The 72,089-nt window shown below is 44.8% G+C and overlaps 1 protein-coding gene across 1 annotated transcript; it reads right to left on the bottom strand.

The window, feature by feature from the left end:
• Positions 1-5,491: 5,491 nt before the first annotated feature.
• On the bottom strand, positions 5,492-37,354 carry LOC311236039 (uncharacterized protein). The gene is made up of 5 exons (XM_084323623.1): positions 37,324-37,354; positions 30,807-30,910; positions 28,622-28,714; positions 22,049-22,164; positions 5,492-8,040 (listed from the first exon to the last, which is right to left on the bottom strand). The coding sequence occupies exons 2-5, from the start codon at positions 30,859-30,861 to the stop codon at positions 7,234-7,236; spliced, it is 1,071 nt and encodes a 356-aa protein (XP_084179749.1). The 5' UTR covers positions 30,862-30,910; positions 37,324-37,354; the 3' UTR covers positions 5,492-7,233.
• Positions 37,355-72,089: the final 34,735 nt, after the last annotated feature.

Here is a 72,089-nt window from a genome sequence, read left to right on the forward strand (position 1 = left end):
CCAATATCGAACATCCCTAATAATAATTTAAAAAAAAAGTCCTAAAAGATAATACAATCAAATAAACCATCCTCAGGCGGCTGGGTGGCACAGTGGACTAAGCGCTCGTCACCAACACGAGAGACACTGGTATCGAATCCGGCTGTCAGCGTTGCCTCCGGCTTGGCCGGCCATCATACTGGCTCAATTGGCAGAGTCAGCGGGAGGGAAGCCGGTGGGTGGGTATTCTGGTTGTTGTAAACAGCGACTCCTACAGGTCGGTCAGGGCGCTTGCACAGCGAGGGAGGGAGATGGTGAGGGTAGTGTGACCTCCCACTCGTTACACCTCATCAATGAGTCCGCGCTGGCAGGTGAAAAGATGCTGCTGGCTGTCTCCTATGTCTCGGAGGTAGCATCTGATAGACTTCAGGGCTCCCTAGACCGACCAGTGGGGGGCACATGCGAGCAACAACCAGGAAGGGGAGGGGGGAATTGGCATAACGGCAAAAAAAATGGGCTGGGAGAAAAACACAGAAAAACAGGAGAAAAACTGAAAAAAAAAAAAAAATTACATCTCTCAAGAGCGTCTCTGTTTAAAAAAGAGGAAAGTCTGGCCAGAAATGTTACTTTTTTTATTTTCTTTAGAAATTGTTTTTAAAGCCATACTCTCCCCAGATAATTTGTTATCCAGGAAACATCCCAGGTATGTTACTTCCTCTTTGTTCACAACAGAGGTGTTGCCGACTAAGATATTAAAACCAGGGGATCTTTTTAATTTGGCATTTGAGCCAAACAGTATGGACTCAGTTTTTCCAAGATGGAGTGACAATTTGTTGTCTGCTAGTATAACAAACTTTTATTTGCGTTGTGTAATTTTAATTAAAAACAGACACTTGTTTCTCGGTCTTGGGTGATTTATTCTGTATACTGGGCAGCAGACAAAAAATATCCTGGTCAGTCAGGTAGTCGGCTCATCACACACCCAAACACCGCTTACCGCAGAAGGATTAGGAATAATTAGCATACTAGCATGTTAGCTAATTATATGCATTTGACACAATCTAACTAAATTAATATTTTAAAACATGTACCATACGGTCGCTACATTCTATAGTTTAATTTCGACATGCCTACATTAATAATTCCAACTAGTAGTGAGAGTTAAACATTTAGGAATAACATGTTCTATGGGCGGCTAAGTGGCGCAGTGGGCAAGGCGCTCGCCACTAATGCAGGATATGCTGGGTTCGAGCCCAGCTCTCTGCGTTGCTTCCAGCTTGGCTGGTCGTTCATACTAATACAATTGGCAGTATTAGGGCGTGGGGATCGGACGTTGTGGACAGCGACTCCTACAGGTCGGTTGGTGTGCCTGTACAGCAGAATCAGGAAGTATCGGGGGCAGCGTGAGCCTCCCACGCGTTACTCCTCGCCACTGAGAGTTGGCGCTGTGCAGGTGAAAAGATGCGACGGCTGCCTCCTCGTGTACCGGAGGGGACACGTGATGCAAGGCTTCGTCCACATTGCAGCCGACCAGTGGGAGGCATGGTGTAACAACGTTCGAGACAGGGGAGGGTAGAATTGGATAATACGAAATTGGGATGGGAGAAAAATAGAAAAATGGGGAGAAAAAGTAGATACAAAAAAAAAGGAATAACATGTTCTCAATTCTGAGAGTGTGTGAACCTACCACGGGCTCATTCCTCATGTGATGATACCACTCTAACGTGGACACTTGGCGTAGTAGCTCACAAGGAAACGCCCACCAACCAATAGAAATCCATAGACCAACGTAAACGCTATTCTATTGGTTCTTAGTTACCTTGGCAAGTGGAATCACTATCAACTCTGTTACATAGCCATGTACTGACATTCTGGAGTTCACTATCAACTCTGTTACATAGCCATGTACTGACATTCTGGAGTTCACTATCAACTCTGTTACATAGCCATGTACTGACATTCTGGAGTTCACTATCAACTCTGTTACATAGCCATGTACTGACATTCTGGAGTTCACTATCAACTCTGTTACATAGCCATGTACTGACATTCTGGAGTTCACTATCAACTCTGTTACATAGCCATGTACTGACATTCTGGAGTTCACTATCAACTCTGTTACATATCCATGTACTGACATTCTGGAGTTCACTATCAACTCTGTTACATAGCCATGTACTGACATTCTGGAGTTCACTATCAACTCTGTTACATAGCCATGTACTGACATTCTGGAGTTCACTATCAACTCTGTTACATAGCCATGTACTGACATTCTTGAGTTCACTATCAACTCTGTTACATAGCCATGTACTGACATTCTGGAGTTCACTATCAACTCTGTTACATAGCCATGTACTGACATTCTGGAGTTCACTATCAACTCTGTTACATAGCCATGGCTGACATTCTGGAGTTCACTATAAACTCTGTTACATAGCCATGTACTGACATTCTGGAGTTCACTATCAACTCTGTTACATAGCCATGAACTCATTCTGGAGTTCACTATCAACTCTGTTACATAGCCATGTACTGACATTCTGGAGTTCACTATCAACTCTGTTACATAGCCATGTACTGACATTCTGGAGTTCACTGCTGAGCATCTGTTCTCCTTGTGCTTTTTCTGTGTGGGAAACTAGGAGAGCGGAGTCGTTCGCAAAGAGAAACGGGTCACAGTTACATGCGGATTTCATGTCACCTACCACTCTTTTACAGCTGCCCTCAACTACAAACCGGTCATATTTTAATATAAACCCTCATACTGTACATCTTCTTTCAAAGCTTTGACATTGCAGGTGTATAAACATGTTCCTTTAACAGGTAGGTCTGGTACATCTTTGCATCAGTGCTGATCACAGTATTACAATCTATATCTAACAACACCCATCAGTGCTGATCATACCTTATTAAAATTAATATTTATATATGAACAAGCAGGTATTGTACACCCATCAGTGCTGATAATACAGTATTAAAATGAATATTTAACTACACCTATCAGTGCTGCTGATCATACAGTATTACACCTATCAGTGCTGATCATACAGTATAGTACAGTACATTCCTTTACAGGATTTGAACCCCTTAAATGCCAGTTTTTGTGATTAAACGTTGATTTTTATTCAAGACAGAAAACTAAAAAAGTTAATCATTTTCCATCCCATATATGCAAAATGGAATTTAATTTGGTGGGATTAACAGAGCCTGGACACAATAAAGACACTACGCAATAAAGACTGCCATAAAAACATTACCTATTAATTACTAATTATTTCATGAATACTAGTATTGATTGAATTGTGGATTAGAGACATCATCCAAGGGATAAAAACATAATAAAATACAAGCACTTATTTCCATCATGGTCCCTGGTATTAAGAGACAGGACATACATCATCATAAAAAATTAAGAGACAATATGCATATATATATATAAGATAAAAGAATAATAAATATGCTACCCTCTACTTCCTATACCGACTTTTTGAAACCAGTTAACATAGGAGCCTGTTTAATGCTGCTGGGCAGGCTGTTCCACAGAACTCAAGCTGAATAAAGGAAGATCTGCTGGCCGTACGAAATAAGTTTAAATCTAAAAGGGACTATGTGTCTCTGCCTCTGGTTTCATGGCTGTGATTATTTTTGACATATTGGAAATAATTGTATAGGTAACTTGGCACCTCCCCTTTATAAATCCTATAGACTAGGCATAATTGTATCATTGCTACTCTTTTGTCCACCCTGAGCCACCCTAGGCTGTTGAAGTGGGGCTGGTCAAAATGTGTACGAGTGGGGAGCTGCAGGACTATCCTAACTAGCTTCTTCTGGGTAGTTTGAAGTCTATTTTTCACGTTGCTGGGGGCACTGTCATACCAGGACAAGCAAGCATAGTTGAAATGACAGAGAACTAATGCCCCTGCAAGTGCTCTAAGAGCTTTCCTGTGCAGGTATTTAGAATTTCATGCAAGGTTCCTCCGATCAGCTCCTCCTGGCTGGTCCTCAGGTCCTCTGATCAGCTCCTCCTGGCTGGTGCTCAGGTCCTTTGATCAGCTCCTCCTGGCTGGTCCTCAGGTCCTCTGATCAGCTCCTCCTGGCTGGTCCTCAGGTCCTCTGATCAGCTCCTCCTGGCTGGTCCTCTGGTCCTCTGATCAGCTCCTCCTGGCTGGTCCTCAGGTCCTCTGATCAGCTCCTCCTGGCTGGTGCTCAGGTCCTCTGATCAGCTCCTCCTGGCTGGTCCTCCGATCAGCTCCTCCTGGCTGGTCCTCAGGTCCTCTGATCAGCTCCTCCTCCTGGCTGGTCCTCTGATCAGCTCCTCCTGGCTGGTCCTCAGATCAGCTCCTCCTGGCTGGTCCTCCGATCAGCTCCTCCTGGCTGGTCCTCTGATCAGCTCCTCCTGGCTGGTCCTCAGGTCCTCTGATCAGCTCCTCCTGGCTGGTCCTCTGATCAGCTCCTCCTGGCTGGTCCTCAGGTCCTCTGATCAGCTCCTCCTGGCTGGTCCACAGGTCCTCTGATCAGCTCCTCCTGGCTGGTCCTCTGATCAGCTCCTCCTGGCTGGTCCACAGGTCCTCTGATCAGCTCCTCCTGGCTGGTCCTCAGGTCCTCTGATCAGCTCCTCCTGGCTGGTCCTCTGATCAGCTCCTCCTGGCTGGTCCACAGGTCCTCTGATCAGCTCCTCCTGGCTGGTCCACAGGTCCTCTGATCAGCTCCTCCTGACTGGCTGTTCCTAAGTCCAGGCTGAAGCTTGGTCCGTGCTTTTGCAGTGACAGCCCCAGAGCTCTGGAACGAGCTGCCTCTGCATGTTAGGCAGGCCCCCACTCAGCAGGAGTTTAAATCACGCCTCAAAACACATTTTCTTTGGCTTTCATACAGTTTGAGTGACCTGCCCTTTTTATGTGACATATTGTATATGTTTTATCGTGTGCTTTTTATCTTTTTATTTTATGTAAATATTAAGGCTGTCAAAGTTAACGCATAATTATTTTAATGCAAGATTAACGTTAAAAAAATAGGCTTACTAGACTTCACTCAGGTGTATTATTGATACTCATTTATACTATGTTTATTTCATACTCAAAGTGTGTGTGAGAGAGAGAGATAGAGAGAGGTTAGAGAGATGAGGAAGGGGCAAGAGAGAAAGAGAGCTGGGAGAGTGTGTGTGTTCCTAACCTTTTCTTTCCCCTATTATTTCATGCACACTTTATTCATTGTTTTAAATTATTATTTTCTTTTAAGTTATTTTGTGATCATGCAAATTTGCAATGCATGAGGGTGATACTTTTGTGTTAAATGGCTGCATAAAGGAAGCATTTGTTGACTCATGTTGATAAGAGTATTACAACTTGAAAAATATCCATTTAAGGTAGATTTAGAACAGATAAAAGATATGCGATTAATGTGATTAATCACAATTAACTATGGACAATCATGTGATTAATCAGATTAAATATTTTAATATTCAGATTCAGAGTTTTATTTGCCACATGGAATCAATACAATCAGAGTTCTTCATACATAATCATAAATATCATACCATGGACAAAAGGAGCAGGAAGAAGAATAAATCTTATAGTTACCTGCCCCTTATTCCTAAACTAAACAAGTATTTACTTGATGGTCGGCGTACAACCTAATTTACACAAAATAATAATTTATAGCATATACAAGAAACAAACAATCCACAGTTTAAACAAGATATTTTTGTATAATAATAATAATAATAATAATAATAATAATAAAAGAATAAAGAATAAAAGAAAGAAAAAAAGAAAAGATCTCACTATTCAGATCACATTTGACTTTCATACAGATTCTTTTTTTTATATAATTCTTTTTGAATTGACAAACACTATTACATCCCTTAACACTTTCAGAGCCGGCCGTGTTTTCCTTTTTACCCCCTTGAATGCCCATCAACCACTTCAATGTTAGCGTTAATATCGCCTAATCTATGTTTTAAATTATGGCTATGTGTCTAATCTGCCCGTCGCTTATCAATGACTCATTTTCCAGTCAACATTGTCAAAGCGGATTGTTTTTTTATCGGTTCATTTACGTTTTATAGCATTTTGAAAAGCCCTCATTTTCAAGGAAAATAAAAAGATTCCGTGATAAACGCCCTGTACTGGAATATTCTAGAACGGTCATTTTTCGGCCTATTTATGAATCGTTTTCAAATAAACGCTAGATTATCGATAGTATATGTGTATGTATGCACGCTGGTGCCGCGAGCTGAAAATCGATTCTCTTAGTTCCTGATCGCTCGCACAGCCAAACAGCCATATCACACATAGGGGAAAAGCTTATATCTCCGTGAAAACAGGTCTGATTATCCTAAGACTGGTAAAATAGATTCCTTACCTGAGATCAGATGGTATCCAAAAAGATTATTCCAATTCCTGATCGCCATTCCAAAAATCGATCCTTTTATTGATCCAATGCTACGTACTGTAAAGACATATTACACGCTGTTCTGATGGTCCACAATGACTCAGAGCGGCTCGGGGTACATGCGTGAGAAGTAAAATGTGGATTCTGGAGTTTTTTTTTCTCATCCATTTTCATTGAGTCCATTCCAAAAGGGTGCATTACCATCTGGGAGACGATAGGGGGCGCTTTTTTCACATCTGAGCGCCTGATGGGGCTGGTTTCCCAACGGTAGACTCGTTGACGAAATATGAATTCAGATCGCTAATAAAAAAGAATTCATTCAAGAATTCATTCAATTGTCGTGCTGGGCATTCAGGGGGCGGACTACTAACACGTGTTATGGGTACGTGCAAACTGATGTTTAAAATTGAGAGCCTTAGTAAATATTTGTTGTGGGACTTGTACAGCACTTGTCAACTTTGTTTGGTCACAGTTAGGGCTTCTCTCCTGTATGAATGCACTGGTGACTCTCCTCGCTGGATGCCCTCTCATATGACTACAACTGGCGACGAGCCGCTAATAAAAAATTGCGGCAATTCCATAGACATTCCATAAACTAAAATCTCACTAATAACACTTTAACCTATTGGTAAACAAACGTATTGCTGAAAATATACACTATGACTGCTGTTGTTGTGACATGGTTAGGGTCTTTACTCTTGGATACATTTGAAAGAACAAAAACGCAACTTAATGTCACAGTCTGGAGAGATTGATTTGTGACGTGATGTCATTTGCGGTCCACCGGTGGTCCGCTCGGGCTAAAGAGGTCAAGTGGTCATATCTACTGAAGCTCTTCTCACACTGGTCACAGTTATAGGGCTACTCTCCTGTATGAATGCGCTGGTGTCTCTTTAAGCTGTCATATCTGCTGAAACTCTTCTCACACTGGTCACAGTGGTAGGGCTTCTCTCCTGTATGAATACGCTTGTGTTTCTTTAAGTATCCAGAGTCACTGAAGCTCTTCTCACACTGGTCACAGTTATAGGGCTTCTCTCCTGTATGATTGCGCTGGTGACTCTTTAAGCTGTAATATTGGCTGAAAATCATCTCACACTGGTCACAGTGGTAGGGCTTCTCTCCTGTATGAATGTGCTGGTGTCTCTCTAAGCTGTCATATCTGCTGAAACTCTTCTCACACTGGTCACAGTGGTAGGGCTTCTCTCCTGTATGAATACGCTTGTGTTTCTTTAAGTATCCAGACTCAGTGAAGCTCTTCTCACACTGGTCACAGTTATAGGGCTTCTCTCCTGCATGGATACGCTGGTGACTCTTTAAGCTGTAATATTGACTGAAGCTCTTCTCACACTGGTCACACTGGTAGGGCTTCTCTCCTGTATGAATGCGCTGGTGTGTCTTTAAGGTTCCAATTTGACTGAAGCTCTTCTCACACTGGTCACAGTTATAAGGCTTCTCTCCTGTATGAATGCGTTGGTGTCTCTTTAAGACTGATGAGGTACTGAAGCGTGCTCCACATTGGTCACAGTAGTAAGGCTTCTCTCCTGTATGACTGCGCTGGTGTATTAGAAAAGTGGACTTATTGATAAAGCACTTTCCACACTGGTCACAGTGAGGCCTTGACTCATTCATATCTCTGCTTGTTGTTGGGGAGCAATGCAGCAATTGTACCTAGAGAAGAGAGAAGTACACCAATGAAGAGTTCAGATTGTGTGTTTTGCATTCGTCCAGTTTGTATTTCTCATGTTCAAAAATTTAGTTGTTGATGCGATTTAAAAGTGAATCTACTCCAAGGGCGGTTATTGAAAACTGGCCAACATCAATATAAGTACATTTTGTGTTTCAAGAACATGTTCAAGGTACATGGTCATGTTAATTTCCTAAATCTACATGCAAAACCCCAGACATTTTAAACTTGGACAACTTGTCCAAACAAATACCAAATTGTAAAAACCTTCACCGTCTTAACTTAGTGAGACTGGGCCAGTGGGTAAGTTGACCCGCCCTCTGTAGGCAACTTTACACATTTGTCATGAAACCATAAATTCAGGAAGCACCCATTGTTTCTATCTGGATGTGATGTAGAGTACATGAGAAGATTTGTAAGTGTTTTACACTTTTTGCTTGTCAAAGGAAATGGTCTACCTGTTTTGACTTTTTGATTTCACATCTGCTTTTAACTTATTCCGGGCCAACAGCTCCCTCTGCTGATGGCCCTTCCGTGCCAATGCAATATCCAATGGAGAATAGGACTTATTTGAGAGTGCATAAAACATATAAAATATAATAGCAATAGATCTAAATAACAGTGATCGTCAATGAGTTGCTTCCAGTCAACATGTACAAAACGGATTGTTTTTTCATCTGTACATTTCCGTTTTATACCGTTTTGAATACGAGTATAGTTTGAGATTTCTAGTAATTCCAGAGAAAGACACACAAATAGCCCTTTAGTGGAATACACAAAACACGTTGTCATTTTTCGGCTGATTTATGAATAGTTTACAAATAAAAGCTGGATTATCGATAGTATGTGTCCTCATGTACGAAGAGAAGCGGGGTCTAAAAAAATCGCTTCTCCGTACTTTTGTCGGTGCAAACCTCACACACACACACACGCTCCGATGGTGGTGATAGGAACATCCGATTACCCCAAGATCCGTAACATAAAGGCCTTACCTCACATCTGATGTCATGCAAAAAGATTAATCAAATTCCTGATCGCCATTCCAAATATCGATCGCGTCCATTGATCCAACGTTATAGTCCAAAACACAATGATCCACGATGCTCCCAGTGGGGGGACTCAATGCAATAGTATCCAGCTGCATGCACGAGAAGTCAAACCTGGACCCGACTTATTTTTTTGATGCAGTCCCAGCCAATCCAATCATGTGCAATACCATCCGGGAGACGATAGGCAGTGGTATTTGCCCTTTTGCGAGCTCAGACCCATTCCTAACGATAACATCAGGTTGGATGGATGAAAATGAATGGATATCGCTAATAAAAGAAATAACGATTAAAACCCAACTATACTCATGATTGGCACGGAAGCGATGGCGAGTTACCCCGACTATACCCGTGGTTGGCCCGGAATGAGTTAAGACCATTGTGGCAACCCCAAGCCACCCCTGGGCTTGGTGATTGAAGGACATTACGTAGCGACCCAATGGCTGGGCGCTGCCCATATTTGGGCGTCCACTTCCGGACGCACCTGTCGCTAGAGGATCATCAGGAGTGATTATCGAATCACGGCACGGTGCGCCTGTTGAGGAGGGGGGACTTATTGGAGCCGAGGAGCCCCCCTCTCTCTCTCCCGTAGCAGCGCAAGGCGACAGGCCACAGAGCGGAGACGCCGCCCGGCCAACAGATTAATGCCAGAAAGCGATTATTATTTAGTAGAAAATAAAGAGTATGATTTTGGGAACTGCAACCTGTGTGTGTGTTGTTTATTCTGCCACCCCTACACCTGGAGTTGCCACAGTGGTGGAGAATGCGGGCACAGTCTACTGGCAATAAGGGGTGCAGAATAAACGACGATAGACTTTATAGAAATAAAAGATTAAAAAAAATATATATATATAAAAAAATATATATATATAATAACTAAAAGAAGCATGGACGCGCTGGTGCAGCAGCTCGTACAGGCGAACCTGGAACAACAGGCCCGGCATGAGGAGGCCCTACATGAAGAGAGGAAACAGACGGGGATGATCCAAGCGGAGCTCCAGCGGATGGCCTCTCACAGGCAGGACGAAGGGCTCACAGGGACGCGGCCTAACCCTGGGCGCTTCATCCCCAAGCTGACGGAGCAGGAGGATATAGAAGCCTATCTCCTAGCGTTTGAGCGCACCGCCAACCGGGAGGGCTGGCCAGAGGATAACTGGGGGGGACTGCTGGCCGCCTTCCTGTCGGGTAATGCACAAAAGGCCTACCAGGACCTGCCAACGGAGCAAGCCGAGAACTACACCCGGCTAAAGCAGGAGATTTTGGCCCGGTACGGCCATAGTCTGCAGTCCCGTGCCCAGGGTTTTCATGACTGGGTGTATGACGCACAGGCCTCCCCGCGCTCCCAGATGCACGACTTAGTCCGCGTAAGCCGAGCCTGGCTAATGACCGACCCCGCAGGTCCCCCTGTCTTGGAACGTATTGTTATGGACCGCTTTATTAGAGCCCTCCCTTATGACACGAAGAAACAGGCGAGTCAGGCGGACCCCCGCTCCGTGGAGCAGCTAAGTGAACATTGCGGAGGCCCACCAAGTAACGCGGGAGTTACTCAAAGGGGGGCGAGGGGAAAAGCCAGAGCGACTAAGAACGAGGAGGGGTCCCGACGAGCCCAGCCCAAGGGGCCGGGTAGGGAACGCAGGTGATCCCGAACTACCCCAAAGAAGGCCGCTGTTTGACCAGGACCAAAGACACTGCTATGACTGTGGCGAGCCAGGGCATCTCTCGTGGAACTGTCCAGACCGGGATGTGTCCAAGCCATCGGCGGCAGCTTCAGATCCCCGCGGTAAAACATGCAATTATGGCGCAGCCTGTTGGGCCCATAAGGAAACGTCAGCGACACTTTTACCCGTGTGCGTCAACGACAAAGACGCGGTAGCGCTCCTGGACTCGGGTAGTGTCATATCGCTGGTTCAGCCCCATTTGGCACACTGCGATGCAGAGGCTCCGCAAGTGTCCGTGTCCTGTGTTCACGGAGACACAAAATTGTATCCCACATCACCCTGACAACCACCAAGGGGGTCTGCTCGATGCCGGCGTGATACCTAACCTGCCGGTAGCGCTGCCGATTGGACGAGACTGCCCCCTGTATCGTCAGCTGTGCTCAGCCGGCATCTCCCCACGCACCCCATCCTCCACAGGTAAACCGAGGAAGAGGAAAGGAGTACGTCAGCTGAAGGCGTGTGCCCTGAACGTAACGGGGAGTGAGACTGAATCGGATGTGGGTGAAGACGCGCCGGAGCCCCAAGCGGGCCCCGAGACGGATAGCGGCGACGAAGACCCCTTTGCGGAGTTCCCCCAGGCGGACGAGGTGGGGAGGGACCTGGCGGGTCAGTTCGGAACGGCCCAGCTGGAGGACCCAAACCTAACGCAGGCCTGTGCGAATGTCAAAACCGTGGATGGAAATCCAGTGGAGGGGGTGAGTAACCTGTCATATCCTCACTTTGCAATAAAAAGACAACTGCTGTATCAAGTCGTAAAAAAGAATGATGAGGTTAAAGAACTATTGCTGGTGCCGAAATTCTTCATTCCCACAGTACTCCAGCTAGCGCATTCGCATATCCTCGGAGCGCACCTGGGCGTGGACAAAACCATGGACCGCATAAAGGAGTGTTTCCATTGGCCGGGCATGAAGAGAGCGGTAGAGGACTACTGCAGGAGCTGCCCAGAGTGTCAACGTGCAGCACCAAAGGTACACTACAAAAATCCTCTGATCCCATTGCCCATCATTGAGACCCCGTTCTCAAGAATTGCCCTTGACGTTGTTGGCCCACTAGTCAAATCATCCCGAGGCCACCAGTATACTGGTAATCATAGACTATGCAACGCGTTACCCCGAAGCCATCCCGTTACGTACGGTGACGGCCAAAATTGTGGCACGGGAGCTATTTCATTTGTTTAGTCGGGTGGGAATTGCCGATTCCATTCTCACTGATCAGGGCTCGTGCTTTATGTCGCGGGCCTTAAAGGAAATGTGCAAACTAATGAAAGTGGAACAGCTGCGAACCTCCATATACCATCCACAGACTGATGGGCTGTGCGAACGTTTTAACAAAACACTGAAAAGCATGCTAAGAAAGGTGATGGAGAAGGATGGGAAGAATTGGGATCAGTTGTTGCCCTTTCTGATGTTCTGTGCGTGAGGTCCCACAGGCTTCCACTGGCTTCTCGCCGTTTGAGCTGCTCTACGCCCGTAAGCCGCGGGGTCTCCTGGACATCGCAAAGGAGATTTGGGAGGAACAGCCGTCGCCCCACCGGTCTCTCATAGAGCACGTGCAGGTGATGAGACAGGATGAAGGCGCTCTGGCCAGTGGTAAGAGAACATATGCAACAGGCCCAAGACGCACAGAAGCGCATTTATGACTGGGGCGCACAGTCCTTTCGATTAGCCCCACCGTTCATTGTAAACAATGATGCATGTAGTTACTGTGTGTTTTTTTTTTTTTGTATTTTATTTTCTTATTATTTTTTTAAACAAACATATAAACAAACATGACAACACACGATAAGATATACAAGCATTAATTGTCAGGGCACATCCAATGAGATCACATTTTAGTTAGTTGTCTTATATAAGATATACCCCTAATACCTGTTATCTAAAAAAAAACTACACACATATGCTCAGCTCGAACCCCCCCCTCCCGGACCCCACCTTGAGAAGTACCTCCACTATCCCTCGCACCTAACCAGACACTACCATTATAAGCTAGCTTTTATTCTCTCCACCACTTCTAACCACATTGACATTTTGGATTCATTGAGACCCAGAATTCTTGCTGTAGATATTTCATGGTAAATTACATCGAGATATGTAAGAAACCAAACTTTACGGCACATTTTTTCCGGTTGAAACCAGCGTGATGCGATCAGCTTTTTGGCTACTGTGATACCCGATAAAACCAATCTCTTTAGCTGTGGATTCACTGCAAACTCAAAAACATCATTCAATAATAATACCGAGGGGTGTACAGGTATATTCCAAGATACGAGTTTTGATATTTGTTGGGTCACATCTTTCCAGAATGCCTTAACTGGTGAGCAGTCCCAATACATGTGCATAAATGTCCCTTCGTCCCCATTTGCACATTGGGTGCATTTGGAATCTTGTTTAAGCCCCATTCGGCACAGTCTTATAGGAGTCAAGTATGTCCTGTGAATATAGTTAAGATTGATTTGTTGATGATCTGGGTTCCTTGATGTAAGTCGGACATTTGCCCAGGCTCCTTGCCAATCAAAGTCATTTTCCAGGTCTGGTATATCCCTCCTCCAGACAGAGTCAAGTTGGAGGGTTTCATACGAGGACGTTAGTAATTGATGATAAAATTCTGAAACAAAACCTCTCGATGTCTCTCTTGCGTAGAAGAATTTGTGGTATCTGTGGTGTTCAATTGGTCTGTCTAATGGAACACCGTGAGACTTCAAACATAGCTCTAACTGTTTGTGAAAAAGCCATGTGGACTTGGTGAGATTACATTTTTTGCGTATTTCTTTATCACTACAAAAACCCTGTTTGTTAAAAACATCCCCTAATGAGTGTATGCCTTGCTCTTCCCATATAGGGAATCTTATAGGTCGTTTTCCAATTAAGAGTGCATTGTTATTGAATAAGGGAGTATGATTGTGCCATTTTTGTGGGTTAGGATTTTTTTTTTTGATTCACGCCATATCCGGATCGCATGAGTAATTATGGGGCCAAATTTTCGTTCACAGTGCTTGATTGGTAGTTTAGTGTATGCTATGTCCTTCAGTCTATGTGGGGCTACTATGTTTTCTTCTATTTTTCTCCAGGATGCTAATGCTTGGGAGTCAAACCATGTTGTCAATGGACTTAATGTGTACGCCTTAAAATATAGGAAAAAATCTGGAAATGCCATGCCACCATCTGCTTTATTTCTCTGTGCGGTGGATCTTTTTATACGTGGTGGTTTGTTATTCCAAATAAATTTGTATGTGGAGGAGTGTAATCTTTTCCAGTAACCCTCTGGAGGGGGTAACGGTAGCATTGAACTGAAGAAGTTGATTTTAGGTAGTACATCCATCTTAACTATTGATATCCGTGCTTGTACTGTGTTTTTAAGTTTTGCCCATCTATCAAGGTCGTCTTTGATTTTGTTTTGGATTTTTGTGTAGTTGTGCTTCACCGTTTGTCTTATGGTAGGGAATATTTCCACTCCCAAGCATCTGAAATGTTTTACCATCGGTATCTGTCCTGGGAGGGTTGTATCTTTTTTTGCAGGGGTGTTAAGTGGAAGGAAAGCCGACTTCGGCCAATTTATCTTAAATCCCGATAAATCACCAAAGTCCTCAATCAACTTGAGCAGATGAGGCAATGTGGTGTTGGGGTTTTGCATGAACAATATTACATCGTCCGCATATAAACAAATTTTTTGTTGTGTGCCCTTGATTACGATTGGTTCTATGGATTGGGATTGTCTTATATATTGTGCTAAAGGCTCTAATGATAGATTGAACAGTCCGGGACTAAGAGGACAACCCTGTCTGGCAGAGCGTGATACCGGAAATATCTGGGAGATGATTGTGCCTGTTGTAATCATGGCCGATGGGTCTTTGTATAATACTTTAATCATATCGATGAATCCTTTCCCTAACCCCATCCTTTCTAGCACTGCCCACAGATAAGACCATTCCAGCCTGTCAAAGGCCTTCATAGCATCCAGGGACAGCATCGCCTTAGGTATGGTGCCCTCCTTGTCGGCATCAAGTACGTGCAGTATACGTCTTATGTTCTCAGTGATCAGGCGGCCTCCTATGAAGCCAGTTTGGTCCGGGTGAACTAAAGACGTCATATGCTTTTGTAATCTGATGGCTAATACCTTAGAGTACAGTTTGATATCTGTTCCGAGGAGGCTTAAAGGTCTATAACTACCGCACTCGTTGGGGTCCTTGTCTTTTTTAAGGAGGACTGTTATGAGTGCAATATTGTCATTTTTATGGAAGTTCCCCTCCTTGACTGAGTATAAGATCATATTTAGTAATAAGGGGCCAATTATGTCCCAACAAGAAAGGTACATTTCTGATGGGAAACCGTCTCTTCCAGGAGCCTTACCACTTTTCATTGCGGTTATGGCCTTCTTGAGTTCCTCTAGTGTGATCGGTGTTTCTAACTGTTTAGCGTCATCCTCTGAAAGTTTAGGGAGAGTAATTTGATTAAGAAATGTGTCTATTTTGTTTTGATCGAAGGTCATTTCTGATTTATATAAGTCGGAGTAGAATACTTTGAATGTATCGTTTATTTTTACAGGATCTGTTACAAGTACTTGTTGTGCTCTAATGGTAGTTATATCTGCAAATGTTGCATTAATTCTTAATCGCATGGCTAATAGGTGGCTGGGTTTGGAACCATGGGAGTACTGCTGTTGTCTTGTGCTGCGTATTTGTATTTCCGATTGTTGTCTGTATATGGCATTGATCTCTATTTTTAGTACGTTAACTTGATTTTCTAGTCGAGTTGAGTTGTTGTATTTCAGAGAATTAAATAACGTTGAGTAAAGCGTTTCCAGCTCATCCAGTTTTGTGCTTTGATTCTTGCGCATTTTGGAGGAAAAGCTATCCGTGAAGTCTTTGATCATTCCCTTTACCGACATCCATATTATTCTGGGGTCTTGCACCGAGTTTGCATTCTCCCGTTGGAATACTATAAGAGCTTCTTTGAGTTGTGTAATGTATTCCTTGTTATTAAGCAGCAACGAGTTAAATCGCCATCTTGGGGCTCGGGAGGATAGTATACCAAATGTACCTTTAAGGAGTAAATAACAGTGATCTGATAGTGCGTTGGGTATCATTTCCACTTCATAATTATCAAATAGTCTCTGTGATGCAAAGACATAATCTATTCTGGATAGTGTATTAGGTCTCGCAGATCGACAAGAGTACTTTCGGGTCGTGGGATTAAGTAACCGCCATAAGTCATTTACACCTGTAATCTTTGACCAATCCTTTAATGCCTTCGATGAATTCTTTTGTTCGCTGGAAAAGGCGAGGTAAGATTTGTCCATCCTTGGGTTCCAGATGGCATTAAAATCCGCTCCTATTATAAATGAGTAATCGGGAATGTCTAACATTGCATTGGTTAATGTAGTGAAGAAATCTTCTTCGTACAAATTTGGGGCGTATACCGCTATCAATGCTATTTTCCTGTTCTTATGTTCAATCTTAGCTATAGTTATCCGACCTTCTACATCAGACCATACTCCCTTTAGTACAATATTCAACTTACGTTTAACGACTATTGCTACACCCCGAGTTCTCGTACCAATAGAGGAGTGACTGATATTATGGTATATGTTGTCCGCTAATTTATCTGTCTTTCCCTAGAATGTGCGTGTCGCTTAGCAGAGCAATGTCCACATGTTCTTTTTTCATCAGTGTGAGCACGCTTTTGCGTTTGAGTTGGTTATTTATTCCCCCGGTGTTCCATATCATTATATTCAAACTAGCCATAGTCTATACATGTTGCATTGTAATTTTTGGTAATGCTTCTAGAGTGCGAGGCAATAATAGATATACATCCCACTAGTGAGGTCCCGTTGAGAGCCGAGCTTAAAAACATATATACAAATAAAAATCCCCTACCCTTCCCTCCCACCGAGAGTCGTACAGGATTGTGTTCCATGAACACAACCTTTGCGTATGACTCCCTCCCTTGCACCACCGGATATCCCAGAATGATCCAATTATCCTTAACATTCCTATGTATACCATAGGATCTAACACTCTAAATTCTACCATAAGTAGAATGTCGACTGTGGCTTGGCCACTTTCCCGTAAAAAATAAATAAATAAAAATGTAAATGAGATAAACTAAAAATAAAGACCAAAAATAAGCTTCAATTGTCATGCCCTAATCACTTACATTTTATATGAACTTGTGTAATTTATAGTAACCCATGAATAATATGAAGGTATTGAACTGAAGAGAGAGCCTCAATAAATCAGAGAGAGCGGATGAAAAAGAAAAAAACAAGTAAATGGAAGAGAACATTAACTTAGATCTTAAAAGAGCATTGCTATGCTTAAACATCTAAAGTATAAATTGGAGAAGTAGTGGAATTATTTCCCATTAATAAAAACAGTTTTTAAATACGTATATGCAGCATTTCCCCTGACCGGGGTGGGCGATGATCGTTGTGTAGAGTGATATTTCTGCCGGCCGGCTATGATGGCTCTGTGGTTCTGCATGTGTTACTGTGTGTTGTTGTAGCCACCGGTTAATTCGCGATTTTTTATTGGTTTGTCATGACAAACCAATTACATAATCCAACATATGTGTAAAGAAACAACATATTCCAGTTAACGGTATATTTTTTTAATGATTCGTTACGGCAAAATCAATACTTCCATTTGTATAAATTGCGTTAAGCGGAGCCGAGTATTCCTGCCTGGCTGAAGGGCTTGTCGCGGCTCATGCGCATGCGCGCGCTCGGCCAATCAGAGCGCAAAACGGGAACGCGGAAACACAACTGCGTTGCGGAAAGTATACACGCCGCCCAACGCATGGCGAGTTAACCCGGGATATTCCGGGTCTGGCGCCGAATGTGTTAAGAGGTTAAATCATGCAATCAACTCCCTCACCTTTTAGTAAGCTCAACAACTTGTGTGCGAGTAAGCCAATTATAGAAACAGTTTATAAGAACCTAGTGGAGGGAATTTTAACCTTTAACATGGCCATGTGGTATGGGAATCTGAACATAAAAGGAAGGAATAAGTTGCAGAGGATAGTGAATTTGGCCTCTAAAACCATAGGGAAGATGCAAAAACAGCTAAGCTACATCTACAACGAAGTGCTTAGGAAGATAGTGTATGACCCCTCTCACCCACTCTATGGGGAGTTCGAGCTGTTGCCCTCTGGTAGTCGTTACAGACTACCTAGGGCAGGGGTCAGCAACCTTTACTATCAAAAGAGCCACTTTTCCCCCGTCCCACAAAATAAAATGCTCAGGGAGCTGCACAACCTTAAACTTGACTTAAAATCCTCTTACCTTGACTTATTAAAAGCCTCCCCAATTTTGAAAACAGTATTCCCATGGTTGGTCTTGATATACTGCTAGCTAACGGAGCTAACCAACAAACAAATTAACATGAACCTAAACTAACTTTAGGTTAGTTGTAACGTTAGTTTAGGTTCGTGTTAACGTTAAATAATGTACAAAATAAACGTATTTCCGCTGCTATAGACGTTGCTCTTTTATTTTGAAACCCCCCGACCGGAAGTTAGCCTAGTTATCTGCTTTAGTGTCCGCCCGGTTCTGCGTTTGTTGGTTAGCTCCGTTAGCTAGCAGTATATTAAGACCAGCCATGGGAATACTGTTTTCTAAATTGGGGAGGCTTTTAATCGTCAAGGTAAGAGGATTTTAAGTCATGGTATCCATAAACTTCAATCGGTTCAGATCCTTTGAATGAATGAGAATGTAAACAAACACGGCGTCACGTTGAAATCACTGACTGCGCCCGGAGAGGAGTAGTTCGGCAAAAAATAGTTCAGAGTTTATTTGCTTAGAAAACGTAATTGTCTAATTCAATTATTTTTAATTTCTCCACGTGGTAAATACACAGGTCACAACATGTTTACAGGAACGTTTTGGAGTTGTATTTGGAGTGTATTTCGTGACTGTAGGGCACTGTAGGGAACAAGTCTGACCCACTTCCAGTGATGAAGCTAAGCTACGCTAAGGGAGTGGCTGTTCCCTAAGCCTAATGCTGCACAGAGACAAAAAAGGTATGTATCTTCTTGTCTAACTCCAGGGAAGATGTTAAATAAGCTAATTTCCCAAAATGTTGGAGTTTTCCTTTAACCTTTATTTACCCAGGCAAGCACGTAAGATCAAATTCTTATTTTATTTATTGTGAAAAGTATGCATAATGTTGTGTTTTGGGGGGGGGGGGACCCTGCATATATCGGTATCGGTTGATATCGGTATCGGAAATTAAGAGTTGGACAATATCGGTATATCGGATATCGGTAAACAAGCCAATATCGAACATCCCTAATGTATATGTATAATGTCTGCGGTCATTGTTGTTGGTCGTTTGTTCAAAGGTGAGACAAAAGACATATTTCCACAATTGTGGACAATGACATTTGTGCGCATGAGTCGCCTGAGACAGCCACTGCTGCAGATCGCTCTACATGTCGAAATACTTCCCAAAGGTTAGTGAATACCACGACCACAACACCAGAGGGAGCTCCACAAATCATGTTAAACCCAGATTCGGCACAAACAAGGGACTAAACACGTTTCGCAATTATGCCACATCAATGTGGAACGCCCTACCCACAGCTGTAAAGGAATGCAAATCACTACCCACTTTCAAAACCACTCTCAAAGAGCCTCTACGGGAGACTGCAATTCAAAACTGGCCCCCTCCAATGTCCAAACCCAACCCCCTCCAATGTAGTTTGCCCACCCACCCCACCCCACCTACCCAACCCCCTCCAATGTACAGTTTCTTCCCCCTCAAATGTACATAATCTCTTTTTAGACTCTTTTTGTACTCTGGTATGTCATAAATATCTAGATGTAACAGTACCGTCTACCTGTATGTCATGTATGTCATATGTTATGATGAATTGAAAATGGGGGACCCTGATGTAAACAAGATGAAAGTCTTTCTCTGGTCTGCATCCCCTTAACAATTGTATGTATTGAGCTTAGGGCTGGGCGATATGGCCTAAATATGATATCACGATATTTTCTGACCTTTCGGCGATACACGATACACATCACAATGTTTTTCTTTTTTACCCCAAACAATTCATTATGAGGCTTACCAAGACAGTATTTGAGTTTGCAAGCTAACATTAAAGACAAAATAAAATACCCATGCATTTAGCATTTTTATATTAGATTTAGATTATTAGATTATATATTGCATATGAGATATTATATGATTTAGATATGAAATATGATGAATTGAAAATGGGGGACCCTGATGTAAACAAGACTAAAGTCTTTCTCTGGTCTGCATCCCCTTAACAATTGTATGTATTGAGCTGTACTGTACCCATTCTGCAATATGTTAAAGTTTTAAATCAATCAATCAATAAATAGCATTTTAGCATTTTTATGAAACTACTGTATATATGTATGTCTCTAAATGTTTTGATGAATTGAAAATGGAGGACCCTTATGTAAAAAAGCCGAAAGTCTTTTTCTGGTCTTCATCCTCCTGTACTGTATTGTACCCATTCTGCAACCTTTTAATACAGTTTTCATTCATTCATTCTGACGGAAACATAATCATTTTGATTGACAGTCGAGTCTGCCAATGACGTCACACCGCTTGCACCCGCCCTGCTGTTCTTAGCACCAATCGGCAAGCGTTATGACTTCCTGAATGTCCCGTGTGCTGAAGTGAACACTGAACATCAACAAAGCTACTAACGTTAGCTCCCCGCGGCCGTCGAGTAGGAGACCAGTGCTTCACAGGATGCTAAATGAGGCATAATGATTTTACTACAACGAATGTTATAATAAAAGCCTTTCCATACATCTGTCTGATTGAAAACTTTATTAACAGACCGCGGAATGGGCATATCTCAGCACAGGCTGAGATATGAACGAGTAACGTGTGGACAGATTGACGCGACACAATCCTCTTGGGCAAAACATCACGATATCCACGATACGTTGAAAAAGTGTATCGTTAATGAACTGTACCCGATATTTATATAATATCGTCATATCGCCCAGCCCTAATTGAGCTGTACTGTATTGTACCCATTCTGCAAATTGTTAATAACATTTTCAATCAATCAATCAATGGCAAGCCTAGTTAAGCAAGACCCAGCCAAGAACGTGCCTAGGCAAGCCTAGTTAACACTATGATCGCCGGGGACGAGTTAAGACGTCATTCCTAGCCATGCTCATTCTGCCGAAGACGCCGTAACTCGTCTTTGATGTCAATATTTCAAAAATCTGTGAGCGAAATCATATTTCCCCTCCGGAGCCCTGAGACACACTGCAAAGCTCCACTCAACTCTCTAGCGGTTCAAGAGAGCCATCTGGTGGCCGATCGGCAGATCGCCAACCGGAAATGAGCCTTTGAACCGGTAGTGCTCATCCATATGTGGTCCGGGCACTCGCTATCGTTAGAGAGACTCCGTCTTGATACAGTGAACATCGATCGGTGCAAATAACTCGAAAAAACAACATGATTTGGACGTATATACCATTATACAACCTGGAAATGGATCAAGCATTTCTCCATCCCATAATAGAAAAAATTCTGTTCCACGCTCATCTGCCAGCGGCGCGAGGAAGCCACGGTAAGATTCAGCGTTATATTCTAACGTGGTCCATATAAACTGCTATGATGAACATATGACCCACTCTGGATGAATCATCTAACGCTGCCCACGGAATTATAAACGATCCCCCGCCCATCCGGTCATCATCAGATGACACGTAGTAACTTCTAGAACCACGTCCAGTTGAAATTTTTTATCTCGCACAGATTCCTACCAAACTGTATTTGATCATCAATATAATGCATTTAGGGCTAGAAATCACGTTCTGAAGAAAGCTGCAGAAAACGATAAAAACATACTTATACTTTAGACCATATTTTAGTATGAATATGTGAATGAAAAAGTTTAACGTTGCTACACCCTGAACAATACATATAGGACATTGAAGGGGCCATAATAATGGCAATTTAGCAATAGAATTAAAAAGGTTATAGCCCTGCAAAGAAGGGGAACTTCTCCATAGACAAATAGAGATGGCGAGGGATGGTAAATTATGAATTTAACCCATGGCGATCAAAGTGTTAAGCAAGACCCAGCCAAGCACGAGACAAGGCAAGAAATTATTTAAAAAGAATTTAACACAGTATATCTATATTTTTATCATGTACAAGTTTTAATATAAAATCTGCAAATGGATGATGCAAAACAACTCCCAATGTAATATTTTCTTCCCCATCTTACCGCTGACAATCTCTCAAGAGGGATTTCCAAGAGTCTTGTCTGTAGTTTAGCTCCACTTTTCTCTCCAAGCTCCTCATAACCTTGGATTACAAACCAGTCTGTGTCCTTTTCTGAAACTGAGAGAACCGTCATATTTGTATTTGTTTATTAAAAAGGATCCCCATTAGCTGATGCCAATGGCACCAGCTAGTCTTCCTGGGGTTACATATATACACATACAGATATACACACAAACGCACGCACATATATACACAAACGTATACATACATACATACACACTATATACATCAGGGCTCGAAATTGCGACCGAATTGGTCGCATATGTCAGGGGTTCCCAAACTTTTCAGGCCGGGGCCCAGAAAATAAGGCGTCAGAGAGCCGCGGCCCAATGCACATCGTCAGGCTTTTATTTTTTTTTTAATTGCCAGGCGACTGATTTTTTAAGCCAAATATCACTTCAATCCTATTAAGTTAGTTCAAGTTAGTTATTCATTTATATGTGCTATTTATGAGAGGGCTAACTTGTTGCAAAATAATAATGATAATAATAGCCTCATTAAAATACTATTGTTGCTTCGGTTGTTTTCAGCGTTTTATGTGCATAATCTATTATTTAGTTTGAAATGTTCGTTGAAATAAGTAGATTTTTCGTTTTTGTTTATTTATTAAGTTAACCATATAGTCACATTTTAGAATACAATAGAATAGAATTTTAGAATACAACTAGAAACACTGTCCTGGCCTGCTTCTAAGTTCAGTGACCTTAAAAAAAAATAAAAATAATGTAAATCATCTTGCGGCCCACCTTTGGGTCGCGACCCCGACTTTGGGAACCACTGGCATATGAGACCGAAATTGTATCCGTGCGACCTCAAAATATAATTGGGAGCATTTGTGCGAGTGCCCCCCCAACGTCCCTTTCTCTGTACATTCGCTAGTTTGTCTGTCACTCAGTATGTGCCAGTGAGTTGACGGTGACCATTCTAACCAATCAAACATGAGCTTGACGTTCTTACATGGAATGCTGATTTTAGATTGGTTCAGTTGACGCAGTGCCCTCATGGCCCCTCCCCCTCACAGACCTGTCTTGTCACAGACCAGTCTCATTAGCACCAAAGATAGCAAGCGTGCAGGTCCTCTTTTAACATGACTGAAGCATTAAACAATGGCCCAGTAAACTATTCACTTGTCTAACGTTATCTAGCTGGTTAGCTACTGATAGCTCATGACATCATTGAAATTTGTTTTTGCAGCTGTGGCTAAAGTTAGCTAGCTACCAGTGTACCATCCATCTGCGACGGACTTAATTAAACACTTCATGCAAACGGAGTAACGTTAACGTTATGTCGAGTTCATACTACACTACACGTATGAACTCGACATAATGTTAACGTTACTCCGTTTCCATGAAGTGTTTAATTAGCAGCAATCTGTTGTTGAAAATTTTACGTTAATGCTCCGTGCATTGCATGGACAGGAAGCCGTCATGCGAGGACAGGAAGCAGTCATGAAATCATTGTAGTCATATTGTAGTCTTTTAGTCTTATTAACTAAAAGATTTTAACCAAATAAAAAGCAGCAGCACTATTGCATAACTGAGTCATGTTTGCTATGTATTTCTTTCTTTAGGGGAGTAGGACATTTGTTTCACAGTTTTAGCATGATGTTTCATAGATGGCTAGGTTAAACACAGGTTTTTGTTTTTAAGAGGGGGGGGTTTGATTTGATTGAAGTTTATTTCAAATATGCAACATAACAAACAAACATCAAGTACAGATATAGCCTTAAGCTGTTCAAATAATAAATGTATAATTTTTTTTTTAAATAATAATAATCTAAAAGAACCGATAAGAGTATCGATAAAGTACCGAACCGTTAAGCAGTATCGATAAGAGTAGTATCGATAAAATCTTAACGATACCCATCCCTAACTGTTAGTCGTTTTTTTTTATCAATAAAAAAAATATATTACATTATATATTGTTGGTGCTCCTTACATTTTGGTGGGTGCTCCTACATTTTTGCTGGTGCTCCCAACTTTTTGAAGTTGGGAGCACCAGTGCTACCAAGTAGAAATGTAAATGTCTAGCCCTGTACATACATACATATACACACATTCAGTATATACACAATACAACAACTAACTTTATATATATATATATATATATATATAGCACATGAAAGATAAAGAGCTAATGCTTGCCTGTAACGGGCAGCATTACCATCTTCAGCTTGTCACAGTTAACACAATGGAGGCCAAACCCGAGATAAGTCTGGTTAACTCGCCGACGCTTGAGCGCCAAACCCGAGAAAAGTCGGGTTTTCATCGTTATTTCTTTTATTCGATATTTCCATTCATATCCATCCAGGGAGCCTGCTGTTATCATTGGGAATGGGTCTGAGATTGCAAAAGTCCAATACCGCCTCCTGGTGGGTTGCGGCCTGTATTGCACATCCTTTGAAACTCTCTGTATTCGGGTGTGCATTGATGAAATAGGTCCGGGCGGACTTTTCCTAGTCGGGCATGACTAGCGCTTATAACGCATGGATTTATAAGAATCAAACACTCCTGATTCATGTTCTTTGGTGGATTATGTTATGGACACGATCAACCTCAATACTTGGAATGGCGATCAGATAATTGGAATATTCTTTTTGGAGTACATCCTAGTCAAGGTAAGGGCTATATGGTATCAATCTTGCATTGATCCAATAATTCCTTCATTGCGATCGGAGGGTATGTCGAGGGTAGGGGTGGACGGTATGGTCTAAAATTTATATCACGGTATAATTTGAAGCATAGACGGTAACGGTATATATCACGGTATCATCGTTTTTGATAAAAATTTTTTTTTTATTTTATATAATTTTTTTTTTTTTTTTATAAAATATATATATTATATAATTAGACTTGTACTTGTATTATCTGCGAGACATCGCCACCACGCAACAAGCTCCACTGTCTGTGTGTACTCTAGTAGCCTCCAGCTACGGCCAGGTTTCCCCGGAGCTGCACCTGGACCTATACTCAGTAGCCTCGAGCAGAGCTACGGCCAGGATTCTCCGGCGCTGCACCTGGACCCTATTATATTGGAATAACGTTAGCAAGCCCTCAGCTCGAATACGCATCGAATCAGTGTTATAAGACATTGATATCAGGAGCTATCCGGCTAAGCCGGATATATAACGTTAATACAACGCCTCAGTGAATTATTTAGTTCAATGGGACATTTCGTTTTGAACGGTGAACTAACTCGCGTTAACGTGAGCTAACGGCTAACAGGTAGCACACACACGTCTCTCTCTACTAGACTTTGTGGAGCGTTTGTTGATGTCAGGAGCTATCGGTAGCTGGCCGACTAGATACCGTTCGGTTAGACAATGCCTCATCATGTATTAAACTAAAAGTGAATAGTTGACTGGGTCATTTTGTAACGGTAGCCAAGCTAACGTTAGCTCAGGGAGACGCCGCCGACAGCTGAGCTCCCGTGTCCCGTCCCACTAGACTACTAGATCCGTGTTTACATGCGTGCGGTAGGGGCTGGCACGCCCACTGCGCGAAGCCTCCTAAATAACTTTTTCCAGTTCGCACATATCTATTATCTATGACTAATTCTATCTATTTTTAGGGGCAAATGCGAGTGAAATAGTCGCGCTGTGGTTACATGACGTCATTGGTATTTTAGAGCTGCACTACCGGTTTAGACGGTATAGTCAAAATCCATACCGTAGAGCAAATTCATACCGTTTATACCGTATACCGTTTATACCGTCCACCCCTAGTCGAGGGTATGTCGGTTGGTGACGATCAAAGCATAAAAAATCGACTGCCCCCCCCCACCCTTTCATGCATTCATGATGAAACATAATACTGATAATATAGTTAGATTTCGAAATAGTAGCGTATACAGGCGAGAAACGGCACGTTTTTAGTGAAATGCACGTATTGCTGCATAGAGTAGTTTTCTGGGATTAGACAGGATTACTCTAAAACTATACTCATATTCACCACGGTATAAAACGGGAATGTATGGATGACTTTTTTTTCTTTTTCACAAATTGAACGATAGATACTCGATGTCAAATGGGCAATATTATTATATCCATAGCTATAATATATAATATAGTTTTAGCCCTGCAAACACAGCCACGTATTCCTATACTTTAAAGCGCTGGCCTTTCAACAGTAATAGTAAACAGCGCCTTCTGGCGCTGAATGAGTTAAGAAAAATAATAACACATTATTAAATACTAAAATAAATAAGCTAAGTAATACATTCGTAATTTATGTTTAAATGATGCTTTGCTATGTAATTGACGTATGTGTTCTGGGAAACTATTCCAATAAGTAATGGCTCGATAAAATTCCTGTTTTTCGTAAGGGATTAGATTTTGGGCGAGGTAACATGATTTGACCTTCTCCTGCCATTCTAGTTCAATTATTGTCTAAGTGACTAACTGCATCTGATCATTTGACTATATAAAAACTCAGGCTTAGAGGTGTGGATGCTAGGGATGCCCTGATTGATCGGCCAGCGATCGGTATCGGCTCATATTCACTAAAATAGCTAGATCAGGGCGCCCCAGTGGCGAACCACGCGCTGAGTCGCGGCACGGCCGACCCGGGTTCGATTCCCGAACCCGTCGTTATTTGCAGAATGTCTTCCCCCCACTCCGTCTCCCGTTCCTCCTCTCTCTCTCTCTACTGGACTGCCCAGTAGTAAAAAGCGATAAACGCTAAAAAAGTTATCTTTAAAAAAAAATATATATATATATATAGTTTTTTTTTTATTGCTGGATCGGGTATCGGTAAAAAGAAATCGTTTTTTTTTATTATTATATATATTTTTATAATATAATTCAGTACATTTATATCTATGTGTTAATTTGTTACATTTAGTTTCGCTAAGTTAGGAAAGTAATGTTTTAGGTCAAGCCTGATGTTGCCTTGCACAAAAGAATGATCCCAGTCTCTTCCACACAGTGAGGCATACAGTTTATTAAACAATGGGTATTTACATTACATTTAGTAATTTAGCTGACTCTTTTATCCAAAGCGACTTACAAGTTCTGTATGACAAGTCATCAGGAAGGGCACAACTCTATTAGCCGAGTAACAATGTTGGTTACAATGTTGATGCTACAGTGTAGGTTAGTATATTAGGACAAGTGCATGACAGTAAGGTTAGTTAGGGTTAGATATATATTTTTTTTTATGTATTTATCTATAACACCAAAAACGATCTGTATCAGCAGTGTATCGGCCGATATGGCTCATAGAAGATCGGTGATCGGTATCAAAAAACGTGATCGGGGCATCCCTAGGATGCTGTTATTGTAGAATGTGACTGTATTTAAGACAAGCCTTTTATCTACCGATAACCATAAGAGTTCCCTATGCATACGGTTTATGTTCGTTGTTATGGGGCAATGTAGGACTAGTCTGGCAGCTCTGTTCTGGGTAATTTGTAGTTTCCTCTGTGCACTGTCAGATGCAGAGGACCAAAAAGGTGAGCAGTAGTTCAGGTGGCTTAAAACGAATGACTTAACAACCTGTCCCAGAATGTGTGCTGGAAGGAACATAAGGAAGGCAATTTCTTGCCATATAATTGCCATTTAGCCAGCCATTCTTAGCCACTGTGTCAATCTACCCATGTCAGTCGACTATCTATTATGACTCCCAGTCATTTAACCTTATCAACCTGTTGTATGGGTTCACCAGACAAGTGCAGACTCAGTGTAGGATTGGCTAATAGTTTGTGACTGGTTCCTAGGATAATGGATTTAGTCTTTGAGATGTTTAATACCAGCTTATTGTATCCAATTAGTTACTGCATATAACTCTGAAGATAAAACTTTGTGTAGATCACCACTAGTGTTTGCAGCATAATACAGTTTGGAATCGTAGTACAGTATGTGTACAGATGTAGTAAAGATGTCTTTGTTCCTTCAGTTAGTTTACTATGTGTACAGATGTAGTGAAGATGTCTCTTTTTTCTCAGTTAGTTTACTATGTGTACTACAGATGTAGTGAAGATGTCTCTGTTATCCCAGTTAGTTTACTATGTGTACAGATGTAGTGAAGATGTATCTGTTCAGAGAATATTGTACAACACTCTGTACTGCACGCAAACTACAGAAAACCAAGTGTACAGAAACAAGTAGCTTATAATCATGTCATGATAATATTACTTAAGAGGGCTAGATGGTGTAGTGCAAGTAAGATGTTTGTGGCTGCAGGACTTCCATCCCAAGCTGGCTTAAGAAATCGTATGTAGAAATGTATTTGCCGGGTAAATTAGATCTTGGTTTTGTCCTTCAATCCCAGCAGTGGAAACACAGACAGTTGTCTTCATGAAAGACTCTGTATTTTCTTTTCTTATCTTTTAAACAATGTTGTTTATGGTGCTTTTATATGTAATTTATTCTATGTATTGTCTTTTATATGGACCTTGAGTCCGTAATAAAATGTAGATTGATTGACATCCATGAGGTGTTTAGGAATGATAGAAATTAAGAACAAAATTACTTTAAAGAATGCAAGTAATGTAAATGAAGTGGTAAAATGATCACCTCTGGCAAGCGCGTCTATGTCCAGCAGACCATCCTTGTTGCCACGGGTGATGGGAAGCGTGTGGACGTCTGGACAATCCATTAGGGTTTTCTCTAGACGTCGACACAAAGATGCACAAAACAAATTCATCATGGTGGACGTAGTGGATTGTTTGCCAAAAAACGAAAGGCTAACTTACAGCAGGTTAACACATTGACTGCCAGACCCAAAATTTCTCAGGTTAACTCGCCATGCGTTGAGTGCCAGACTAGAGATTTCTCTGGTTTTGGTAGTTTTTTTCTTTTATTCGATTTTTTTATTCATTATATCTTCACTGACCTCGGTTTTACCATAGGAAATCATTCTGAAATCCCAAAAGCGCAATACCGGCTGCATCATGCTAGGTGGCAGTATCGCCCACCCTTTGAAATCTTTTTTTTTCCACACTGGGTGTTACATCCAATTCCTTCCGGGTGCAGTATTTTGCTTCAGGCAAGTCTAGCAGTTCACCCGATCACATTGAAACGTGTCCAATGGCCCTTGATGCATGTGTTGTCGGATTATGTCGGGGACACAATGGACACCAATACTGGAAATCGCGATCAGACAATTGGAATATTCCTTTTGAGATACCTCCTAGTAAAGGCAAGGACTATATGACATCAATCCTACTTTGATCCAACAATGATTTCACATCAATCGCAACGATCATGTAACGTACTCCAAAAACTCCAGTATGCCGCTGCTGACGATCAGAGCATAAAAAAATGAAACATAATACCTATTATATACCTTTGATTTTGAAATAGTAACATGTCCAGGCAAGCAACGCGAACGACTTTAGCAAAATTCACATAGCGCTCCATAACTCAGCTTTTCAGGAATTAGCCCGGATCACTCTGAAACTATACAATATTCACCACGGGATAACATGCAAACGTATACATGAAAACATTTACTCTTTTTTACATGTTGGACGAGAGATAGTGACTGTCAAATGAGCCATAGTATTCTGCTAGAGCCATATGAAATCAGTTTTATTATTTTACAAATTTCATTTTCAGAAATTCAGTTTTTCCCATTTGAATATTTCAGAATTCTGTATTTTGCTTTTTACGCTCATTTTACCATCAGAAATAGTGTCTAATAAGTGGGAATGAATAAATGTCCACAATTTAATAAGATATAAGTCCATTTAATGTTTTTAAGTGCTGCAACTCAGAAATACAATAATATTGTTGGGGGGAAAATACACACAAAATAATAATACACATTTAAAGTGTAAACAATAGATACAGCTAGCTACTACTGACAGTATCACAATGTCAGTAGCCTAGCTATATCTATTATATTGTGATGAAATATAGTAATGCATAATTTAGGCACCTTTAGTTTAGTTTATTTCGTTTATAAAGGACAGTGTGTACTGACAATAATTTGCATTAAACAAATGGATGGGTGCACCAGATTTAGCAAGAAGCTATCATTTCCATCTATAGTCCTATGTACTGTAACGTTACATAGCTATTTCATCACAATAGTGTCAGTGATTAGCCTCGCCCTCTAGCTGTATCTATTGTGATCACCAGGGATCATCGTTAGAGAGCTGGTGTGTTTAGGGAAGCACAGTGTGTTTCTGTGTTCCTGACATGGCTTTTGGAGTGTGATCTTTCCACGTGTTTTTGCGGGTCCAGTCCACGGTACGTTGACAGAATTTGCAAAACACCTCATCGCCGGAGGCATAAAAGTCATTAGGATACTGCTCTGCTCTGAATTTAGGGCTTAGTGCGGAATTTCTTAGCTTCTTGACACCGTTAACACCGAAGCAGCCAGACGCTTGGACACTGCTGCGTGTTGTGTGTAACACACTGTAGCATCCCCGGTCATGTTTGCTTTGCACCAAACGTTCCATCTCCTCCCGAAAATGGAATTTCGGTCCAGATTAGGTCAAATTCTGCAATATTCCATGTTTTACAGTCGATTCCATTTTTATTGGTCAATTCCGCGATTCCGTCCGCGATTCCGTGAACGCGGATTTCATATGGCTCTAAGCTCTGCAAACATCGTGACACACAGTGAAAATAGGCAATGGAAAGCTGGCGCATTGACTACAGGGATGAGGGTAATAGCTGGCAGTGAATGAGTTAAGAGGTTAAAGTCAACACTAGTCATAAAGTTTACAGATTAAAGTCAACATTTCCATACTTGTTTCCATGCAGTCCAAACAGCTCTTCTCCTGGTCCAGCTGTGACGGTTTCATGCCGTCCACCAAACAGACAGACAGTTCTCTCAAACCAAGGTGTGAGAGGCTATGAGTATGAGGGGTGGTCATTTCAGACCAATCGTGGGGGAAAGTAAGGAAAGAAATATCAGTACATTTTACATTCATTCTAACAAACAAAGGTCTAACTTTTCAGTTGAAATTCATCAGGAACACAGAAAGACCAATAAGAACCACCAGTGCTTACATCAGCTATACAGGTAGCGCTCTTTTCATAGGCTAACCAATTGGAAAGGAAGGAAAATCCTGACGGGAAGATTTTCATAAGAACTGGAAAACACATGGGTGTATAGACAGACACACTGCTATAGTTCTGATCCATGAATATAAGCCTATGATATTGCATTTCATTTGATGGCCAAAACATATGGTTATTACTTTATTGATGCAGGCAGCTGTTGCTTTTGGCCAATGAATCAGATGTTTTTGTCTTCCAAGCGGTGTTTCCAGGGTCGCATTGGAAAAACTAAGACCACGTCCTTATCAGAAAGTACACGAAATTAAATGAAAATACAACTAAATGCAATATTGTGGACATGCAACCCGGCTAATCTATCCTACCCTCCTACAGCCACTAATACACCTGTCACAGTACAGGGAGGCCTATGGAATTGTCAATCAGCAGTCAAGAAAGCTGACTTCATTACTGCCTACGCCCATAGTCAAAATCTGCAGCTCCTGGCTCTAACTGAGACCTGGATAACCCCCAATAACTCATCAACACCTGCAGCATTATCTACAAACTATAACTTCACTCACACACCTCGACCTTCCAGGCGGGGTGGAGGCACTGGCCTCATGACATCTCCTTCATGGACTACAAACTTAACACCCCTCCCAGCACTGTCACTCTCCTCTTTTGAATATCATGCAGTATCTGTCTCTAATCCTTTCAATCTCACCATTGTTACACTCTACCGCCCTCCAGGTCCGCTCGATCACTTCACAGATGAGCTGGACATGCTTCTAAGCTCCTTACCGGAAGATGGTACCCCTCTCCTTCTATTGGGCGACTTCAACCTGCCTGACTCATCTCAGTCAGTCATAGTAGTCTCCCTCCTACAATCATTTGACCTGACTCCCACTGCCATGCCTCCCACCCACAAAGCAGGCAACTCCTTGGATCTCATATTTTCCCGTAACTCCAGTATCATTAACACCACGGTAACTCCCCTACATGTATCTGACCATTCCTTCATATCCTTCTCACTAACTCTCATGCTTAACCGAAAGGTCTTCACCCCAACTCAAACCGTCTCACTCAGACGCAACCTGCCCTCCCTATCCCCCTCCACCCTCTCCTCTGACATACTATCCACTCTACCTTTGAGTGACACCTTCTCTGCTCTCTCCACAGAGATGGCAACCTCCACCCTCCTCTCAGCCCTTGCAACCTCCTTCGACAAGCTCTGTCCCCTCGTTGAGAAACCTGCCCGCCGTTCCCCACCCAGTCCATGGCTGACAGATCCAGTGAGAGAACAAAGACAGGTCCTGAGAGCAGCTGAAAGGAAGTATAGAAAGTCACGCCTCACTGCTGACATCGACACATATCACAACCTCTTGTTAACATTCTCCAAAACCATTACTAATGCCAAAGCTTCTTTCTTTCACCATAGGATCGAGGCCTCTGCCAAGAATCTTCGCAAACTGCATGCTACCATGTCCTCCCTCCTCACTCCCCCCCCACCCCCCCCTCCCTCATCTTTCTCTGCCGAAGACTTTGCAATCTTCTTTGAGGAAAAAGTGGAGAACATCCGCAGCTCCTTCTCCCAACCCCCACCCATTCCAAATGCTGAATCGAGAACCTCATCCTTCACTCTGTCATCTTTCTCTCCCATTACAGAAGCCGAGACCCTGACACTGGTAACGTCGAACCGTCCGACTACATGCCAGCTGGACCGGCTACCTTCCCCACTCCTCCAGACCATAGCACCAGACATCCTCCCATTCCTAACTGCAACCATCAACTCCTCACTCAACTCGGGGGTGGTCCCCACCTCCCTAAAACAAGCCAGAGTCACGCCCCTCATAAAAAAACCATCCCTGAACCCTACCGTCATAGGCAACTACCGTCCTGTCTCTCTTCTCTCCTTCCTTTCTAAAACACTTGAACGTGCTGTATCCAACCAACTTACTGCTTATCTCTTACAGAATGACCTCCTAGACCCTAATCAGTCAGGCTTCAGGACTGGTCACTCCACAGAGACAGCCCTCATTGCGGTCACAGAGGCACTTCACTTAGCAAAAGCGAAAGGCCTCTCCTCTGTCCTGATTCTCCTAGATCTATCTGCAGCCTTCGACACAGTCAACCACCAGATCCTCCTCGCGGCCCTCGCAGGAATGGGAGTGGCTGGCTCTGCGCTGACATGGTTGTCATCATACCTCAATGACCGCTCCTACCAAGTGTCATGGAGAGGGACCCTGTCGGCCACCCGCCCCCTGCGGACGGGTGTCCCCCAGGGCTCGGTTTTAGGACCCCTTCTCTTCTCCCTCTACACTAAATCACTGGGTAACATTATCACGTCTCATGGCTTCTCCTACCACTGTTATGCCGACGATACTCAACTCTTCCTCTCCTTCCCTCCCTCAGATATCCACGTCTCTGAGCGGATCTCGGCCTGTCTGTCCGACATCTCCGCCTGGATGACGACCAACCACCTCAAACTGAACCTAAGCAAAACAGAATTGCTCCACCTGCCGGCCAAATCCTCCCCCCTGACCGACCTTTCCATCACAGTCGAGAATGCAGCTGTGACCGCGTCCCCGACCGCCAAGAACCTTGGTGTTGTCCTCGACGACCAGTTGAACTTCTCTGCTCACATCGCAGCGACAACCAGAACCTGCCGATTCCTTCTGAGCAACGTCAGAAGGATACGCCCCTTCCTGACAAAAGAAGCCACCCAACTCCTCGTCCAATCAACAGTCATCTCCCGCCTCGACTACTGCAACGCACTGCTCGCTGGCCTCCCGGCCACTGCCACTAAGCCTCTTCAACTCATTCAGAACGCAGCGGCCCGCCTGATCTCAAACCTACCGAAGTCGGCCCATGTCACCCCACTTCTTAGGGACCTGCACTGGCTCCCCATTGCTGCACGAATCCGCTTCAAGGCCCTCGACCTAGCATACCGTGCGGCAAAGGGAACTGCTCCCGCCTACCTCCGGTCAATGGTCTCTAACTACACACCCTCAAGACCCCTACGCTCTGCATCTTCTGGCCGCCTCAGACCTACTCCTATCCAAGCTCCGGGAGGGTCATCAAAGAGAAGTCGCCTATTCTCAGTCCTTGCCCCACAATGGTGGAATGAACTACCCACCCCAGTTAGGACAGCCGAAACACGTCCAATCTTTCGCCGTCGACTAAAGACGCACTTCTTCAACCATTATCTGAATTAAAAAAAAAAATAAAATAAAAAATAAAACCTAACCCTAACTAACCATACTGTCATGCACTTGTCCTAATAAACTAACCTACACTGTAGCACTCAACACTTTGATGAACATTGTTACTCAGCTGATAGAGTTGTGCCCTTCCTGATGGCTTGTCGTACAGAACTTGTAAGTCGCTTTGGATAAAAGCGTCAGCTAAATGACTAAATGTAAATGTAAATGATGTACAGAAGATTTAAAATATAATTGTTTGGTCAACTGTAAATAATAAAATTTTACCATGGACTCCTAAGCTAAGCTAAACTTAGCCTCTTTCGTGACTGTGACGCACGCCAACAAGATTTGGCCGAGTGAATCCACAGTCCCTTGCTCCCCCATAGGAAACCACCCTATTTTAACTCTGAAGAACTGGTCCGACGCGAAACGTTCGTTATACAAGTACTCACAGTTGCATGAGGGTCTATTAAATTAGAATAACAGGAACAGTGTATTGCACTACCAAAGCTACCTAGCATGTCCTATATGCTCTGTAAATAACTATGTACAGATACCGAGATGTCACACCATGTTACCTGTTAATTGCACAATGTTGTTTTTTTATTGGATTCTATTATATGTTGTAACACTGTATTGCACATCGTTGCGGGCAAGACCACCCGCATTTCATTGTATACTTGTATGCCGTGACAATTAAAACTCTTGACTCGACTTGTCTTGGACAGAGAGCGGCAATGGTTTGAAAGCTCGGCGTTGCTAATAAACATTTTAAATATTTTTTATAAACGTGTAAACAGCGAAGAGCGTATGGCTGCTCTCCCTCGAACGCCGCAATGAGGAGTAGGGTATATCTGCAGAGCCGCACTGCCGTCTCGGTGATGTTTACATGTTTATAAAAATTATTAAAATGTTTATTAGCAACGCCGAGATTTCAAACCATTGCCTTGCCGTTCTCTGGCCAAGACCCTCGTGCAACTGTGAGTACCTTTGAAATGTCTCTGCAATACTTGTATAACAACGTTTTGCCAAACCTTGTTGACGTGCATCACAGTCACGAAAGGGGCTAAGCTAAACTAGGATAATGTATGTCAGATAAACGGATGAGAAACACTGCTAAGCTAACGTTAGTTCTGGATTTTGCTAATGAAGGGCTAATATCTGAGGCTGCCGCGGCTAATAATAATAATAATATAAAAGAACAGTCATGGATGGTCACCACACCACAGATAATCCAATATCAGTTGGATAACAGATTTCTACCAGGACCGCAGGAAGACTAGAGGCTCTTTCATGTGTCTCTAATGGGGATCCTTTAATAAACATAAACCACTACTGAACAAGCCTGGATCACCGTCAGATCCTCCTCACCTCCACACCGCTCGGTAAGGACTGGAGCGCTTTCAAAACACCAGTCCACAGCAACAGCAAGCAAGCTGGCACTAACATTACTAGGTCAACAATGTGTGTGTCTGTGTGCCCGTCTGCCAGTTCTTCATGCCAGTGGCCATCAGGCTCCACAACCAGGGGCACGGACTGCTGCCAGCAGCTGGAGAACTAACGGCTGCAGAACTAGAGAACTATTAGGAATGTCTGACTCTTAACCACTAAACCCTGCATGGACTATAACACATATTATGACCGATAGACAGACCATCCTCTGCACCTTTGTGTATACTGTTTACTATTAGTAATGTTTTATATTGCCTATATTTATTGTAATTTATATTATGACCAATAGGGTATACAGACTCATATGCACCTTTGTGTATATGGTTTATTTGATAACAATTTTATAATCATACCACGATCCACGATCACAACACCAGAGGGAGCTCCACAAATCATGTAAAACCCAGATTCGGCTCAAACAAGGGACTAAACACGTTTCGCAATTATGCCACATCAATGTGGAACGCCCTACCTAAAGCTGTAAAGGAATGTGAATCACTACCCACTTTCAAAAACACTCTCAAAAAACACCTACGTGAGACTGCAATTCGAAACTGGCCCCTACAAATGTCCTAACCTAGTTGTACAGTAAATGACCAAGTAAGGCTTTGTCAATATTCCAATGCACAGTGTAAAATGTGTGTGTGTCCCCTACCCAACCCCCCCCCCCCACCTCCAATGTACAGCCCTCACCCCACCCCACCCAACCCACCTCCTCAAATGTACAGTTTCTACGCCAAATGTATATACACTCCTTTTCTGGACACTTTTGTATCACAAACAGTACTGTATTTGCAAATCTGATATGTCATAAATGTATAGATGTAGCAGTACTGTCTATCTGTATGGCATGTATGTCATATATGTTATGATGAATTGAAAATGGGGGACCCTGATGTAAACAAGACGAAAGTCTTTCTCTGGTCTGCATCCCCTTAACAATTGTATGTATTGAGCTGTACTGTACCCATTCTGCAATCTGTTAATAAACTTTTCAATCAATCAATCAGATTACATTAGTTGATTGCCTAGTATATTTATTACTCTCCTATTACCCTGACCATACCTGTACCCCCCCCCCCCTGCTATGACGACTGAATCTCCCCAAGAGGATCACTATTCATTTCATTCATTCATTCACTAAAGGAATCTCCTGTCCAGTCCAGAGGATAGAATGTTTTCTCCTCTGCGTGGGCGAGACCCGTTTGCTGCCATCTCCTCCATCCCAACCTCGTCCTAGAAGCATTAGCATAGCATAGCGGCTCAAGTATAGTCGAAACAGTGGCTGAAACGCTCACCAGTTGAGATATTCGGTCATTATTAGTAACGAGCTGAATAAACGCACATTTCTCTCTATACATAGAGTCGCACCAGTTTCTGACCTAACGTCACATATTCTCCCAAACTCATAACGTGGTAGGAACGTAGCATTAGCATAGCAGCTTAGCTGTGTTAGCTGGTGCAGCTACCTCTGGTCAAGGCCCAGTCTGTATGGAAAAGTGGCAGAAACGCCCAACGGGTCAGATGTGCGGTCAGTAGATGAATAAAAGCAGATTTTACTGTAACAAAACGGAGAGGTCGATATTAACCTAATGTACCTTTGTTTACCTGAACGACGAGACTCCAGAAATTACGCTGGGTGTAGTCAGAGAGAGGAGTGATTTTTTTTCCGTAGCCTATGTTTGCGAAGACCCTCTCTGATTGGCTAGCCGCGTACAGCGAATACCCTCTGATTGGTTTAGCGCCGAAGGGTCTCTTCCGCATATTCAACAACAATTGATATTGATTGAAAACTTTATTAACAGATTGCAGAATGGGTACAATACAGTACAGCTCAATAAGGGGATGCAGACCAGAGAAAGACTTTCGTCTTGTTTACATCAGGGTCCCCCATTTTCAATTCATCAGGACATATATGACATACATGACATACAGATAAGACAGTACTGCTACATCTATACATTTATGACATACCAGATTTGCAAATACAGTACCGTTTGTGATACAAAAAGAGTCCAGAAAAGAGTGTATATACATTTGACGTAAAAACTGTACATTGGAGGAGGTTGGGTAGGAGGGGTGGGGGGGGGGGGGCTGTACATTGGAGGTGGTTGGGTAGGAGGGGTAGGTGGGGAACACTGTACAAGCAAAACTGTACATTGGAATATTGACAAAACCATACTTGGTCATTTACTGTACATTGGAGGGGGTTGGGTTAGGACATTTACAGGGGCCAGTTTCGAATTGCAGTCTCCCGTAGCCGTATAGGTGTTCTTTGAGAGTGGTTTTGAAAGTGGGTAGTGATTCACATTCCTTTACAGCTTTGGGTAGGGCGTTCCACCAGTCCCTTGTTTGAGCCAAATCTGGGTTTAACATGATTAGTGGAGCTCCCTCTGGTGTTGTGGTCGTGGACTTCATTGACCTTTGGGAAGTATTTTGACATGTACATGGGTATCTTAGTGGTGTAGTGTATTTTTTTTTTTTTTTTTTTTATCCACTTTTTCCTCCCATTTTCTATATTTTTCTCCCATCCCAATTTCGTAACATCCAATTCAACCCTCCCCTGTCACGAACGCTGTTTCTTGCCTCCCACAAGCCGGCTGCAATGTGGACTAAGTCATACATAGCACAAGTCCCCTCCGGTACTTGAGGTAACAGCAGTCGCATCTTTTCACCTGCGCAGCTCGATCTCTCAGTGGCGAGGAGTAACACGTGGGAGGCTCACGCTGCCCCTGACACTTCCTGATTCTACTGCGCAGGCGCACCAACCGACCTGTAGGAGTCGCTGTCCACAACGCCCGATCCCCACCCATCAGTTTCCCACCCCCTAATACGGCCAATGTGTATTAGTACGGACGACCAGCTAAACTGAAAGCAAATGTGGAGCGCTGGGCTCGAACAGGCAAGCCCAGCGTCTCCAGATTTCGTGGCGAGCGCCTTGCCCACTACGCCACGTAGCCGCCCGTGGTGTAGTGCATCTTGTAGACCAGGCCCATTGCAAGTTGCTGTACTCTGTCGTCTACTCTAAGCCATCCTAGGTTGTCAAAATGGGCAGGGGTGAGGTGGGTTTTAGGAGTAAGGTCAAGCAGTAGTCTGACCAGTTTGTTTTGTGATGTTTGTAATCTTGTTTTTAGTGCCTTTGAGGTGCTTTGGTACCATTTTGGTGCAAGCATAGTCGTAGTACCCTTGAATGAGTGCTCATGCTGGAGTCTTCAGGGTATTCTTGTTTACCAGAGAGGAGATCCGGTACAAGAATCTTGTTCGTTGGTTGACTTTTTTGATTACATTGGTTGCCATTTTGTCACAGGAAAGATTTGCCTCTAGAATGGAACCCAAGTATGTAATTTCATCTTTCCTTGTGACAATATTGTCACCCACTGTAACAGAGAAGCCGTTTGTCTTGCTGAGTTTGTTATTTGATCCGAAGAGAATGGACTCCGTTTTATCCAGGTGTAATGATAGTTTGTTATCTGCGAGCCAGGTGCCGATTCTGCCAAGTTCAGAGCTGAGGGCTTTTTCAACCTGCAACTTGTTCTTGTCAGAGACCAGCAGGGCTGAGTCGTCCGCGAACAGGAACAAGTTGCAGTCACAAGCTGATGACATGTCATTTGCATAAATTAGGAACAGTAACGGTCCTAGTATGCTTCTTTGTGGAACACCACAGCTCACTGGAAGGGGGGGGGGGGGGGTAGTGTACCGTTTACCTCCACCATCTGTTCTCCCCTCCAGGTAGAATTGCATCCAGCTCACGGATAAACTATCAAAACCAATTGCTTTTAGCTTATCAATCAAAATGGAGTGATTGACAGTGTCGAAAGCCTTTTGTAGGTCCAGCATGACCATGCCGCAGTATTTGACCGCGTCCAGCTCTTGTTTGATGTGGTCGTTCAAATAGAGAAGGCATGCGTCAGTGGAGTGGGATGTTCTGAAGTCACATTGGAATTCGTAAATTAGATTATTTTCCACAAGGTACTTTTCGTTCATAGACTAAATCTTCCATGACTTTCGAGATGGAGGTAAGAATAGAAACAGGGCGGTCTAATTTGCGGCCTTTTTTTGTGGGGGGGGGGGGGGGGGGGGGGGGGGGTGGTCACTCGCAATTTTGAAGTCTTTGGGGACGTGTCCCTGTTTTATGGAGAGGTTTATTATGTGTGTGATGACTGGGGTGATGGCGGCTGCCGAGTCTCAGAGGAATTTGGATGGGATATTGTCATGGCCAGTGGCCTTGTTAGGTTGGAGGGCGCTCAGTAGAGTACCTCAGCTGTTGTTACTAGGATGTGTTCCACCCCAAAATGCCCTGAGTAGGAGGGTAGCTTATTAACCAGTGTTGTGGGTATGTTTGTGAAGAAAATGTTTAAGTATCTGGCCACATCCAGCTTGTCTGTGATGAGGGTGTTTTCTGTCTTCATGTTTATGTTTGTAAATCGGGTTTAGTTTTTAGCTGCAGCCTAGTTGGTTGTTGAGTGAGTTTTAATGGGGTGACAAGTGTACAAAAGGGGAACTCCAGGAAGAGATACTGAATTCCAGAGATGGGTATTTAGAGTTTAGTAGAGTAATAACTGCAAGGTTTTCTGACATCTGTCAGCTACAAAGAATCCGTGCCTTGGATTGTTTAATTAGCACACCAGCCAGCAGGAAGTGATGGAAAGGTTTCTTCATTCAGTTTGTCTTGAATGCCTTTTCAAATTGAAACAATAACTTCTATCAGCAAGCTACATCAATATTTTGTAACTATAAAGGCAATCCTACCAACCAAAGTTGCCTTGAGGCTCCAGGTAATGCGTTGTTAGTCCGACACGCTCCGAATTGCAGTCCAAAAGAAAAGATGATGCTGATCCGATGTACTTTGTCAAATAAACAGGATTTATTGGAAAGCGAATCACAACAGCCCCAATAGCTGCCTACCATTATAAAACAAACAAAAGGGCGCCCCAGTGGCGAACCACATAGCTCGCTCAGCCGCGACATGGCCGACCCGGGTTAGATTCCCGAACCCGTCGTTATTTGCCGGATGTCTTCCCCCCAATCTGTCTCCCATTCCTCCTCTACTGGACTGCCCAGTAGAAATAAAGCGACAAAAAAAAAAGCAAAAAAAAAAATAAAAAAAAAAAGTGTTTTGTAAATTAACGCAAACTGTCAATTAAGTGAGGATCAAGTGCGAATCAAGTGCGGTCAAAAACTATAATACCGCTCTACCTGGGCCTGCCTGAACTCTAAACTACCTGCCATGTTATAGGAGTGGTTAGGGGGAACGTTGGGAAAAAGGGGAGTTGACCAGGTAAGTCTCCATCTTGGAATTCATTATGACATACATTAATAAACAAAAGCACAAAGACCATAATAAACTATATGTCTAATGGGGCAATACAGATACAATTTATCATAGGATTAGGCTCCAGTAACAATATAAAAAAGATAACATGAAAAGATTTAGTTTCAGTGTAACAAAAGTACCCTTCAAAACAACAAAAAGTCTGTTTTAAAAACGACAGACTATATAATTGGAAGACATAAGAAGAATTCAGTCCTGCAATGATGCAGACATATAAGACAAAAATGTCTCTAGACAGTAGAATAAGATATTCCACACATGGAAGCACGCACAATGAGAGACAAGATGTTAGCTTACTCATATATTCCAAAATGTATTTTCAAGCTACCACAATGGAATATAAACGGTATATATTGAGAAATGCTGTGCCTGAGGGGTCTGGGCTTTCGCATGGGCATTACGAAACTCTTCTCAGATACTTTTGCGACGTCGCTACCCAGGACATGGAAAGGATAGTCTAGTCCATTATCCGGTACTTATGCCCCTTATTTGAAATACCTCATTCCTGACTCTTTGTAAACCGCGAAGAATTGCAACAGCCGTGACAACAATACAGCTGTCTCTTATAGTTTAGAACCCCACTTTCATTACGTTGTTCTTATGTGTTTTTTTGGCAATGTTTGATTTGCTTTCACACCAGGTGCTCTGGTCTTTGGCTTCTGTGAAGACGCTTATGTGTAGTTTTATGGCTATATTTTGGCCTAGAGGAATGTATTCACCTAACGAAGCACTTGTTTCGTCTTGTTCGGTTGTTCCTTTATTCGCTGTGATTTTGTTTTCTACTGCTCCCAGGATGTTCCGTTTTGCAGTCTGATTTACTCAGAGCTTTCAGAAGCTCTGTCATGTTTCAATCCGTGTTTCTCAAGATTTTTTTTTCCTTGTCCTTGATTATGTTTCTCATGATCAAAATAATACGTTTAAAATCTCCAACACTGTCTTTGTCTGATGCAATTTATTGTTTTCTTAACAGCGACAGGTGTCAATTCTTTCATGAGTACTTATGAATACTGAACTCATAATACCAATATGAGCACTTGGCAATGGCATTTACCATTTCGACAAACTTAGTCTATTGAAAACTGAGGAGGGGAATTTGTCTTATAAGGTCACATTTGAATGACTTTGTACATAAGGGACACTTCACCAAAAACAATGCTGATTTATTTTGCACATAATCTCACGCACATCCCAAAAACGCGAAACAGTTTTGCACACATTCATTTGGTTTGATAGTTATTGAGAGTAAATTAGTTTGAATATGGCCATCAGTGATGTCATCGGGGACATTGGATCCTTGTGTTAATTACAGCACCATGATGTAGATGAAATAGCAATATCTTGTCTTATAGGGACTGCTACCTTATCATTTAATTGAGCTGTGATTGACACAACACAAGGATTCAGTGTCCCCGATGACATTACTGGTTGCCATATTCAAACTAATTTACTCTCAATAGCTGTCAAACTGTTTAGAGTTTTTGGATGTGTGCGAGATTATTTGTAAAAATAAATTGCCACTGTTGTTTTGGTGAAGTGCCCCTTTAACCTAATCAGATGGCAGCATTCCAGCTAATTTTGCTATGTAAAAACCATATCTGCATCATGTCATTGTGTCTTTACCACCACAGTACCAGGTGTACTGGGACAACATTGGAAAGGTACCTGCAATTGAAGACACTATAGAGTCGAATGATTGTATGGTGAATAGCGCCATCTTGTGTCCATGATAATCTGCCACCAGTTTATACTGTAAATCAGTGAGAGTTGCCATGTGTTATAATGGCCCGTCCATTGTATCGACTATAGGGCTTAAACCACTACACCTTGTATTCAAGATCCTTATATTTAATGGTTATCGTGTGCAGTATCACAATTAATACAACGATAACACACCATTCGCCAGGCCAATACACAGATTACAGAACATGCATTAAAAACAAAAAAAAATCTCTAGAAAGTCTATCCAAACCAATGAGCTTCGAGATAGACAGTGGAAAGGGTGATGAAAATATTTAACTTTTATGCTCTCGACTTCTTCTATCACCTTGGGATCGGGGTTTTCTTCTGCCTCCCCTTCGAGAGCATCGACGTATTCAGCCCCTGTGTCGCTGACCCTACCAAAGTCCACAACAAGGCCATTTAACTCATCAATGAGATTCCTCTCCTCGAGCAGGTGAATCGTAAGAGCCAGCCTGTTGGTCCTCTTACTGAAGGCAGTCTGCGCGACCGAGCGCTTTCCCTTTAGGGATTCCAGCACAACTGAATCCATCCTCCTTTCTTAGACCTGCCCAAGGTTTCCCTCCCTCCGTGGCGCTCCTCTTCCGGGCAACACTCTTCGGGGCAGATTCAGCTGGGCCCCTGGTTTATAACCGTCAAGTTTGTTCTTATTTTCACCACTTGAAGGGCTCAGGCAAGTTAGTTTTTTAATTTATTTTGGTTGACAAATGGTTGTCACAATAGCAGTCACAATAGCAGGTTATAAACCTGAAAGGAAATGTTTCAACATCAACATAGGCTATAATAATACCATAAATTATAATTAACATTAATACATTTAGCCTATATTATATCAGTTCATTCAAATAAACAATTACCAAATGCATTTTCATTAAGAACATTCATTCAGCATTTACCAATACATTTGACATTTTGTATTATTATTATTATATATATATATATATATATATATATATATATATATATATATATATATATATATATATATATATATATATATATATATATATATATATATATATATATATATATATATATATATATATATATATATATATATACCACAGAATTCAGTAGCCTACTGTATCTACAAAACCTTCTGTTTAATCATCTTCCCTTTATTAATTTGCTTAGATTTTTCAGGTCTGGTCAATTTTAGCATGGTGTAATTCACAGTCAAAGATAAAAAATAAAAATTATTGAATTGATATTCTCCTGGTTCATTACAATTTACTCAAGCCTAGTAACAGACACTATTTCTGACACTGGGAATACATTCCCTGAGATCCATAGATGTCCCTAGATTCAGATACCAAGAACATGCAAATGGACCAAAAAAAAATGTATGGATGGAAGAACCACACATTGACGGGCAAAGAGCCACATGCGGCTCGCAAGCCGCGGGTTGGCCACCCCTGTTCTAGATAGACAGTAGAAAAGATATGCAGCCAGTATGAGCTTCTACGTTAATGGCGACATTGATACTTTAGTGCATGCTTTTAACCGGCACTGCTCAGACATTTTAGATGTAGTTGCTCCTCTGAAATCCCGCACTGTTCGCACTTTAAAACCCTATCCCTGGCTCAATGAGGATATTCGTCGTTTTAGACGAAATTGCCGGTGTATTGAGCGAAAGTGGAAGTCCACTCAGCTTAATGTACACCGTCTTCATTTTAAGCAACTTTTAATTGATTTTCAAGTTTCAAGTTTCTTTAATAGTTGTCATACAGAAGTACAGAATACTTTTATACAAAATGCTTCTTACTGTTACGCTCCAGAGACTGTGCTAGACAAGATAAGTATGAAATAAAATAGTATAGCATGTAAATTAGAAGTAAAAAAAAAGAGGTCACAGTGTTCAGTATAGACATATGTACAACAGTACATAGTGTTTAACAGTATGGTTAAAGATGTGAGAGCTGCCTATTTCACAAACTTAATCTCATCTAGCAAACTAAACCCCAGAGTCCTATTCGACACCATTAATATCATTGTCAGTCCACAAACCCCTGTCACACCTGTTTTATCTGCTGAGGACTGTCATGATTTTCTCCTATTTTTTGTAAATAAGGTTGCCAATGTCAGGGCATGTATTACACCCTCCACCCTCAATCGAACCGTTATCTCCTAACAGTCAGTCTACTCTGAATTCCTTCTCACCCATTTCCCTCCACGACCTAACAGAGCTAGTGAGAAGCACAAAAACCTCCTCTAGCCCATTAGACACCATCCCAACCTCTCTATTAAAGGACGTTTTCAGCACTATTGGTCCCAGTCTGCTTTCCATCATAAATCTCTCTTTGGTCTCTGGCCAGGTCCCCGCCTACTTCAAACAGGCAATCGTTCAGCCGCTTTTAAAAAAGCCAAGTCTGGACGCCTCGTTACCAAGTAACTATCGGCCCATCTCCAAATTATCATTTATGTCCAAGATTTTAGAAAAAATTGTTGCCAACCAGCTTATATCCATTATAAATGAACACCACATTCTCGACAAATTCCAGTCGGGTTTTCGTAAGCAACACTCCACGGAGACTGCACTTTTAAAAGTATCCAATGATCTAATGATGTCCGCCGACTCAGGCCGACTCCATTTTAGTGCTACTGGATCTCAGTGTTGCATTTGACACTGTGGATCACAACATTCTGCTAAATAGGCTCAGAGATTGGGTGGGTGTCATTGTCACAGGGAGTGCCACATGAGTGGTTTGAGTCCTATCTCTCAGGTAGATGTTTTTCAGTCGGAGTAGGCCCCCATGTGTCTGAGTCTGTTACACTTTCCTGTGGGGTCCCCCAGGGCTCTGTACTTGGTCCGATTTTATTTTCACTATATTTGCTCCCATTAGGACACATTATTAACACTTTTAAAGGCATCTCCTACCACATTTATGCGGATGATATCCAGCTGTTGCTCTTTTAACCCTGATTGCCCTGATGGTAAACTTTGATCAGGTCATGCACCTCGACACCCATATCAAGTCGGTGACCCGCACCTGTTTTTTCCATCTCAGGAATATTGCTAAACTCAGGTCGATGGTTTCCCATTCTGACCTAGAGTTGATCATCCATGCCTTCGTTTCTTCTCGTCTAGACTACTGCAATTCGGTTCTCACCTGCCTCAATAAATCATCCATAGACCGCCTCCAGTTCATCCAAAATACTGCTGCAAGACTGCTAACCAGATCAAGCAGAAGGTGTCACATCACTCCAGTTCTAGCCTCCTTGCACTGGCTTCCTATACATTTTAGAATACATTTCAAGGTCCTGGTGCTCACTTTTAGAGCTCTGCATGGCCAGGCACCAGAATATTTAACCGACCTGCTGGAACCATTATGTGCCCAGCAGGACCCTGAGGACAGCTGATCAGGATCTGTTGGTCATTCCGCGCACCAGGCTGATCACCAAAGATGACAGAGCCTTTCAATCAGTAGCGCCTAGACTCTGGAATGCCCTTCCTCGTGGCCTAAGAGCTGTAGCGTCTGTTATTTTTTTTTTAAATCAGCTAAAAACATTACTGTTTAAACAGGCCTTTGGGTAATGTTTGAGCTTCTCCTCCAGGTATAAAATATGTCTTTTGTTTTGTTTTGTTTCTCTGTGATGCATTGTGTTTTGTTCTGTCTCTTATCTCTTGAATAGTTCTTGCTTTTTATTTTATTTTATTTAATTTCTGCTGTATGTAAAGCACTTTGTGAGTTGTCTCTGTGAAAAGTGCTATATAAATAAACTTTACTTACTTACTTACTTCTAGATAGACAGTAGAAGAGAGTCCTGTCTTCATTAGTTGTTCTATCACTTCAGCCAGCATGTTGTCTTTCTTCAGAACGGAGCAATAGTCTCCCTGCACAGACAATGACACTAGATTGATTGATTGAAAACTTTATTAACAGATTGCAGAATGGGTACAATACAGTACGGCTCAATACAAACAATTGTTAAAAGGATGCAGACCAGAAAAATACTTTTGTCTTGTTTACATCAAGGTCTCCCATTTTCAATTCATCAAGACATTTATTACATACATGACATACAGTACTGTTTCAGCCAGACATTTGTGACATACAAGACATATACACAATATACAGTACTGTTTCAGAGAAAGAGATCTTACAAGAAAAATATATACATTTGACGGGGAAGAAACTGTACATTGTAGGGGGTTGGGTGGGCGTGGGGGGAGGGGTTGGACATTTACCGGGGCCAGTTTCTAATTGCAGTCACCCGTAGGTGCTCTTTGAGAGCAGTTTTGAAGGAGGGTAGGTGTTGTAAATTCCCCACTATTTTTCATACTGTGTATTATTATTTCCATTCAGGCATTACTTTGGACAGCCCAGGGTATTCTTATTCCTAGTCAGGCATCTCTCCAGACAGCCCAAGGGTCCTTAGTCTGTTAATTAAATACAGGTGGTGAATTGCCGGCACCTGTGTTTCCATTTGCAGACTGAGAGTGCGTCCTTGAGGAAGTAAGTAATCACCAGCTTCCAAAATGTAATGCCTGTGGTTTATGCTAGGTAAATGTCATATGTAGCCTGCATTGTGTGTTGTTGGGGCACTGTGATTCATGTGTATGATTATTAGTGATGGCGAGATGAAGCTTCATGAAGCATTGAGGCTTTCCATCCAATAGTACCACACATGTGTTGAAGCTTCATGGTGTATTTGCTCTACTGTGCCATCAAGTGGACAATAAATGTAGAACAGGCAGAGTGATTACACCATGGCTTTGGTGTGTGAAGCTTTGATGTGATGATGATGCCAAATAAACAAATAATAGTGGGTCTCATTCCCGAAAATGTTTCAAAGATATATTCTGGAAGACTTATCTTGGAACCACTGAGACATAATCTATGACAAGTACTGTACACTCTGAGTCCTGAACGTGCCGGAGATATGTGGCTGAAAAGGTCGCAGAAATTATATGATCTGATATCTGCTTGGAGAATGGCATTCTGTCGTAAACTCGAAAGCGCGTTCCCGTTCAGGTCATTTGCATACAAACCACGCCCTGACAGTCCTTATAAAGCAATCAATGGGCAGTGTGCAAATCCTTGCTGAATGTCAAAGCGACGCTCTGACACGGTAGGAAGTGGAGGCGCACCTGCCTCTAAGCAACGACGTAAGAATTTCACCAATGCTGAAATGGAGGTGGGGATCCCTTGTAAACAAGACAAACGTATTCCTCTGGTCTGCATCCCATTAACAATTGTGTGTATTGAGCTGTACTGTATTGTAAATTCTGCAATCTGTTAATAAAGTTTCCATTCATTAATTCAGGTACTGATATCTGGAGTGGATAAATATAAGGGGGTTCTTTTCAGTAGCGTCAGCTCCGGTTACAGGGGCACCCACAAACGGGAGGTATGTATTGTATGTATTGAGCTGTACTGTACTGTACCCATTCTGCAATCTGTTAATAAACCTTTCAATCAATCAGGCATGGGCCCAAATCACCGGAGAGGTGAACGCTGTATCCGGCGAGGGGCGCACAGCCACCGAGGTCAATAAAAAATGGGTCGACACAAAGTCGGCCTGCATGCACCGGATCGCCAAGCACACGAGAGACATGCTGGCAACTGATGGAGGACCAGCAGGCCCGGCCCTGTCCGACCTGGACCTGCGTGTCCAGGCCATTATAGGCACCACGATCGCGGGTGTAGGCGGTGACGAGACGACGCGCGGGGCTGGGCACCATCTCCTGTTCTCAGCAGCCAGCATGTCTCCCGTCCCCGAAGGATCTGATACCGACACAGACGGTAAGCGTCCCTCCCACAACAGGTGCATCCCAATAAATTAGAACAGGGAATATATTGATTGCCTCCATGCACAGTAAATCTTGCAGTGTCAAATGAAGGGAGTGTTAACACTTTACTCTATTTAGAGTTGATTTAACATTAATTGTAGTTGGGAACAAATACGCAAGATGTACTGTGTGCCGCGCCGCATGGATTCATGCAAATCAAGTATTGAGATGCACCTGTAATATCTAATTGAAACATGCATGTGCAATCAGTGCGTCAAGCATTGCATGATCGCAACCCCCACGTCAATCACAATTAATCACCCCAATTCATTCCCAGATGCAACTGACTCAGAGGCGGACCCGCCCCCCCCGGAGCTGTCCCTCCCGTCCACCAGTGCTGGCCCGTCCACCAGTGCTGGCCCGTCCAACAGTGCCCCCCCCCGTCCCTCAGGGGTGCCAGGGGTGCACCCAGCCATGGAGGTCACATGGGCGAGGCGATGCTGGTGGAGCAGGAGCGGCAAAACAGCGTCCTGGAGCGGCTCGCTGCCGGCCAGGAGTGGGCCGCTGCGGGCCAGGACAGAACCGCTGCCAGCCTGGAGCGGGTCGCTGCCAGTCTGGAGCGGGCCACTGCCAGCCAGGACAGAACCGCTTCCAGCCTGGAGCGCCTCGCCATCATCGGCGAGTGGGTCGCTACCACAATGGAGTGGGGTTTGGCAGCGCCAGACCAACAATTGCCCCCACAATAAACATCCCTGACACCCTTTGAGTATTACTGAGTGATGTGTTTAGTTATTGGTATACATTGTAAACTGCATTGAATAATGACAGAAGCAAGCAAGTCGAATTCGGGTCCAGATTTAATTCACCTATAAATGGGAATTAATTGCACGCATGTGAATAATCTATTCACATGCGTGCAATTAATTGCTGTCGGACTAAGACAGCACGCCTATTATCCGGGCCCATTAATGGGTCAGGATGCATGTCCTGGTCAGGTGGTTGTTGAGGTGGCTGGAGGGGTAGCTACTAGCGGGACACCACGCTTCTCCGCAATGTTGTGCAGGACGCAGCAGGCCATGATGATCGTACACACCAGGAAAGAATAAATAAGCCACAATAAATGACATGCAACATATGATTGTATTGGGCTGAGGTGGGCACTCATCAGGGGTGTAAAGTACTTGAGTAATTGTGCTTCGTTACAATACTTAAGTACTGTTTTGGGGGATTTGTACTTTACTTGAGTATTATTAGGTTTGTATACTTTGTACTTTTACTCCATTACATTTCAGAGAAAAAATACATACTTTTTACTCCTTACATTTAAAATGCAGACCTACAAAGTACAAATCTCACAGGTCCAACCATTTAATTAGTATATTTTAATTCTTTATCTGGCCCAACTAACGTTAACGTTATTAATCCTGCGACCGCAGGTAAACGGCCAATCAAATCCCCATCAATGGAAAATGAACCCGCCCATACCCATGTTGATTGGGCTTGCCACCTGCTGCGTCCAAACACATCCAGCGTCTCTTTATTGACCCAATTGTGCGCTCCACGGTGGACCGGGTGCGCGCATGGCGCTCGTTATACGCCGCCTCCTGCGCGGCGTGAGGGTTGGCGACTGGGGTCATCAGCCATGGGGCCAGTGCATATCCACGGTCTCCTAATAAAACAATAATAAATAATAATTATAAATTCTATTTGAAGAGAGAAGCAAAAGAAATGATAGATATAGTAACACAGGAAAAAAGAAAAAACAAGTAAGATGAGAAAAGGAAGCAAGGTGCTGTCCAATTGGATGAAGTGGTAACAAGAGAGTAAACAAAAAATATAAACATACCTGTACATTGATAGAATGGTACTGCTTCCGATTAAGGTATGGTAACGGGTCTGGGGAGGGTGCCAGGATGCGCACATGGGTGCAGTCAATAGCGCCGATGATGTTTGGCAGCCCAGCGATGGCATGGAATGCCGTCTTCACTGGGATCTGCTCTTGGGCGGAAAAGGGGAATCTGATGTACTGTGTGGTCAACTCCACGATGCCAGCCAAGACCTGTGGGATGCAGCGGCTGATGGAGGTCTTTTAACATCTTAAAAATATAGCAAGAATTAGAGGCTATATGTCCAAACAAGACCTAGAAAAATGAATTCATGCCTTCATCTCTAGCAGGTTAGACTATTGTAACAGTCTTTTCTCAGGCCTCCCCAAAAAAGAAATCAAACAACTGCAGCTCATTCATCCTGGAAAAAGGGGGCCCGGAGAGGTCAATGACGCCAGGCATCAAGACCCCACCAGGTGGTCACTTAGTGACACCGCCCCCCACATCGCCAGCGTATTCGGATAAGGCCCCTCCAAGAGCGGGCCCTTACCCCCCAATAGCACACCGCCCGGCCGTAAGGCATGGCCGTAAGCACTCAAAAGGTTAACCAACGGAAGCAGGCAGCGTACCGGGGAAACCAGGCAACAGGCTGTAACCCGAGCCTGGAGCACTGCGGAAGAGACAGGCGCCAAAGGAGTCAGCTGGAAAACAGCTCTCCCGGCGGAAGGGGCGGACGCTGGCGTTGTTGACCACCATGACGAAGCCTCCATTAAAAAAAACCCACCCAGAGGGGTCAAGGCAGAGAAGGCTGACACGATTGGCAGACGTCATGAACGTGCAGGGGCACACTCAACAGGGTAACCCGGGAGTTGACTCTGCTCCAACACACCAGGGAACCAACCACCCTGTCGTTACCAGATGCGGTGGTTGTTCTTATAACCCCTCAAGAAAAAAGGGTTATCCCAGGTCTACGGTATCAACGAAACTTTACTTCGGACCGGGCCCGGCGGCCCGGGAAGCACACAGGGTTACCAGAGGAGGTCCAGAAGACCACCCCAACAGCCCCCTCTCCGCCATGCATGAGAGAGGTGCGGAAAAGAGAACCAGCCCCTTATGATAGTGCCAGGTACAAAGTATCCAACAAGGGTCTCTATAACGCCTAACCTTGTGACGCCCCGGGCCGACCCGGCCTTTTCCCCCCCTGGAAAAAAGCCCAAGTCCCTCAGGGTACCATAACAGCAGATCTGCATCCCCGGCGGACAAACGGGTTAACTGACCTGGACCAGCGTGACCAGAACCAGTCCCGTGCCCTAACCACGCCGACATGCCTACTCCAGGAGAAGGGGCAGATATGGGTGTTGATCTAAAACATGAAAAGAGGGCGCCACCCAGACGGGCCGGTGTGAACCGCGCTCGGTGGCCCACCCCAAGGGCGTGCCCAGGGGAGGAAACTAACTTTTTGGCTTACCAGCCAACTGGCGGGTATCTGATTTTTTTTACCAGCCAAATAGATTTTTTACCAGACAAAAAAAATCGCTAATTGTGATAATTACTTCTTTGTACGTCTTCGTCTAAATTGATTTTCAATCATAGTAAATTAATCACACTGTCTCTACTCTTCAAAATATTACATCATTAAATCACATATTAACATGAAAGAGGGAACTATTCTGGACTGGGTTGGGCTGAACTGGGCAGTGAAAGATGCTGGGTTGGGCTGGTCTAGGTTATACTGAATGATGAATTGAAAATGAATTGAAAATGGGGGACCCTGATGTAAACAAGACGAAAGTCTTTCTCTGGTCTGCATCCCCTTAACAATTGCATGTATTGAGCCGTACTGTGCTGTACCCATTCTGCAATCTGTTAAATAAAGTTTTCATTCATCACAGCTCAACTACTAGGAATGTGTGTCTGACTCTTAAGTGCAGGAAATATTCATCAGAAAGGGGGGACATGATGGAGGGAATGGAAAGAGCAGGTTTGACAGGAGCAGGGTTGAAGGGATTGATTGATTGAAAAGTTTCTTAACAGATTGCAGAATGGGTACAGTACAGTTCAATACATACAATTGTTAAGGGGATGCAGACCAGAGAAAGACTTTCGTCTTGTTTACATCAGGGTCCCCCATTTTTTATTCATCATAACATATTGGAGTGTGGAGGAAGTGGACAAGGCATTAAGCAAACAGGACTGAAATGGGGGACCCTGATGTAAACAAGACTAAAGTCCTTCTCTGGTCTGCATCCCCTTAACAATTGTGTGTATTGAGCTGTACTGTATTGTACCCATTCTGCAATCTGTTAATAAAGTTTTCAATCAATCAATCAATACTGGGTTGGGCAGTGAAAGAACCAAGCATTTCACTGTAATGTAATAGCTAAATAAAACAACTTGAACTTGACTTGTTACATTTGCACTCTGGTTGTATGCCAAATGTATTCTGGTTGTACTGTACTTGTGCTGTAAGATGACAATACATTGGAACCGAATCGACAACGCTAGGGGTTCAGCAGGTGTGTTCTGAATGCCAAATATGACAACATCACCGTTGTGAAGGGCATATGGGCGAGTGGTGATATGCTGGGAAACCCGGTAATAATAAAATGTCACTCGGCTGCATTTAAGCAAAGCCGCTCAGTATAGTCGTCCACTATGTTGAATGCGCGTTATGGTAGCTTGTTACATGCTAGGTAGCTAGCCGGCTAATGCTGGTTGACTGTCATTCTCATCCGACTCGAAGGAGACGCGTCGCGTGCTGTTGTTCGCCCCCATGTCAGACCGCACCGATATCCGAAAGCGACGACTCTACATGCAATTATTTTCATCCACTCATGTGTTTTTGTAAGTTTGTCTACGTTGTCAAGCAAGCCGGCTGCCGGTGGCAGGAGTTAGTAGGTCTGCGCGCAGTGGTATGTCCACTTCCCCTAGATGGGCGTCATCTTCTAGAAAACGAGTGTTCATTGGAGGAGCTTAGAGCGCATCTGTACAACGATGATGTTCATTGGTTATGGTCTGATTATTATGTGGCGCAAATGGGAGGAATCAAGGGGGGAGTCAGAGTTCGGTTTGTGTCAGTGAGCGAATCAGCAGATTGCAGAATGATTTTTTTGTTTTGTTTTGTAATTACTAGTACTCGCCAGACTGGCGAGTGCTCTTCATGAATTACTCGCCAAACGTAAAAAATACTCGCAATTGGCGAGTAAAGTGGCCTAATTTCCTCCCCTGGGCGTGCCCCTCTACATATGTTCAGATCCATTCCGTTATCATCCCCCATATATGAACGAGAATCCGTCGAGAACCAATAACAGGTTGTCGGAAGAGGAAAAAACCTCCATCCCAGTTTCTTTATAAAAATGTTTTAACCACAAGCAACCAAGGCGTACTAGCTACCCGCATGATCCTTAACAGAACACCCCGAGCTAGCACTAAGCGTGCGTCGGGACACAACCACATCAATGAACAGGCTATTTAGACCTTTCAGTGAATCCCCAAGGCGCCCAGGGGAAACGACAAGAGGGGTGTGGCGCTTCCTATACTCCAACTCTTTTTATTAAAAAGAAGGAAGCACCAACAGACATGAATCCCATTTTACACAGCCGAGGGTAAAAACTGTTTACATTTTTGCATCCAGTCACCCCTATCACAGAGGACTTCAGACTGAAATTCCCCAGAGAGCCTTCCCACGTGAGTCGTAGAATGAAAAAGCCATGGTAACTACGAGTCATGTGACCAACTGACTCAAGTTACACATAAAATCGAGCGTAGTGGACCCGTAAGTCCTACGCTCTATCCCGACACTTTGACACAACAGATCGTACGTAAAGATCCAACTCACGGAAGCCATCGTCATAGCAACGTGCGTAGTGACGTATGCCATGATGGGGGGAAACCCAACACTCAATGCCTGTTTTTAATAGGAGCAGAGTCAGGGCAACCCTCCCCCCCCCCCCCCTCCCTGCCAAGTCGCCTAACGGCTTGGCCCCAACTGGCCTAACAGTTCAGTTCAGTTCAGTTCAGAGTTTTTATTTGCCACATGGAATAATACAATCATAGTTTCTTCATTAAAAAATCATAAATAGCCATTCCATGGACAAAAGGAGCAGGAAGAAGAATAAATCTTATAATTACCTGCCCCTTATTCCTAAACTAACATGTATTTTCTTAATGGTCGGCGTATAACCTTATTTACACAAATAATCATTTATACCATTATAAAAGAAACACAATCCACAGTTAAACAAGAACAATTTAAATAATAATAATAATGATAAAGAAGAAAGAAGAAAAGAAAGAGAAGAGAAAAAAAAAATATCTCACTATTCAGATCACATTTTGATTTTCATACTGACTAAATATTTTTTTTTTATACATTTTTTTGAATTGATAAACACTGTTACATCCCTTAAGCTCGCTATGGAGAGAATTCCATAACTTTACACCAATAACTGAAGGACACATCTGTTTAAGTGTGGTACGTGCAAACTGATGTTTAAAATTGTATTTTCTCCTACTAAACTCACTTTCTAAATGAAAAAGATTTTGTAGTTTTTCTGGCAGTGTATTATTTCTTGCCCTAAACATAATTAACATTGTTTGAAACTTAACCATGTCTTCAAGTTTAATTATTCTAGATTTAATAAATAATATATTTGTGTGTTCTCGATAACTCACTTTGTGTGATTCGTACAGCCCTCTTCTGTAGTATATATAATGGTTTTATATTTGTCCCATAAGTATTCCCCCATACTTCAACACAATAACTGATATAAGGTGAGATGAGTGAGCAGTAGAGTGTTCTCATTGCCTCATACTCTAACACATCCTTTACTTTATTCATAACAAAAATACTCTTGGACATCTTTTTTTTAACGTGTGCTATGTGCGATTTCCATGTTAATTTATCATCCATAATCACACCAAGAAAACGAAATTCATTAACTCTCTCTATATCAGCTCCATCTATGGTCAGGAGATGAGTAAACCCCCCTGACCAATCAGAAGAGGGAAGGAGGGGTTTATTCGGCACCCCCTCACAAACCCTTCCCCCTGCACACAATAACAACTGTAGCATATGATACCTTTGGTAAAATGCTAATGAAATAGCGCAAGCTAATACAATGCACGCTACCCACAGATAACTGTGAACAGGGTTTGCAACAAAACCAAGTCGCGTGTGTGTGTGAATCCTACACCCGCATCCTATGTTGTACATAGAAAAACACAGATAGAGAGAGCGAACGGCTGGGCCGTGGAACGTGTGTATACGAGCATTACTGCAACTAACACAACAGTGTTGTAGCTCAACATTACTTGTGTAAGCAACAGACCATACAACTAGCCTCTACCTGCATGTGGAGTGTCAGGCCGAGGTAGAAACCATTCTATAACCGAGTGTAGGCTGCAGACCTTGCTTAAGCTCATAACACGAACGCAACCCTTCTATCAATGTATACTAGTGAAGATTCACACTTTGCAACCTCATCATATGTTTTGGTGAAGAAACACACAGTTTGTTAACAAAAAATACAGTCCCCCTTTAGAGGGGACTTTTTATTGTCGAACAAAATTATATGAGAGGTCGGGAGGGGATTAACAGAGGGGACCACAGGGGAAAAAAGTCACTGGGCCTAGCGGCGCCTGCTGCCTCGAGCCGCTCGGGATTTGCCACCCCGGGAAGCCCCGGAGGGACGGTAGACAATCGGCGGCTGGTCACGGCGATCCCTACCGTCTCCTCCAGGCGCAGATGGGCCGGCTGCAGCGGCGGCGCCCTCTCTCCTCCTGGCCTTCTTCGAAGGGCCAGCAGTGGCGGTGGTAGCAGCAGCAGTCACGGCGGAGGAAGCTCGACGACGTGGCAGCCATCTGACTCCACCAGCGATGTCGGGAGGGGGAAAATGAGGTTGAAGCACGGAGCGCTCCTCCTGCATTTCTCTGCACATCGAGGTCATCAAGTGCAGGGCCTTCCCGAACAGTCCAGCATCGGAGAGGGTGGACGTTAGAAGAGGACCTCTCTTCTTCTCCGGCACACGGGCCTGCTCCAGCCAAAGGTGGCGCTGGGTTAGAGTCGCCAGGGCTCGCACTTTCCCAGCGGCTATGGCCTGCAGCTGAGTCAGATGCAGGACAGCTCCTGCCGCCTGGGTGAGCTGGTCATGTTGGACATCACTCAGCTCCATGCCGCCCGTCAATATCCCGGCTATGAATCTTGCCAGCTGCGCGACGTTAGACGCGGCAGCCAGAGATTGTGTTCCAGAGATGAATGACTGGTCGCTCCAATAAGCCAACCGCCTCGCCGATTTCCCTTGAGGAACCGGCTTGCGTAACGGCTCCCACACCACCTCCGGACAGAGGAGAGCGGCCATCGGCCTATCAAGCCGTGGCACGCCCTCTCTCATACCTTCGACCAAACCCGCCACCCGCGTAACTTGTATGTAGGCGGGGGTGAGGCCAATGATGTGGGACACCACCTGGCCCCGACGAACATAGGCCCCCATTGAGGGGAAAAATGGGTAGACAACGTCCACCCCTCTCACCGGGCGATGCTGCCAGAGATGACCTATTAGATCATCAGGGACAGGAACAGGCAGTGGCTGCGGCAGCGGCACGCCGTTTGCAACGGCCGCCACCGCCATAAGCTCGGGAAACAAAGCCTGCAGTTCCCCCTGCAGACTTTCCTCCACCGAGCCCGCATCCCTCACATGCAGCAGGCTACGACTGGTCAAGGAGCCACATTCCGATGTGGCTGATAGTAGGGCATCCTGCCGACGAGTCAGAGGGTCTTCCCCGACGTCTTCAAACAAGGCGCCCCAAGGAGACATTTCACCCCCCTCCAGTGTTACCTGGACGGGCGGGATACATGTCTCCACCGGGCCTTCAAATAAGAACCCGTCTGCCTCTACCATGTAATCCTCTGTTTCCATCGGGCAGGTAGAGACCGACGCATCCTCACTGGGCTCCAGCAATTCACCAAACCCAGGCCGTTCGCGTCTGCAAGCCACCATCTTGCGACGGGAGCGAGCAGACGCAAAAAGTTTGCGTCTCAAATCCTCTGGAACCAAAGGAACCGGCCGCTCAACAGCAGACGATTCCCCGGAAGCAGAGGAACCAGAGCCATGACCAGGCCATCGCAGAGGCGACGGCACCGGTGCACCAGCTCCTTGGAGAGGCAAACCACGAGAGAGGCAACAGCCCCGCACCAGAACGCACGACGGAGGCGGAAATGGAGAATCGCTGGTGGAGAGTGGCTCTGCGACTCTCCGAAGTAGACATTATGACTTAGATTTTTCTATCAAATATTTATGAGAGAAGAAAAAAATAAGCACAATGTAAACACGTCTCAACTTTCTTCAGCTAACAACCTCGTCAAGTGGGGATCTACCGAAGGCACTTCCTTGTGGTGAAAGTGAAGAAGGAGGCGAGTAGGTGGCCACACACCTGCTTATGAAGGTAAGCGGAATGGGGTGTGGTCAGACGGATGTTGGGATGTAAAGGTACATTTTTTATTCAGTGCTCGTGCACGAAGTGAAGTACAGTGCAGAACAGGTGCTGAGCAAGCCATTAACGACATAGAACCTTCTGTAGTGTGGTAGTGAAAGGGTTAACCCTTTGTCGTGTGGCAGTGAAAGGGTTAACCTTCTGTAGTGTGGCAGTGAAAGGGTTAACTGTTTGGTAGTACGGCAGTGAAAGGGTTAGCAAGGATTAGGAAGCTGAACACATCACACCACACCAGTCCTCACATCTCTGCATTGGCTACCAGTGTGTCATAGAATAGACTTTAAAAACTAGTCTATTAAATTATTTAACGGGTCAGGTCCTAAATACATCTCTGAGTTGCTTCTACACTATGAACCCTCTAGACCTCTTAGGTCATCAGGGACTGGTCTGCTAACTGTTCCCAGGACCAGAACAAAACATGGTGAAGCCGCATTCTGCTATATGCCACACATAGCTGGAATAAACTGATTTCAGATCTGACCCAACTCTGCCTCTTTTTAAGAATATGCTAAAAACCCTTATGTTTGTTTCTGCTTTTAACTACTGCACTCTTTTTTTGCAATTTACTGCACTTTGTTTTTGTTTTGTTTGTTTTAGTGTACTGCAAATATATTTGTGAGAATGTACCGCTTTTATACTGTACCCTTCTGTGTTCCTTTTACTGTATATATTTTTTTTATTCCAGAGAATCATAATTTTTTTATGCTGTGCCTTCTCTTTTTTATAGAGTACAGCACTTTGGATTGCCTCCGTGTATGAAATGTGCTTTAGAAATACATGTTTACTTGACCTGACTTGACTCTTTACAGCCAGGCTAATTCATGCTAGACACATGCAGAATTAGGCCCAAACCAGGCCATGTCAAATCTTTTCATGATATTGGCTGGTTAATCGGCTATCTGACTTTTCCCATGCCACACTATCGTTATTATTATCGGGCTTTAAAAATCCACTATCCTTCGACCATAGGAAGCATAGGGAGGATGTTAGGAAGCATAGAAAGGACGATAGGAAGCGTGTTAGAAACAGCCAGGTTCCAAGCACAAGTGGGCGGGGCTTATTTCAATGATTGGAATTAATGAATGAATTCAGTATGCATAGGTATAGGTGTAGCAACAACAATAGGTTCACTATGGCATGTCCATGTTGTAAACAGGCGCGTATTCCCTGAGGCTCTGAACAGTGAACCTGTGTAGGATCGCCCTCTTCAATTCAATTCAATTATCTTTAATGACCACCCAGCCAGGCTGGTGGAATTTGGTTTCAGTGCAGCATATGCAGTATAGTTCCAACATAGAACATAGAACATAACATCACTTACATTACATACATACTACATGCAGTTAAATACACAAATACACAATTACAAGACCTCAATATCAAATGTCCATAGCAACAGAGGTAGGGGGGGTTGCGGGGGGGGGGGGGTGCTACAGGGAGTTCAGTGTCCGTATGGCAGTGGGGAAGAAGCTGTTTTTAAAGCGGGATGTTTTGGTCGTCAGGGATCTGTAGCGCCTCCCGGAGGGCAGCAGCTGGAAGATGTGGTGTGCTGGGTGAGTGGGGTCAGAGATAATTTTCCTAGCTCTTCTAATTGTGCTTTGGCGCTGGAGTGATTCGAGAGATGGGAGGGGGTGCGGATTATTTTGGAGGATTTATTGATTATTCTTTGGAGTTTGTTTTTGGAGTGAGTGACTGCTGTACCAAACTGGTATGGAGAAGGTGAGGATGCTTTGAATGATAGCCTGGTAGAAGCGGAGCAGGAGATGTTTTCTGACTCTGTATTTTTTTAGCTGGCGAAGGAAGTGTAACAAAAGGTGTAACTTTATACTGAATATCTATTTGAACGGACAATGATGTAAATTAATTCCAATAAAATACTTAAGAATATTCCAGGAGTCACCTCCCTGCTGTCAGCCTACGTGCGACAGTGGCTTGGGAAGTAAAACAGTCGTCTGGTAAACTGGAGGTTCCCGGTTCGATTCCCGCTCCTCCCGGGCAGCGTGTCGAAGTGTCCTTGAGCAAGACACTTAACCCCCTAACTGCTCCCGATGAGCAGGTTGGCACCTTGCATGGTCACCTCCGCCGTCGGTGTGTGAATGTGTGAGTGAATGGGTCAAATGTGAGGAACAAATTGTAAAGCACTTTGGATAAAAGCTGCTATAAAAAAGCAGCCATTTACCATGTGCAACGTCTCGTCCACCTCTGCCTTTTAGTCGGTGAGACCGACTGCATAACCCTCTCCAGGCGGAACATAATGGATAAAAATTAATTTTGCTACACCATCTGCCAGGTTACCAACCTTATATACATCATGATATCATTATTCTGTGTCACAGTGGGCCTGCGTGGATTTGATGAGCTTTGGCGGGGATTAACATCGGGTGCGTTGCTTTTGGGGGCGGATGATGTAATTGAGAGACTGATACATTAACGGAAAACTCCAACATTTTGGGAAATTAGCTTACCGTCTTCTCCAGAGAGAGAGACAAGAAGATGGACACTAGTTTCCTCTCTGTGCGTTCAGTAGAAAGCTATCTGGCTGCATGTTAGCCTAGCTTAGCACAATGAATGGAAGCGGACATGACCGGGTAGCCTAGCCATTGTCCAACTAACATAAACGGTACTCTATCCCCCCCCCTCACAGTGAGCTGTGGTGTTCCACAAGGAAGCATACTAGGACCGCTACTCTTCCTAATTTATGCAAATGACATGTCGTCAACCTGTGACTGCAACTTGTTCCTGTTTGCGGACGACTCAGCCCTGCTGGTCTAGTGGTCTCTGACAAGAACAAGTTGCAGGTTGAAAAAACCCTCAGCTCGGAACTAGGCAAAATCTGCATATGGCTCGCTGATAACAAACTATCATTACACATGGGCAAAACAGAGTCCATTCTCTTCGGTTCAAATAACAAACTCAGCAAGACCGACGGCTTCTCAGTTACAGTGGGTGACAATATTGTCACAAGGAAAGACGAAATTACCTACCTGGGTTCCATCCTAGAGGCAAATCTTTCCTGTGACAAAATGGCATCCAATGTAATAAAAAAAGTCAACCAACGAACTACATTCTTGTACCGGATCTCCTCTCTGGTAAACAAGAATACCCTGAAGACTCTGGCAGGAGCACTCATTCAAGGGTACTAGGACTATGCATGCACCTCATGGTACAAAAGCACCTCAAAGGCGCTTAAAACAAAATTACAAACATCACAAAACAAACTGGTCAGACTACTACTTGACCTGAACCCCAGAACCCACCTCACCCCTGCCCACTTTGACAACCTAGGATGGCTTAGAGTAGACGACAGAGTACAGCAACTTGCAATGGGCCTGGTCTACAAGATACACTATACGACCGGGGTGCCCATGTACATGTCAAAATACTTCCCAAAGGTCAGTGAATACCATAACCACTACACCAGAGGAAGCTCAACAAATCATGTTAAACCCAGATTCGGCTCAAACAAGGGACTAAACACGTTTCGCAATTATGCCACAACAATGTGGAACGCCCTACCCAAAGCTGTAAAGGAATGTGAATCCCTGCCCACATTCAAAACCGCTCTTAAAGAGCACCTACGGGAGGCTGCAATTCGAAACTGGCCACCGTAAATGCCCAAAACCCCCACCACCTCCTAATAGACAGTCTCCTCCCCACCGCATGTATATATTCCCTCCCCGCCGTATGTATATTTCTCTCCCACCCACCCACCCCCTCCTAATGTACAGTCCCCTCCCCATCATATGTATATACTATGTCAGGATCTAGGGGTAGCAGTACTGGATATTTGAATACTGTAACTGAGGGGTTACAAAACCCTGACTGTATTAAAGATTGTGATAGATTAAACCACTGCTAGTTATGTACTTTAATTACTGGCCAGACAGTACATCAAATATAGATGGTGAACACCCACAAGAACACGGCATTGACACAGAAATACTATTGGAGGGTAATGTATTATTATTAGGCAACGTTAGGTTACAGAATGAGAATTAGGGTCGCGCTTGTATGGCGAAGAATATACGTAAAGTCAGTCAATAGCATGAGTCACTAAGAATAGCAGGAATCCTACGATGGGTCTAAGTTGACGCCACCTGTTGTATAGTAGCAATTATATAGGGCAACACTGGTACCGACTGGAGACAATGGGGTTCCCTCCGGGGGTGTAAGGCCTGGAGGGTAGAGGAATGCTCGGATACTCAGTCTGATTCAATGAGGAATAAAGGGGGTTCACGTGCAGAAGCCAGTCCTTGTAAATCCAATCGATCAGCAGCAAAAGCAATAATTGTAATCCAAATGCCCGACAGCATTGATGACAGCTAGCCAGCCCCGTCCACGAGGCAGGCCCGAGTTGTAATCCTCACGGGGTTAAATCCCAAACGATAGTGGAAATCAACGATGCTCTTCTCCGGTGGTCACGTCCCAAATCAATATAATCCAACCAGTAATGGTTCTGCAATCGCCGACGCTGGTTCTCCTGTGCACTATACTTCACATTAAACTAGGTCGAACTTGACGTTACTTCACTAAACTCTGACACTTTTACTATTCTATTCGCACATGTTCTAAACGCACGGTTGCTCACTTCAATGTTACCGAACTTGTCACACTGCTGCTTTAGACGAACTGAATGAACTAATGAACTACTGGTGTGCGCACCTTGCGCTGTATTTATACTTAAGTGACAATCTAGTACCAAACCTAACCACTTTGGTCCTGAATCAATACACTGCCAAAGGCATGTTCTGACATGCCCCAAACTCGCCCATTGCACCTGTCTGAGTGCGAGACTGCCTGGCGCCGTCATCAGGGGGCATTATTCATAGGGAAAGTGAATGTTACTATGATTTACACGCAGGCTTAAAGGGATATACCGTGTATATATAAATAATATACAAAGTATATAAAACAATAAATGTAGATTCTCAACTTTAATCTGGTCCTTCACAACAGCCGCCTCCTAATTAGTCTGCACCTAATTAGTTAAAGGAAGACAGATTAATAGTCCAGTCAACTGCTCAATGTCTGTTGTGGGGAGTAGGGCAATCTACAAAGTCAGTGGGTCATGATCGTCATCAGGGGAGTCAGGGAGCCTCGGCAACTCTATCAGCCTCGCCACGGGTCGGGTGTAGGTCCGCCCCTGGACAATAACTTCTGCCGCTCTGACCTTTCCGTCGGCACCAGTGATCACTTTGCTTACGCGGCCGGCCGGCCACATAGCTCGGGGTAGTGACTGGTCTATGATCATAACGACTGTGTCCACTTTTAGGTGGTCCCTGTCCTTGACCCGCTTCTGACGGGCTGGAAGGGATGGTAGGGAGCTTAGGAGGAAGCGGGCCTGAGATTGGTTGATCTGTGCTTGGCTGTGTCTCCACATCCTCCGTCTGTTCCTCTTGTTCGGTCTGTACCCCGTCTGAGGAGGGGCCGGTTCTGGCCGCCCCATCAAGAAGTCGCTTGGGGTGCTGGGTTCGAGGTCAGCTACGTCGCTTGGAGCGCAGCTGAGGGGGGTGGAGTTCGGAACTCCCTCTTCTTGGGCCCACGGTTCTCTCACAGGCCTCTCGTCTAATGTCAATAGCCTCTCAACGGGCTGTACGAGAGAGTGGCCGGTGTCGCTCACCTTTGTGTGCAGGCAGCGTGTAGACATGGGTTGACTGTCAAGTCCGTAGAGGGGGCCCTGGAGCGTCCACCCCAGTCGGGTCTGAACCGCGACTGGGCATCCTTTGGGTCCGATGTGGGCCGTCTCAATTGGGAGAATGAGGTCCGCGTGGTCGGAGCCTATGAGCAGGGTCGGTGTGGCGCCGTCGATAAGCGGTATAGGTAGTCTGCGTAGGTGCTCGTACTTCGCCATCAGCTGTGGGATAGGGTAGTTGTACCGTGACAGGCCTATGTCGTGGCTGGTGAAGGCGTTAGTGATGCTATACTGCTTCTCTGGCTGCTCGACCGCTGCTATCGTGAAGGAGACATTTTCACCCTTTATGGTCTTCCGGTCTCTTCTAATGGTACGGATTGTCATGGTTTCCTTGGCACCCCGCAGGCCCAACTGGGCTGCGGCGGAAGCGAGGAGGAGAGTCTTTTCAGACCCATCATCTAGGACGGCGTAAGTGTCCAGGACCTTGTCCTCGTAGCTCAGGAGCACTCTGACCACTTTGATGAGCACTCGGGGGCTCCCGTTATGCTTGGGGTCTATGTGGAGCACTCCTGTTGGTCGGTTGCCTTGTCGGGCTAGTCCTTTCTTGTGGGCCTCGCGCAGTGTATCGCAGCGAGCGTGGTCCTGTGTGTTCGTCCTACTCCACTGATCCATTTCGGCAGGGGTCAGTTTCTGGTAGGCTTCACACCGTGACATGGAGTGTCCGCTGCGGCAGTAAGTACACCAGGGGGGGGGCCAATGGATCTTCTGTAGTGGTGCCAACTCGCGGTAGTCCGAGTAGCACCGTGACTCCCAGTGTCTGCTGTAGCAGTCAGGACACCAGGGGGGGGGTCCAGGACTGGTTTGTGGTGACACCGCCTCGGCCTGGTACATCACCGTGACGGGCTTACTTTGTTGTCCTGGCGGACGCTTGTTGCTGTCGTGCAGGACCTCCAGGTGGGCGCCGTCGCACTTGCTGCATCTTTTCTTTAGGCGGCACTCAGCTGCCATATGGCTGCGCGCGCAGCGGAAGCAGCGGCGGTTCGCTTTGATCCACTGACTCACCTCGTCAGCGGTCAGCCTCTTGAAGGTGTCACATTGAGACAGCCAATGTTCATTTTCACAGTACTGACAGACAGCCTTCCACTTCTCCTTGATGTGGGTGTTGTGGCTCGTCTGCCGTGGCTCAACCTCGGCTTGGTGCATAACTGTCACGGACCGGCGGTTGTCGTTGAACCTTCTCGGTCCATCTCTAGGGTCAGAGCCACTCCACACGAATGTGTCCAATCGTAGACTGCTAACTTCCCTGGCGAGGAAATCAGCTAGGTCTAGGAGGGATGGTTCTGGGCCGTTGGGGTCACTGTGGTCTCTCTGCCGCCGAAAACGCTCTTGACGGGCTGGAGGGAGCTTCTCCAGTATCCGCTCCACGTTAGAATTTGCATACAGTTCATGTCTCCCCTTCTCCTTTTGGGACCCCAGCATCCCCACGAGGGATTGTACCTTGATAGAGAGGTCATCCAGTGCTCTATTGTCTTTGGCTGGGGGGAGGCGGTCGATCTCTCGTATTTCTTGGATCACGTAATCCCATATGCGTCCATAGCGCTGGTCGAGGGCCACCAGAGCCGCGGAGTATGGGGTGCTTGAGTTGGAATATGCCAGCGCTATGTTATGCGCTCTGGGCACCTTGAGATGCTTGAGGAGGATGGCATATTTGTACGACTCGTCGGGGACATCGGACATCATAGTCTCCAAACACATGCGTAATTCCGTGTACTGTGCTCTGTCCTCGCGCGTAAAGTCTGGGAACGTCGGTGTGCCAAGGTAAGATGCCATGGATGGCTGGGACACCGATGAGCGTAGGGGGAGAGGCCTCCTGGGCGAGTCTCCCCGTACGTGGGGTCGTGGGTTAGTACTTGGTGGGTACCAGAGGCCGGGTCCCCAGGTGCTGCTCCTCGGTGCTGACTGTGTATTAAACTCAACCTTGGTTTGGGTCGGGGGTTCGTAACGCAGTGGCTCGGGGCTGAGGTCGGGGCTGTACTGGGCCTCCTGGTCCGAAGTAGGTTGGTCCTGGTGGGCTTGATATCCCTCCTCTTCCTCCGCTAGGTCTTGGAGTCTTCTAGTTAGTCTCTCGGCGACGTAGGCGGGATCTTCCCGGTTGCTGGGTCCCGTATAGACTGGTCGGGGAAGGGGCTCGGCGACGTAGGCAGGTTCTTCCTGCTGGCTGGGTCCCGTGTAGTCTGGTCGGGGAGAGGGCTCGGCGACGTGAACAGGTTCTTCCTGCTGGCTGGGTCCCGTGTAGATGTGTCTGGGAGGGGAAGGTGCCCTCGACCCGTGTCGTAATGATCTCCGGGAGCTCCGCGTGGAGGAGTGGGGGGTATCAATTGTTGGATCAATTGTTCTATCATCTGCGCCTGCAGGCGGTCCCGCTCCGCTTCGTGCTGTGCATTGGCGGCGTCGCGCTGTGCATTGGCGCGGTCTCGTTACGCCTCGCGCTGTGCATTGGTACGGTCTCGCTGAATGGTTTCTTCAGCCTGGAGGCGCCTCTCTTCCAATCTGATGGTCATCGCCGCGTCAGCCTGGAGGCGACTCTCTTCCATTCGGAGGCGTTCTCTTTCTAGTGCAGAATGTTCGCGCTCACTCTGTTGTTGCGCTTGGCGGCGCTCTCGTTCCGCTGCAGAGTGTTCGCGCTCACTAAGTGCTTGCGCCTGGAGGCGCTCTCGTTCCGCTGCAGAGTGTTCGCGCTCACTAAGGGCTTGTGCTTGGAGTTGGTCGCGCTCACCCTGGAGTCGGTCTCTTTCGGTTGAAGCTGTCAGCGTGGCGATCAAGGCTTGCGCCAGTCTCTGGTCAGCCTCGCTGGGGGATGACACTGACGGAGGTGATCGGGCGCAGACAGGGCTTGGTGGAGACCTGTTCTCCTGGCGCGCTCCGAGGTCTATCCCCTGAGCGTGGTACTCTTCTCTTGGTTGCGCGCCGAGGTCTGTCTCGGGTACGCGCTCTTGGGTTGGTTGGGCGCCGGGGTCTATCCCTGGAGCGCTTTCTTTATCCTGGAGCGCTCCGGGGTCTATCCCGGTGACGCTGTCGGGAGGTATAGTCACGTCATGTCCTGCTTGGTCCCCCCTGTGAGCTAAGTCAGTTTTGTTTGAACCCTCTGGGGTCTCTACTGGCGGGGCCGCCAAGTCGATAGGAGTGGGCATGCTTAAACTATCCGTTTTATTCGTATTTAACGTCCGTTTAGATAAGCTAGGGGGTAGAACGAAAGCGAATTCCTCCAGATATGGAGGCTGACGTTTGCGCTGCGGGCGTTCTAGCTTAGGGGAGCCGCTTGGGGAGTGTTCACCGCTGGCCATGTTAATATTAATATTATATTAAATATTACACTGATACCCTCCGGCTCGAAGGACCAATTGTAACTGAGGGGTTACAAAACCCTGACTGTATTAAAGATTGTGATAGATTAAACCACTGCTAGTTATGTACTTTAATTACTGGCCAGACAGTACATCAAATATAGATGGTGAACACCCACAAGAACACGGCATTGACACAGAAATACTATTGGAGGGTAATTTATTATTATTAGGCAACGTTAGGTTACAGAATGAGAATTAGGGTCGCGCTTGTATGGCGAAGAATATACGTAAAGTCAGTCAATAGCATGAGTCACTAAGAATAGCAGGAATCCTACGATGGGTCTAAGTTGACGCCACCTGTTGTATAGTAGCAATTATATAGGGCAACACTGGTACTGACTGGAGACAATGGGGTTCCCTCCGGGGGTGTAAGGCCTGGAGGGTAGAGGAATGCTCGGATACTCAGTCTGATTCAATGAGGAATAAAGGGGGTTCACATGCAGAAGCCAGTCCTTATAAATCCAATCGATCAGCAGCAAAAGCAATAATTGTAATCCAAATGCCCGACAGCATTGATGACAGCTAGCCAGCCCCGTCCACGAGGCAGGCCCGAGTTGTAATCCTCACAAGGTTAAATCCCAAACGATAGTGGAAATCAACGATGCTCTTCTCCGGTGGTCACGTCCCAAATCAATATAATCCAACCAGTAATGGTTCTGCAATCGCCGACGCTGGTTCTCCTGTGCACTATACTTCACATTAAACTAGGTCGAACTTGACGTTACTTCACTAAACTCTGACACTTTTACTATTCTATTCGCACATGTTCTAAACGCACGGTTGCTCACTTCAATGTTACCGAACTTGTCACACTGCTGCTTTAGACGAACTGAATGAACTAATGAACTACTGGTGTGCGCACCTTGCGCTGTATTTATACTTAAGTGACAATCTAGTACCAAACCTAACCACTTTGGTCCTGAATCAATACACTGCCAAAGGCATGTTCTGACATGCCCCAAACTCGCCCATTGCACCTGTCTGAGTGCGAGACTGCCTGGCGCCGTCATCAGGGGGCATTATTCATAGGGAAAGTGAATGTTACTATGATTTACACGCAGGCTTAAAGGGATATACCGTGTATATATAAATAATATACAAAGTATATAAAACAATAAATGTAGATTCTCAACTTTAATCTGGTCCTTCACAACAAATACCGTTTATGTCACAAATGTATCAGTACTAAATACCTATATGTCCCTATGCCATAAATGTCATGTATGTTGTGTATGTCATAAATGTGATGATGGAAACAAGACAAACGTCTTTCTCAGGTCTGCATCCCCTTAACAATTGTATGTATTGAGCCGTACTGTATTGTACCCATTCTGCAATCTGTTAAATAAAGTTTTCACTCATTCATTCATTCATTTCCCGAAGGCTACCTGGTCATGTCCGCTCCTATTCATTGTGTTAAGCTATAGGCTAACATGCAGCCAGATAGTTTTCTACTGAACGCACAGAGAGGAAACTGGTATCTATCTTCTTGTCTTTCTCTGGAGAAGATGGTAAGCTAATTTCCCCAAATGTTGGAGTTTTCCTTTAAGTTGTATTGTGGTCAGGTCAGTTCCCATGCTGAGGAGAACGTTAGGTTATGACTATAACCGAGTTCTGTTAATTAGGGGTGACGCTTGGCATCACTACTGCACTATCTCGCGTACGTGCACGCGTACTGAATAAACCACAAATGTACCTCTAATACCAGTATTAGTCTGACCACACCCCTCATCAGCTTACCTTCATAAGCAGGTGTGTGGTCACCTGCTCTCCTCCTTCCCAAGCTTTCACCACAAGGTGAGGTCAAGGGCTGCAGCGGCCGTCTGATGCCAAGCGTCACCCCTAATTAACAGAACTCGGTTATAGTCATAACCTAACGTTCTGTTTCATTAGGGGCTCTGCTTGGCATCACTACTGCACAAAGGGAGGCCAAGCGGAGCCGCTGGCTGACAAATACACCCCGCTGACAGCCCCCCAAAACCATCAGAACAGGGAGGGCCGAGCCCCCCCGACCCCCCCTAATGGAGGGTATCCCCCCTATTAGAGGCTTCACGGGAAGGCGACGGACCCGACCGTGCGAAGAGGCACTCAAGCAACTTAACGCACAGGGTGAGCAGACCGTGGCTTGACCCCACGACTACACACACGCACAACCCGCATGCCACCCGGGAACGAACGGAGGAACAACCTCGTTACTGCCCCCAGAATCACGGGGTCAAGGGCAAACCCAACCCCGTGGCAAGGCCGTAGCAGCGGAGCGCGAAGGAAGACCCAGACCCACCAAAAGGACTGGACTCCCTGGAATGGGGGCCCGGAGAAGTCCATGATGCCAGCATCAAGACCCCACCAGGTGGGCACGTAGTGCCCCGCCCCCCACATCGCCAGCGTATTCGGACAAAGGCCCCCCAGTTACTGCACCTGGTAATCCCAGGCGGTATCCCAAGTACTAACCAGGCCAGAACCTGCTTAGCTTCCGAGATCGGACGAGATCGGGCGTGTTCAGGTCGGTATGGCCGTAAGCCGAGCGGGCCCCGTCCCCCCAACAGTACACCGCCTGGCACACTAACCCTGCAGAACAGACAGTCAGCATGGCCGTAAGCACACAAAAAAGGTTAACCAACGGAAGCAGGCAGCGCACCGGGGAAAAACCAGGCAACAGGCTGTTAACCCTAGCCTGGAGACTGCGGACGAGACAGGCGCCAGAGGGGACAGCTGAACACAGCCGCCCCGGCGGAAGGAGCGTAAGCTGGCGGTGTTGCATGACCAAGCCTCCATTTAAAAACCCCCACCCAGAGGGGTCGAGGCAGAGAAGGCTGACACGATTGGCAGACGTCATGAACGTGCAGGGGCACCCTCAAACGGTGAACCCGGGAGTTGACACTGCTCCAACACACCAGGGAATCAACCACCTCGGTGTTACCCAATGCGGTGGTTGTTCCTATAACCCCTCAAGAAAAAACTCCAAAACACACCTGCGGGTATACACCGGCTATACCGCAGTACAAGTGTTTCAGTTTCCAAAAAGGGTTAACCCAGGCCTACGGGTCGCAAACATCACTTCGGACCGGGCCTGGCGGTACGGGAAGCACAGGGTCACCAGAGGAAGTCAAAAAACCACCCCCACAGGCCCCTCTTCGCCATGCGTGAGAGAGGAGCGAAAAATAATGGAGAACCAGCCCCTAAGCACACCGTACCTGGTATTCCCCGGCGGTCTCCCAACCAAGTACTAACCAGGACCAACCTGTGTAGCGGCCGAGATCCGACGAGATCGAGCGCGTACAGAATGGCATGGCTGTAAGCCATGACGACAGTGCTGAGTAAAAACATACCCAACCAGGGTCTCCATAGCGCTTAACCCTGTGACACCCAGACCGACCTGGCATTTTTCCCCCTGAAAAAAGCCCAAGTCCCTCAGGGTACCAGAACAGCAGATCTGCATCCCCGGCGGACAACGGGTTCAACTGATCTGGACCAGCGTGACCAGAACCAGTCCCGTGCCCTAACCACGCCGACATGCCTACTCCAGGAGAAGGGCAGATATGCGTGTTGATCTTAACATGAAAAGAAGGCGCCACCCAGACGTTCGGACGAACCGCGCCTGGTGGCCCACCCCAAGGGCGTGAGACCCCACTACATATGTTCAGATCCATCCCGTCATCATCCCCCAGACATGAACGAGAATCCGTCGACAACCCACCCAGGTCATGGGATGTGGTCGTCGGAAGAGGAAAAACCCCCATCTCAGTTGCTTTATAAAAACGCTGTTTCAACCACAAGCAACCAAGGCGTGCCAGTCAATCGCCTGTTTACAGCGAGCTAGCACTATACGTGCGTCGGGACACACCCCCATCAATGAACAGGCTATTTAGACCTGTCATTGAATCCCCAAGGCGCCCAGGGGAACGACAAGAGGAGTGTGACACTCCCTAACTCCAACACTTCTGGAATAGAAAGAAGGAAGCATCAACAGTATGTATCCCAGTCTACACAGCCGGGGTAAAAAATGTTCACATTTTTACATCCCACCACCCTCCCATAGGAAAGAGACGGGGATCCCCAGAGAGACTTCCCACGCGAGCTGTACAGATTGAAAAGAATATATTGCACCTTGAGCCATGTAAAAAACTGGTTTTAGGGCCTCCGGGGAAGAGGCACTGAACCCATACACACTCAATAAACGAATTGAATCGAATATACATACAATAGAAAAGGACCCTTCTAGAGGGTCCACTCACTTTGACAATCTGAGGAGGAAGGCTCTGTACTCTGATGGAGGCTTCCTCACATGGAAGAAGGAGTCCGAACTCACAGAAGGCCTGAATAGGCGCTTGGTGAGGAGGAGCCCTGACCACCCCCCCTGAAAACAGATCCATCACATGGACCTGAACAGCACACGGAAGTCCTACCAACAGAGACGCGCACGGTGACGTACTCTATGGCGGGGGAATTCCTGCGGTGCACACGCCCAATATACCAGGCCGTGGGACCAGGAACTCCCTCCCCCCCCCCCCCCCCCCCCCCCCCCGTAACGTGCCGAACCGCCACGTGACGGGAACCTTGAAGGACAGGGGGTGTACCCCTGACCGACAGAACAATGGGGAGAGGAAAGGTTACCAGTTCACCCCTTTACGACCCCACACCCATGATACGACGTAACGACAAAAAGAGAATATGACACAGTCATAGTCAGCTCTATGAAGCGTTTCACAGCTCCACACAGCGCATGAGCTAACCTGCTATCTGATTTTTACTAAGGAAAAACACAGAATAGAGAGGGCTCTAAGAACCCCGGTCCAACATACACATGTGCTTCTGTGGCCAGTACAACCCAGTTGTAGGTCACATGACACACACAACCCATCATCACCTACAAAAAATGGCAAAAACACTCAACAGAGGAACGCCGTTTTTTTCACAATGAGAGAATACATCATTCTTGATTAGTATCGACCACAGGCCTTGCTAAGCACACATGACAGCAACCAAACCAATTTCCCTTTAGGAAATAAGTTTCTCCAGCAGATTTAGCACAACCTCAGCAATCAAGCTAAGAGTTACATCGTATCCCTACCACACAAAAGACACAATTAATGCACAACATGTCTGATAGGAGGTGATAAAGTCCCCAGGGAACCGGGGGGGAAAACACAATCCTCCTATTTTACCCTCAATACGGCCAGTTAAAACAGGAAAACCTGTTAATGTGTGAACACAC

The sequence above is a fragment of the Notolepis coatsorum genome, assembly GCF_963971535.1.
Source record: "Notolepis coatsorum genome assembly, chromosome: 10".
Taxonomy (NCBI): Eukaryota; Metazoa; Chordata; class Actinopteri; order Aulopiformes; family Paralepididae; genus Notolepis; species Notolepis coatsorum.

What these genes read in the sequence shown, in the direction of transcription:
- LOC311236039 (XM_084323623.1), bottom strand. Translation starts at nt 30,861, where the DNA reads ATGAAACCGTCACAGCTGGACCAGGAGAAGAGCTGTTTGGACTGCATG. An exon ending in TTTGGACTGCATGGAAACAA is followed by an intron (nt 28,715 to 30,806) that starts GTATGGAAATGT and finishes GTCGACGTCTAG; the next exon opens with AGAAAACCCTAATGGATTGT. An exon ending in CTCTTGAGAGATTGTCAGCG is followed by an intron (nt 8,041 to 22,048) that starts GTAAGATGGGGA and finishes TCTCTTCTCTAG; the next exon opens with GTACAATTGCTGCATTGCTC.